Source organism: Capricornis sumatraensis, chromosome 8 (assembly GCF_032405125.1).
Source record: "Capricornis sumatraensis isolate serow.1 chromosome 8, serow.2, whole genome shotgun sequence".
In the NCBI taxonomy this organism is placed as follows: domain Eukaryota; kingdom Metazoa; phylum Chordata; class Mammalia; order Artiodactyla; family Bovidae; genus Capricornis; species Capricornis sumatraensis.
Window position 1 is genome coordinate 82,440,794 of NC_091076.1, and position 71,689 is coordinate 82,512,482.

A 71,689-nucleotide genomic window follows, 5' to 3' on the forward strand; every position below is an offset into this window, starting at 1 on the left:
GCTCTCCACCGCCCCCGAACCCTTTCCACACCCCCATGTTCCGGGAGCTGGTTGGCTGCCGAACCCTCAGCTAAGCGGCGGGATTTGCATGGCGCCCCGGGTTTCTGGTAGGTGGAGTGACCCATCACTCCCGGTGGCCGGGCCCGCCCACTCTGCCTCGGTCTCCGGCGGTCTTCCTGCGCAGTCCTCCTTCGCAGCCTCCACCGGTGAAGCGCCGGGGCTGCGCTCAGAGCTCGGTTCACGGGACCGCGAGGAGGCAGCCCCGGCGAGCGGCCGTGCGGCGCGCACAGTCCGGAGGGGTCGGAACGCCGGAGTGCAGAACTCTGCCGGCCCCGAGCGCGGCGTCGCAGCCCCAGGCCGGCAGTTGCCACCACCCGACCTTCGTTCCAGTTGTGGCTCCTCCCGGCAACATGTCAAAAGCCGCCGGCCGTGCAGCTGCCGCCGCCACCTGGGGCAGAGCAACAGCGGCGACCGCGGGCGCGCGGAGCCAATAAGCCGAACCTCCCGGCGTCCAGGGAACTCTCGCAGCGCTCCCTGCTCCGGCGGGCCCTGCGCCATGTGCTGAGCCATGCCCCTCGCCGCGCGCGCGGGCAGCGCATGGGGCAGCGCCTGAGCGGCGGCCGGTCCTGCCTCGATGTCCCCGGCCGGCTCCTGCCGCAGCCGCCGCCGCCCCCGCCGCCGGTGAGGAGGAGGCTCGCGCTGCTGTTCGCCATGCTCTGCGTCTGGCTCTACTTGCTCGTCTACTCGTGCGCCGGCTCCTGCGCCGCCGCGCCCGGGCTGCTGCTGCTGGGCTCCGGGTCCCGCGCCGCCCACGCCCCGCCGGCCCCGGGTCCGGACGGGCCGCCCCCGAGGCTGCCGTTCCCGGCGGCGCCAGCCACCCAGTCGGCTGCGGGCGGAGAGGTGGCCGAAGGCGCCACGAGCCAGGAGGAGCAGAGCCCCGAGACGCCGGACTCCCCCAGCCCCATCTCTAGCTTCTTCAGCGGGTCCGGGAGCAAGCAGCTGCCGCAGGCCATCATCATCGGCGTGAAGAAGGGCGGCACGCGGGCGCTGCTGGAGTTCCTGCGCGTGCACCCCGACGTGCGCGCCGTGGGCGCAGAGCCCCACTTCTTCGACCGCAGCTACGACAAGGGCCTTGCCTGGTACCGGTGAGTGTCCCGGGCAGGGCCAGGGGCTCCAGCCGCGATCCTGACGAGGAGAGGACGCGGGCGTGGCATGTACACCGGGGAGCTGGCAGGGGTACAACTTCGGACCACCGGGGCGGGAAGGGGAGCCGAGCGACGACCGCGCGGTGCTGGCCCGCAGCGCCGTAAGGGGTGCGCTGGGGCTCCGCTCTCGCCCCAGTCTGGAGACACTTCTCCAGAATATCTGGCGGCTCAGCGGCCCACGGTGCCTAGGGATTAATCCGGCGATCTTTCCTCAAGGAAGGAGGCCAGCAACTGGGAAGGTGCTCAGAAAAGCGCGCAACCCTCTAACTGCGGCTGCCTCCCAAACGAGTCTCGTGTTTTATTTTTCCTCTCGGGTCCGGGACGGTCTCCGCCCCAGACCAACTTCTAGAGCAGCTTCTGCTGTCCGGATGGGGATGGAGTGGGAGCGACGCCGTGCTGCGAAGGCCGCGGGGAGTCCCTTCACTTTCCGAAGGGGTCAGACCGCTCGCGGCCCGGCAGCCTGGGCTCCGGAGGGCGAGCGGGCAGGCGCGCGGCGCGTGGAGCGGTGCTGGTCCCTGTCGGGCAAAGGCGCGCACTGCAGCCGGCGGGAGGCGCGCAGCTTTGAAGGCTTCCAGGCACCCGGGGCACGGCCCACCGGTTTCCGCCTCCCCGGCCCGGACGCTGAGAGACTCGGGGCAGGGTCGCCTGTCTCCGCGGGCCCTTGACGCGCCGGGGTGCAAAGAATATTATGGGTGCATGAATTTGAGAAATGCGGGTTGCGTGGGCTTCCGTAAACTCGGTTCTCGGGTCGGGTTATGGGTGCGGTTCCAAAGGGACATTGCCCCTCCCCCCGGGGGGGGGGTCATAATCACGACCTCTTACCAAGGCCTCCCGCAGTCTTCGGGGGTGAGCGGTTGGGTTGGTTGAGCTTCTGGTGAGGCGCGGGTGAGCAAGGAATCCAGACTCCGGTGTCGGGAAGTCTCGTCGCCAACCAGGGGACCGGCCCTTCTCCCCGGTCACTGCCTCCGACCCCCACAAACATAACTCCCTCGACTCGCCGGCACTCCTCCAGGCCCAACCAGCCTGCAAGAGGCGGGGGATTTCGGAAAACAAAAGAAGAGAGTCGAACCAAACCCCATCCCTGCCCCCATCCCCTCTTTGGGGACCGGGAGAGCTCGAAAGATAAAAGGGAGCTGGGCGAGCGGATTAAAATCGCTCTCTCCCCAGCCTCGCCCTCCCCTCCCTTTTGTCCTAACGTTTTTATTATTGTCAGGAGTTGCCCAAGACTCGAGGTTTAGCCAGCCGTGACCATCACCCTTCCCACCGTCCCCAGGCCCTGGACACCGGTTGTTGCGAATGGTGGCTCTGGAGCCCGGCGCCTGGATGCACGTCCCGACCCTGGCAGCTAGCGGGGGTCCTCGGCGCCCTCACCTGCGCTCCGGGCGGCGCGCGGAGGAGCGAGTGCGCCGGCGCGTGCGGGTGTCTGGCTGGCAGATGGGGGCCGCGCTAATTGCCGGCTATTGTCACCGACTGTATTGTTGTCATTATTCTAGCCACCACCGCTCCTCCTCCTAGGGGGATAACGATTCCGGGGGCTGGGCAGGCAGGCTTGTTACTAGCGCCCTCCAGGTAGAACCCTTCGGAGGCCGGAGGCAGTCTGGCGTTTTCGGAGATCAGACGCGCCAGGGCGGGGCGAGGCGGGGCGGGGCGCGGGCTGGGAGGAACTGACAGGAAAAGAACTGAATCCTTAATGTCGGGCGGTTCCAGCAACACCTGGGCAGGCAGTGGAAATCCCCACAGGAAGACTCGCGCAGGCTCCTGGGCGGCCGCCCTCCACCTGCCACGTTCCTTTTGATTGACTCAAAATGCTTAATAAAGAACGAAGTCGCCCTGGAAAGGCTGGCCGCGCGCCTGCAGCCGCTCGAATCGTGGCCCCCGAGGTGGCTGGGCTTGGGGGACGCGGGGGCTTGGCCGGGCCTCGGGGCGGGAGGGGGTAGAGGGGGCGGGCGGAAAGTGCCTTTCCCCCGGTAGTCACCTGGCTACACTGATGGGCCAGACTGTCCGGCCCGGAGGCCCAGCGCCCGCGGCGATGACCCCGCGGAGCGCGGCGGGAGGAGAAAACTATAAACATCGCAGCTCACCCCCAAAGCTGGGTTCCGGGGCTGCCTCGATCCTTGCGGGGCGTGGCCGCAGGGTTAGTGGATTAAGGAATCTTTTCAAAGCCATCTGCTTACTTACAACTTTTAAATTAACTTGGAATATTCTGAATGTATGGGCAAATATGTGGACTTGATTATTTTGAAGGCGGCCGTTTTAACTTGAAAAGCAGACCACACCGGGAGAAGCAGCCTAACCCAGAAGGCTTCTCCTAAAATCCGGTGTCCAGGGAGCAAGCCCCCTTCTTCCCCCGCCCCGCGGAGTTCTGTCCGCGGGCCCCAGTCTCCTCGCTAGAGGAGCTCTGCTCAGCTCGGTCTGTGCCATCAGACACTGGATTGGAGAAGAGTATAAATAATAATTAGCCGGCGTTGCAGTTCAGAAGCAAGTAGTTAAATCCTCAGAGCTGGAAAATAGGAAACAGGGGAGACATTCCGAGGGCAAGGATGGATGTTTGAATCCAAGGGTCAGCATCGGTCATGGGTTGGAGAAGGAGATTCTGCCTGTGTCTGAGCGAGCAGTTAGTAAGTTTCAGGGACTGATACACAGCGCGGGTGCGGGCCTAACCGGTAACCCAAGGCCTGGGCAGATTTGCTTGAAGGCTCCCAAGTTGATTGTAGTTCCTTTGCCATGGCAAAGCGAGACACCGGGCGGGATCGTGGTGGGATGGAGCCCACAATGGTGGTGATGCGGAGCTGACCTGCCATCCACCAGAAGTCGGGAAGTTTGCCACGTCCTTCGTGGGTGCGTGCTCAGTCACCACTTTCTTCACTGCTGCCCTTCAACCTAAGAGTTTGTTTTAGGCTGGGATGCAAACTCTTCTGGGTTTACTTTTCCAGTTCATCACTCAGCTTACTCTTGAATCTGGCCTCCCAAATTTAGCAGGTACTTATGTGGATCCCACCGGAGGGGCTTATCAGGACTTCTGGTGAAACTGGCCCTTACCTTCTGTTGCAGGGGGTGATATTGTTTGAAAAACAGAGACAGGTGGTTCAAGAGAATCTCACACTTGCCAAGATGGAGAAACACCCACCGGGTACATTTAGGCTTTCAACATTGATTTAAACTGTGAACAGTCAGTCAGTACTGTCTGGCTCTTTGCAACCCCCATGGACTGTAACCCTTCAGGTTCCTCTGTCCATGGGTTTTCCCAGGCAAGAATACTGGAGTCGGTAGCCATTTCCTTCTCCAGGGATTCTTCCTCATCCAGAGATGGAACCCAGGTCTCCTGTATTGCAGGCAGATTCTTTATCATCTGAGCCACCAGAGAAGCTCAAAATTAAGTATATATTCTTTAATAAATTTCTCTTTTTGATTTGGTTTAGGTTTCGTAGATTGTCACAAATTTGAATGACCTCAGTTTGGGATTTAAGTTAGCCAAATATGGTGTAACTATTTTTTTTTTAAAATATATGGAAATATTCCTTAGACTTTCCACCTTGACTCTTCTTTCCATGTTTGGCTATAAAAACTAAACTGACATTTTAATGCTGTGGCCACATTAAAAAAAAAAAAGTGCAGTGTGTGTAGTTTAGTACGGTTGGCAGCTAACACTTACTGAATGTTTTCCCTATGTGCCAGGAACTGTTTCAGGTTTTACAGGATTAGCAAATTTAATCCTCATCATGATCCTGGGAAGCCTGTACTTTTGCAGATGAGAAAACAGGCACAGAGAGGTTAAGACACTGGCCTGAAGTCTCACAGCTAGAAAGTGGCAAAGCTTACACCAACCCAGGAGTCCTGCTGCAGAGGCCACTCTGTGCCATTCTCCCTTGCTTAAGCGACAAAACGTGATATTGGTCATATATGATGAATTCATAACTGAGTTGCTGAGTTTTTTTTTTTTTTTAAGGGGTTGAGTTTTCTGTTGTACCTCCAGTGACCTCAATGAGGGTTGCTCACTTTGTCATTCAGCATAAAAAGAAGACCAGCTCCAGAACAGGATAGTAATAGTAAGGACATCCAGAGTTGGTTTATAACCAAAGTAAGGGTAATTACATCACCCGCACAGTTTCCTTTCTCTGCCTGCACCAGACAGTGAGAATCAATGGAGTCACTAAAATGACAAAAATATCCCCAGGCATAAAGATGGAGAAAACATGGCAAGTGTCCCCACTGAAAGTAAATTTATTCTCCTCCATTTGTCCTCTTTTAAGGCTGGGAGATATGGGAGAACACAGGGTTAAAGGAGATGTTCCGGAAACTCCTGGAATGAATTTATTCATTTAAAAATGTACCGTGTTTCAAATTAAGACTTAAAACAAGGGCTTCTTAGCCAGAAGACCATTACAGAAGTTACATTTTGAGTAGAGTGCTTTAGTATTAGAATCTAAAACCCAGTAACTTCAGAAATCTCTGTCTGGAAAGCTTATACCTGAAAATAGCAACTTTCCCCATTTTAAATTTAACAAATGCTGAGAAAACTAATTTCTCCCCTCTTTATCTAGTCTGTTTTCAGAAATTTGGTGGCAAAGACTGTTTCTGTCTTCCCTAAGGGAACTTTAAGATAAGACCTGATTGGGGATAATCTTTTTTGAAGTAATTGCATTTTTTCATTCCAGGTTAAATCAAATATGCAGCTCACTTCAAGCTGCTGAGTGAAGATCAAAAATCTACATTTCTATGCAACAATTTGAAATACAAACCATCTTGTTACAAAGCTGTCAAGATTTATTAGCAAGACAGTGTAGCATGTGTTGGATTCTGTTTTCAATTAGGCACCTAAATTAGACCATAAAATGGTTGATTAATCTTTTACAAGTTGAGGGGAAAATATAACATAAATTAACCTAATCATAAGTGTTTTCCCAGATGCTCTGAGTTAATAAAATAGTCAATATTAAATAGCAACCTATTTGTTTTAGGTAAATAAAATGCTGAAGTTCATGAATTAAATTACACTTACTATTTTCCAAATGATATGCTATTATCGAACTCATCTCTAAAAATCAGGTTGCAACTCACGTTATTAAAAATATGTATCAAAATAGAATACTACAATTTGACTAAGCTACTAAACTAGATTTTGCTTTTTTAATGGAGCCGGATTATTGAAATTTTCAACTTAATGTAGACTAATATTTTCTTTCCCAGCTAAAGTTGTATTTATTGCTAGATAGTTTTTAAAATAACCCATCACAAGCTTCTGTTTTTTTTTTCCTGCTTTGCTGTTATTATTTTTTTGTCTGAAGAAAAACTTTTGATAGTTTGAAAAATCAATATGTCACAAAAACTCACTCCAGATATATATGCCGATATACTGTTTTGTTGAAAATGTTGTAAGACAGAAGGTTTTCTGGTTATATGAGATGACTCTTTGAATCACCAAAATTATTTAGAATTAAAAGAATTAATTAAAAGAAATTAATCACCAGGAATTAAAAAAAAGAAAAAAGCATTTATTTAAAGCTTCAGGACTGAAATACATGACCAGGGCTGCCTGCCCATGGCTTTCTATGTCAGTAGTTTTTGAATACTTTATGCTCTTAATTCTATGAACATGGAAATTAAGTTGATTGACAGAAACACAGAATGTCCAGTCTCAAGGCGCAGCATAATGAGCACTTCTTTTGCTGTGAATAGACTTAGTTCCCAAATAGAGTGCTATTCCTCTCTTTTAACAGTCAGTGATTCCAGAGAGTAAGGGAAATTTCAGTGCTAAGCTGTTGGGATAGTCAGGCATCTCAGCAAAATGAATTCCCCAAGTATGTGGCATATTTTCAAGGGTAATGAATACAATATGCTGCCTACCTCAAATGAAAACATTTACCATGACCAAAAAGAAATAAGATACTGATATCTTTGAAAACTCTTTGGGAATAGAATGTAAAACTTTAAAATATATAGATATATATATATTTAAAAGATGACATTGTTAGAACTCTCATTCTCCTCAAACTATACCAAAATAAAACTAACATCAAATAAAACTGATATTAGCGTATGTTGCTTTTTCTTTTGGATTTAGATTTGGGGAAAAGTTTAGGATGTTAGGAGCAATTACCAGCTTACTGATAGGTTAATGAATAATTTTCATTCCAGCCAAAAGACTGTGAAAATACATCTAATGCTAATAAAATCCCCCATTAATTTTCTCAGTATGGAGATAAGAGTGACATTGGTTTCCTTTGTATTATATCTGAAATTCTTCCCTAAATACCCATTTTGTGACTTGAAAAATATTAAAAGTAGCCTAAGTTTACTGGGGCATTAAAAAATTGTGCTTCACTGTGTCAAGTATGAAGCATTTTTAAATTGCAAAGCTTAAGTGCAGTTTGTTGCCTCCCAAAGAGAGCTGTTTTAAAAATTATGAGTCCAGGTCTGGAGAGAGAGAGCTGGCATAAAGAGTACTACCAGCAAGGCATTTATATTTTCTGTTGCATTTTAAAAGTGTGTGTGTGTGTGTGTGTGTGTGTGTGTGTAGACAAGAATTTGCTGTGACTTTAAGTTGATACATTTGTTACAGAACAGATAAACTCTTGGCACAAAATACTTTTGTCCTAACTATCTCAGATGTGTTAAGGCTCTAATTTTTGTACACTGCATTTCAGCCCAAGCTTGACGACTGCCAAGGGGTCACGTCTTTTAAACTACCCTTTGAGTAGATGTGAATGATGCCATATGCGCTCATCACGCAACTTGGGAGCGCATGATCCAGAATTCCTGTTTTTTCCCCCAGATCTTTGCCACACAATACTTAACAGGATTATACTTGCTTAGAAACTCACAAAATTTGGAAAGATAGTTCTGGGAAACATGAAGCTTGGGGCAACAAACGGAGAGTGGAAGGAAAAAAGGTACATATACATTGGGAAGGTAAGGTTTTTCACGCACACTCGACTTAATGAACGGGGGCGGGAGGGAGGGTCTGGTGACAGAAGTGGCCAACAAGTCCCAGCAGGCCCGACAGGCCACGTGTCTGCTCTCTGGCAGCCATAGCGGTGTTTGCGAGGAGCCCCCGGATCTAGAGGGGGTGGGAGATCCGCAGTCAAGGGCGCGAGACGCGGCTCCTTGGCCGGCTGGCCTCGGGGACTAGAGCGCACGGCCCCTGGGTCGCGTGGGACCCCCGCATCTGGTCGGAGGAAGCAGATGGCGGCGCCGCCTCGTGTCGGGGGCGGGGCCCGCGGCCCGGCTGCCCCTCGGCCCAGCGGGTCGCCGGCCGCGGCCACGTGACCAGCCGAGACGCCGCGCTCGGGCTTCACCTGTTGGGCGCAGCTGGGTGAAGCATCCCGCGCTCGCAGCGGGTGGTGCCGGCGGGCCTGGACCCACGCTGATTGGCCCGAGCAGGAGCCGGGAGGCCAATGGTAGCCCGTCTTAGGGGTGGCCCCGCCCAGAGTGGGGCGGGCCCGTCTGCGGCAGGGCCGGGCTTCCTAGCTGCTGCGCATCTTTCCCGCGATCTTCGCAGATGCTGTGAGCCGCTTTACAAACGGGGCTTTACTGCTGATCTGTGTCTCTTAGAACATTTGCCTCTGTTGGGTGGAGCAGTGAGGACGCCGGAGTCTGAGTCTGCCTTTCCATTGTCCTCGGTGTCGGACGTGTGTCTGAATGAATGAATTCTGTACATCTGGGTGTGGAAGCTTTGTCTTTTTAGGGCCTTATTGTGGGTGAGGAAGAGAGTGGGACCTTTTTCAACCTGCATGGTTCTTTGCTTGCTTCTCCTCACCACCACTCCTCACCTTTCTCTTTTGGGGATGGGATGGGGTGGGCTGGGGAAGAAATACGTAATTCTCAGTTCATTGACTTCTAGAAGGGATATTTAAAATGCAATTCAGCAAGTAGAAAACCAAAAATAGGTTCATTCCTATAATGTGACCCTTTAAGTGACAGGATGAAGAGATGGAGAAGACTCCAAAGGACAGAGAGGAGGGCAAGGAAAAGCCAGTAATTCTCAGCCCCTTTACGAATCCTGGGTCTCTGCTGGACTGAAGTCAGGGCCGGTCCTCCCCAGCCCATCCCCACGGCACCCTTGCGGTCCTCGGGGACACGCTGTCCCAGGCACTCTCGGTCTCTCTGCCCCTTGCCCGCAGCCTGCAGCTGCCTCTGCCTCTAAGGGGAAGGAATGTCTTCACCGGCAGCCTGGAAGCCGCCTTTCTGCTCCTCCAGCCACGCCGGCGGGCATCTGGGGAGCGGGGTGAGGGGGGCCCTCACTAATAAGCTGACCTTGTTCAGGCAAAATCTGAGCTCCCCTCCAGATGAACTTTACACGGTGGCCCTGAGAATTCTGCTATGGGTTTGGATGAGGGAAGTCATGGCTTTCTCAGGTGGTGCGCAATTGGTAAAGAATCCGCCTGCCAATGCAGGAGAGGTAAGAGATACGGGTCAGGAAGGTCCTTTGGAAAAGGAAATGGCAACCTACTCCAGTGTTCTTGCCTGGAAGGTTTCATGGACAGAGGAGCTAGTGGGCTACACCCCATGAGGTAGGAAAGAGACACAGACACTGAGCACACACAGCTTTGTCCTGAAAGATTTTTTGGAGGTGCAGGAGATGACCTGTCCTAAAAGTGCAGGAACTCGTTTAGGACATTGCTTACTGCCACAGGAGATGCTGAAGGAACACAGGACTTGGCCCACATGTCCATTAAAGTAATCTCCCTGAGGGAGACCACACACCCAGCCGACAGAGAAAGGTAACCTCCAGGCCACTCCTGGTGCCTTTCCCTCATCCCCAGCTAAAAGGTCTCTCCCTACTAGTCCTCCTCCTTCTGGCTGGAAACCCTCCCCTTTCTCCCCGTTTCTCGCTGGAAACGCACCCTGGTTCAGCATGCCCAGCCATTCCAGTTGAATGCTGGTCCTTGCCCTGACTGTTTCGTTCTCCAGGCACTTAGCGTGTGCTGGTGCTGCAGTTAACACAGATGGACAAAGAAATAAACATCCTGTCCCAGCAAAGAGTGTTTATCGGTGCCCAAGTATGTGTGTGTGATCTGGGGCAGGCGAGCAAGGTAACGAGCTCTCCTCACATTGGCATGGACCTGAAATGCTTATTGGAAGAAGGGAAAGGTGACCATTTTAAGTCTTGTTCTATCGTCAATGAGGGCTTCCCAGGTGGCACTTGTGGTAAAGAATCTACCTGCCAATGCAGGAGACACAAGAAATGCAGGTTCAATCCCTGGGTTGGGAAGATCCCCTGGAAAAGGAAATGGCAATCCACTCCAGTATTCTTGCCTGGAAAATTACATGGGCAGAGAAGCCAGGAGTCCACAGGGTCAAAAAGAGTCGGACATGAATGAGCATACACTACACTACTACTTAGTCAATGAATAACACGTTCTTATAAATCATGTGTACCTGAAAACCTTACCCAGCAAACACTGACTTCATTGTTGTTGTTTAGCTGCTAAGCTGTGTCTGACTCTTTGGACCCCATGGACTGTAGCCAACTAGGCTCCTCTGCCCAAGGCATTTCTTAGGCAGGAATCCTGGAGTGGGTGCTATGTCCTATTCCAGATGATATTCCAGATCGAACCTGTGGCTCCAGCCCCATTTCCTACATTGGCAGACGGATTGTGTACCACTGAGCCACTGTGCTTACTTTATATGTAGAGGGAGAGAGCTCGCATTTATTTATTTGTTTATTTGCCACACTGTATGGCCTGTGAGATCTTAGTTCCCTGACTAGGGATTGAACCCTTGCCCTCTGCTATGCAAGTGTGGACTTGACTGCTGGACCACCAGGGAAGTCCTGGTTGAGTATTTCCTTTTAAAAATATATCCATAGTCTTTATTTTTTAGAGCAGTTTTAGATTCATAGCGAAATTGAGTGAAAACACTGTATACACCCTGCCTCTCACAAGTACCACACGCTCCACCCACCATCAACCTGCAGCCCCAGAGCTGCACTTTTGTTCCCACTGATGAACCACCATCGTCCAAAATCCTTAGTTTGCATCAGGATTCACGTCTGATGTTACACATTTTCTGGTTTTTGACAAGTATATAATGACACATATCCATCTTTAGTGTGTCATACACAATAGCATCAATGGACATGAGTTTGAGCAAACTCTGGGAGATAGTGAAGGGCAGGGAAGCCTGGCGTGGTGCAATCCATGGGGTCACAAAGACAGGACTTAGTGACTGAACGACAGCAGAACCGTATCAGTGCCCTTAAAATGCCCTGTTTGAGCATTTCCTTTTATCAAGGGCTCTCCCAGGCAGCACTTGAGGTCCCAGGGAAGATCAAGAGACATGAGCTTGTCCTTGAGGGGCCTGTGTTCGTCGGTGAACTAAAATCTACAGGTTCAAAGAGGTGTCAGAGCAAGTTCAGGACAAAAACCATTAGTCCTGTTGAACCACTAATACATCTAAAAATCATTGGAAGGAGACAAAGGAGTGTGTAATAAAGTAGTGAAAATTAAGAAATGTGATTTTGTATTTCACTTTTCTGGGGATGTTCCAGAGAAAGCTGAGAAGAAGGAAGGAGAGGGGATGCCGGTCACTAGGTGATGCAGTAGGGAGAGAAAACAGATCCTCCTTAGTGAGCCAGGCATGCTGTGTGCCAGCCAGCGGCTGGAGCCTGTTTCGTCTTAGCAGCCTGTTTCTTGTGTGACTTCCCCTCGTCTGCAGAGGAGGAAAGGGGCACTCACAGAGATGACCACTGTCATCCACCTGTGTCTGTAGGTGGCTCAGCCCCTTGAACTCAAGGCCTTCCCTTGAGGGCCCTTCAAACTCTACAACTAGGAGCTTCTCTCCCAGGCTGAAATGCAACAGGACATTCCTTCTGGAGCAGATTAAGCCCTGTCCTTTGTTGTTTCTTTCTACCCACCCCACCCCAAACACAGGCTTTTCTATATAAAAGGGTCCCCAAGATTATATTTTTTCCCCTTTTTCTGTCCCAATTTATGCTCAGCCTGAGCCTTGTCTCTGTTCCAAAGACATTTGCATGGGTGCTGGTGGTTTTCATGCATGTCACCCCTGCACTGACCCCAGCCTCTGGCGTCATCCCCATGCCCTTCCGAGATAAGATCTTTATCTCTGATGCTCCTTTTCTGACCTCAGTCCCTCTCCATATCCCCATTCGCCAGCCCATGTCTTTCTTTCGCCTGTTCTGGAAGGTGCCCACCACGAGCAGAACACTCAGGTTCTTAGTTCTCAAGATGACCCTGAAACCCTCTGCGATCTTCTGCTACATCATCATCTGACACCTAACCGCCCTTGCCCGCGCTCTGTACGCTCCCTGTTGTGTAGCATCCCCAGTAGCTGGCAGGAGAAGGTCTTCCCCCAGAGCAGCCCTGGCCCATGGAGTTCCTACCCTCCACCAAGAACTAGGACCTTACTCTTCAGGTCATTAGCCCTGCTGTCACCACCCCTGACCCATGCCAGAACCACCACATGCATTGATCCTTCTGAATGACATCCTCTGCCTGCAAGCACCTGTCAACACATCTCACCCCAGCCCCAACACTGGGAGAAACTATAGAAATTGAAGCACCTGAAGGAATTCTGCTGTTTTAGCCACCTCTCTGCATGGCCTTGATTCCTGTATACTTTATCCAAAACATCCCTCCATTGTTTCCAGGAAGTGTACTCTCTTTTCCATATTATTTGAAGAAAATAATATGTAAAGAAAATAAATTTTATCTGTATATCTGATCTATATACGTGTGTATATTTACATATATATACTTAGGCTTGCCAGGTGGCTCTAGTAGTAAAGAACCCACCTGCCAATGCAGGAGGCACAGAGATGTGGATTCGATCCCTGGGTCGAGAAGATCTCTTGGAGGAGGGCATGGCAACCCCCTCAAGTATTCTGGTTTGGAGAATCCCCATGGACAGAGGAGGCTGGGGGGCTATAGTCTCTGTGGTCTCAAAGAGTCAGACATGACTGAAGCAACTTAGCACACGCATATATACATCTATATGTATTTCTTTGGTAACTTTTATTCATATGCATGTGAAAAAGTGTACCGATCGTTAAGTGTGCACTCTGATGAATTTTCACAGGCCACATCCCTGTGTAATGGTGGTGCCGGAGTCCCCAGGGCCACACCCATACTCCCTTCTGGACACTGTTCCTGTACCAGGGATGACCACTGTCCCACCTCTTACCACTACTGATTGGTTCACCTGTTGATGGACTTAATGAAATCTTTGAATGAATATTTATCAGTTCAGTTCAGTCACTCAGTGTCCAGCTCTTTGCGACCCCATGGACTGCAGTACGCCAGTCTTCCCTGTCCATCACAAACTCCTGGAACTTACTCAAACTCATGCCTGTTGAGTCAGTGATGCTATCCAACCATCTCATCCTCTGTCGTCCCCTTCTCCTCTTGTCTTCAATCTTTCACAGCATCAGGTCTTTTCCAATGAATCAGTTCTTCACATCAGGTGGCCCAAGTATTGGAGTTTCAGCTTCAGCATCAGTCCTTCCAATGAATATTCGGGACTGATTTCCTTTAGGATTGACTGGTTTGATCTTCTTGCTGTCCAAGGGACTCTCAAGAGTCTTCTCTAACACCCCAGTTCAAAAGCATCAATTCTTCAGCACTCAGCCTTTATAGTCCAACTCTCACATCCATACATGACTACCAGAAAAAGCATAACTTTGACTATACAGACCTTTGTCGGCAATATTTATAGTGTTTTAAAAACATGCAAATTTATGGCCGATGTTGACAGATTTGGAGATTGCACATACGAATGCAGATCTTCTGTTCTTTTAACTTTTACTTTATATTGGAGCATAGTTGATTAACAATGCTGTGTTAGTTTCAGGTATACACAGTGATTCAGTTATACATGTATCTATTCTTTTTCAAATTCTTTTGCCATTTAGGTTATTACACAGTATTGAACAGAGTTCCCTGCGATATACACTAGGTCTTTTTGGTTATCTATTTTAAATATAGCAATGTGGGACTTCCCTGGTGGTCCAGTGGTTAAGAATCCGCCTGCTAATGCAGGGAACATGGGTTCAATCCCTGGTCCAGGAAGATCCCACATGCCGCAGGGTGGTTAAGCCCACGTGCTTAGAACTGATGCTAAGCAAGAGAAGGCTCTGCGTTGAGAAGCCCACGCACCCCAAGTAGAGAGTAACCCACGCTCGCCACGACTGGAGAAAGCCCAGGCGCAGCAGTGAAGATCCGGCACAGCCAAAACGACGCCCCCGCCAAAACCCCTTCCCTTTAGGAAAATCGATACAGCAGTGTGTGCATATCAATTCCAAACTCCCAGTCTAGCCTCCCACCCCCAGTTTTCTGTTTTTGAAGAGGGATCTGACAGTTCTGGCTTGCCTTCCTCACAGCAGCAGCTGGCTGGAGCTGGAGAACAGCTGGGTCTGTGAACTGGGGTGGGGCACGCATCTGTCTCTCCCTTGAACGCAGTCCACACTGTTCCTTATTGTCTCACAGTCGGATCTGGCTGCTAGCTTCTTTCGCCAGCTTCCATTGCTGTGCTCTCGGCAGGCTAATTGCCGGTTCAGCTTTCCAAGGAGCTTATGATGTCTATTTTCAAAGGTAAGGGCTCGTCTCTGTGCTATTTATACAGAGCAGGATGTCTGATGATGCTGGGCAAAGGGGCGAGGCTGTTTTGCACCCTGCCTGGTCCAGGGTCACCCCCCTGGTCTCCATCTGTGTTATCATCACCCCAGGCTGACTGCTCTCCCCACACAGAAGCCTGAGAAGTAACTGCAGGGCCACGTGGAAACACTGGCAGCCTTGAGCCGCAAACAAAGCCGATAGCCTTTTTTTCTTAACGTGCATTTCCCCCTCTTTGTGTCAGGGCCAAGGAGGGGACACTTAGAAGTCTTCTTTGGTGTCCCAGAGCTGGAAACGAAGGAAACTTTCAGATTGGGTGTCACTGGCAAGGGAGATGAGTGAGACCTTTTACAGAGTGAGATGGGGATTAGGTTCCCTGTTGGTACAAACCTTGAGTTACAGGAGGGTGGATCTGCATTTCCCTCCATGCGCTCTGCTTGCTCCAACGACCTTGTTATCTCCTGATGCACTTAGCAAGGACCCCTCCTCGTCTTGGGTGAAATCCGAGTGCCTGTGTGCATGGCCCCTTCACCCCGCCTGGAGGTGGGAGAGGAGTCTGGCTAGGGCATTTCCCATGGTCTGGAGGTGAACAGTTTCACACCATAGTGGGGTCCTCAATGGTGTATTCTTGACTAGCTTTTCACTCTTATCACACTTCCTTTCCTATAAAGTTACGTATCTTTTACCGGGACACTTAATACCCACCTTCTCTTTCTATGGGGCTGTGAGCATCAGGCAGTAATGACACAGCCTTCCTGCCAAGTCATGACCAGAGCGTCTGGGTGGCCATCCTAATGGGACTTCCCTCGTGATTTGATTGCATCCACCAGACGGTTTGGAACAACTGGGATGGGCCAAGTGGTGTGAAAGTACTTGGAAAAATTAGGTGTTAAACTGTTGTTAGTCACTTCAGGGAGCTCATGGTCTTATGCAGTGGGCCGTAGTGATAGATAATATAGAACAAAATGAGAAATGCCAGAGGAACAGAGAGAAAAGGGCCCAAAGGAGAGGTCACCGTTGAGCTGGGCTTTGATGTATGCATAGGAGTTTGTTGGCTGATTATCCCAAAAAGCATTCAGGGTACAGCTGCTCTGTAGAAAAGGCCCAGAGGCCCAGAGCAAGGCCTGGTTGAGGGCTATGGGCACATTGGGGATGGGGAGAGGGTGCAGGAAGCTGGCTCAGAGGCAGAATGTTATCTTGAAGCTGGGCCTTCAACTCACTGGGAGATTTTGGAGTGAGCAGAGCCTCCCATATTGAAGAAATTCAGACTTCATACAAATTATGCATGAATCATATGAATGTATTTTTAAGGAAAATGAAATGATTTGGTCTTTCCAAAGCAGAGAAAGCAAGAAATGTATATGGATGCTTTTCTGGGGTGGACAACACGCAACCCCACTGGATGGTTTGTGCGAGGCTCTTGGAATTCCAGGATGAGTCTGTGTCTCCGTGGTGCTCAGGAGGAGGACCAGAAGCCAGCATTCGTCTCTGGGGACTTGGATGACTGTCCCAAAGGGCTTTGGGGGAAAGACAGCCCTTCTTCCCAAGTCCCAACTGGATTGCAGATGTGGGGAAGGAACAGATGGCTGCAGCCTACAGGCAGGACCGCCCACCCCCTCCTCTGGTTCCTGGTTCTGCAGCGTGGTCAGCCCTGTCATCCCTCTGGAGTGAGGTTCTGAGCAAGCAGAGAAAGCCAGGGGAAGATGCCATGTGGCCCCTGCTCCCTGGCCCTACTGGGTAGGGCTAACCCTGGCCATTGTCTCAGAACCTGGGTGGATCTGAGAGAAGCATTTTAGGCTCCTGGTTTCCAGCGTCTCCAAAGTGATATAGTCCTATTCCCACCACTTACCGTGAAGGAACTCAGTTAAGCTTGGGAGTGGCCCGTGTTGCTTATAAAAGTGATGGGAGTTATTGATCAAGCCTGGCTTAGAATTGCATTTCCCTGATCCAGAGGCTATTTCAGTTTAGAAGAACCAGAGCCAGAGGTCAAGGGGTGGATCCAGGAGAGTCTGGCCAGGGGCTCTGGGTAAGGGGGCTGCCAACGTGACCAGTGTCGGACCCTGTGCACCGGCCCCGTCTGTCTCCATCCGTCCCCTCCGGGGGGATGTTCTGTCACTCATGGCTATTTTCAGGGTTGTTTTCTTACAGTCCCAGCTGGAAACAGAAGTAGGGAACAGGCCCGCGGCTTTTTTTGTGTGTGTTCTGTTAAAGGAGCATTTGTGCGGGAGAGAGAATGAGTGCCAGTTTCCTCAAGACTCAAGCTTGCATGTGTTTTGAGGACCTACCCCAGATGGTATCTTCGGGGGACTCTTCATTAGCGGATGGGAAGTGCCGGGGCTTGGCACCTAGGGGCGTGTATCCTCCATGGTTGCTCACCCCCTAGCTGTGGCAGATGGGATGCAGGTCCCAAATGCTGGAGCTGTGGACCCGGCACTAGTGGGCAGCTGTGGTCTGGGCAGCAGGTAAAGATACTCTTGGGTGACAGCACCATTCAGGTTCAGCCTCACTCGTTTATAGCACGTGACCTCCCTGAAGAATTTGCTGGCTGCTGGTTACATTCTAATTGAGATTTGGGGCTGTTCTGTCTCGACTCTAAAATCCTTTGGCTTCTCTCTCCTCAGTGAAATCTCTCGAGAGGACCACCTGGGGGTGGCAGGCATTATGGGGTATCCCCACAAACCTGATGCTGAAGCTGAAGCTCCAATACTTTGGCCCCCTGATGCGAAGAACTGACTCACTGGAAAAGACCCTGATGCTGGGGAAGATTGAGGACAGGAAGAGAAGGGGGCAACAGAGGATGAGATGGTGGGATGGCATCGCTGACTTGATGGACAAGAGTTTGAGCAAGCTTCGGGAGATAGTGAAGGACAGGGGAGCCAGGAGTGCTGCATTCGATGTGGTTGCAGAGAGTCGGATATGACTCGGCAACTGAAGAATAACCACAGCACAAACCCTGTGGATTGTGTCGTTTGGAAACCAGCTATGGGGACAGAGAATTCTGGACAAATCCAGTTGGTTTCACTTAGCTTGTGGTGTCCCTGGGTTAGAATGGCCACAGATGTCAGCTTTTTTCCTTATAGTTGCATATTGATTTTATTAATTTACTGAGCAGCTATTCTGTGGCAGACTCTGTGGATGCAGCCACTCATTGATCTCACAAATATTATTGACTGCCTATTTTGTCAGCTCTGATCCTGCCCTCCTGTCACTTACAGTCTACTAGGGAGATGGGTGAGAGACTGATATGCAAGCAAACTACCAGCAATAGAAGATCCCCTGCGGTGATAGGAGCCATGAAGAGACATAAAACAGAGAGAGGGGATGGAGAGTTGTGGGGGAGAGGATGATGGGAGGAAAGGCTATTTTAGGCCTTTTTAAAGGAGCGATGTTGGGCAGAGACCTGAAGGAAGAAAAAGGATATCTGAGGTCCCTGGCGACAAGAGCAGGCCCCTGTGAGCAGCCACTGTGGTCGGAGATCAAAGAAAGAGGGCAGGTTAGGGGCAGAGAGGAGGCTCTCTGTGTTCTTAGCCTTGTTCTTAGTGTGAAGTGGTGCCTGTTGGGGTCTCTGTAAATGAGGGAGGGGACAGAGATTAGCCTATGATGTGGATATTGGGTATAGAATGTGCGAGCAAAGGCAGGGGGTGAGGTGGCTAAATACAGTCATGTGTAATGCAGGTAAAAAGAGAAGGGTGCTCAAGGCAAAGAAATATTGCAGAAGGAGTGATTAAATCTAAGTGGGAAGGAGCTTCCCTGGAAAGGCTTCAGAGAGGAGGGTTTTGATTGGGGGGGGGGTTGACGGATGAATAGGAGTTCGTGTGCAGACCAAGTAAGGAAGGAGGTCTTCTTGGCAGAAGGAACACACATGAAAAGGCAATGAGGTTTGTGTGAAAAAGTGTCGTGGATGAGGGAAGGATCAGAGGAGGAGAAAGGAAGGTAAGGAGAACAGCATCAAGGGGACTGAGGTCTTTGGTGAGCAAGCCTTTAACAATCAGGGGGCAACTAGTACAGTTTATTGTGCATCTTTCTTTTCCTCTCTGTCAAGTATTTCAGCTTGGAAGAGGTATTTACAAGGTGCTGCTGAATAGTATGAAACAGGAATTGTTTTGCTGGTGATCAGAGAAGATGCCATCCAGAAAAAAAAAAAAAAAAAGGCAAGCATTAGGAGCCTCTCAGGATGAGCTCAAAGGCCTGTATCCTCTTAGCTGCGTGCTTTTTGCCTGCCTGGATGGAGCCTGTCATTAGGGTAAAGCCCAAAGCCGTGTAATTAGAAATTCTACTTCTCGGCTCACGGACCTGTGGCAGGAACAGCCCTGCAAAGGCTGGTTCCTGAAATCTTAGGATCTGCGTGGTCCCGGCTGCCAGAGCCAAAATGCCAAACCTGGTAATTATGAGGTGGCTTTGCAAGCACACACCTGTTGTGAAGGTGCAGGCAGGACCTGCTGCCCCCTCACTGGGCAGACGACTGTGCATGGAGCATCCCCAGGGATGCTAGTTGTGTGTGTGTTTATCCTCTCCCTCCTCACCCTCCCCTCTTTCTAATCTTTCTTTCTTTCTAATCATCTGAACACTTGTTACTCTGTCTCTTTCTGAATGCCACATTCCTGACCATTTCGTCTCATGAAGCCACCTCTTTGGTTATTTCACTAGGAGCGGCCCTGGTGAACTGTGCTTTTCTCTGAAAACCAGAACCAAGAAAGTAGTCTTGCCCCTTTGGCTGTGTTGTTTTCCTCATCGTTCAGAAGAGACGCTGCACCAAGGGGCCCAGCTTGGAGGGTGGGAGTAAGCTGCTTGGGGGTGGTGTTGGGTGGTGGAGTTTTTTTCCCCAGGATGGTTCATCAGATACTTTCCACTCGACATTCCTGGTTTATAGCCAGGCTAATTTAATTTCCAGCCGAGAGGCGACTCCCCACATGATGGTAATCTCAAATAGTTAATGAGCTAGAAGAGGAGGCAGCCTATTGAGTTGATTCTTGGGGGCTCTGCTCTGTGGCTTCGCAGAACTAATTTATCAGACTGTTTTTCTTGGTTGAAGAGACTTGTTCAGCCTGGCACAGCTCTGTGTATCTCCCCGCTTCTAAAGATGGATTGAGCCATGACTGCTGGCCTCTGGACATTTAGAACCAGCTTGCTTTGCCTTCTGCACCTGGTTTGTTTAAAGAGAAGAAGGAGAGCAGAGTGGGTGCAGCCTCTGTCTGTGGCACCTGAAAACACCTTGTGCGCAATCCTGGTTCTTTCTTTGTCCCCAGCAGAGTGGGGAGCAGAGCATTCTGGGCGAGCTGTATAGAACCATTTTGGTCTTTGAGGTTGGTCTTAGGATTTGGGGCAGGTGTTTTTTTCTCCTGCAGAATGCTGGAATTTGGAGAGATTTTTTTTCTTTCTTGGCCTCACTGTGCGGCATGTGAGATCTTAGAGATTCCAGAGAACACAGCCCTTTCCCCAAATTCTCTGCAACCCCTAAAAGTGGGAGCACTCTGCTCTGAGGGCACGACTCTGAGATTTGCATGCCTGTTTTGCAGGCAGCAAGGGTAACGTTCTGTAATGAAAATTAATAAGCCCCATTTCTGACCTGAGTGAGAGGAGAACCCTCTCTCTTCAGAGGAGGAGGGGCCCCAGGAAAAGGGGTCCTTTCCTGGATAGACACTGTATTTGTCTCATAAAGAAATCGCTCAGAATTACACATTCATGGAAACAGCTTAAGGAGATGTGGTATATACATATACAATAGAATATTACTCAGCTGTAAAGAAGAATGAAATTCTGCCATTTGCAACAACTTGGATGACCCTAGAGGGTATTATGCTGAGTGAAATCAGTCAATCAGAGAAAGACAAATACTGTATGATATCACTTTTATGTGGAATCTAAAAAATAAATAAACAAATGAAATTAATAAAACCAAAACAGACTCACAGAGAACAAACCAGTGGTTACCATTGGGGAGAGGGTGGGGGGAGGGGCAAGATAGGAGGAGGGGATTAAAAAGTACAAACTACTATGCACAGGAAATCTGGCCAATAGTTTATTATTACTTTAAATGGAATATATGTATGAAAATACAGAATCACTATATTGTTTAACTATAACTTACATGATATGTATCAACTATGCATGCTAACGGAGAAGGCGATGGCACCCCACTCCAGTACTCTTGCCTGGAAACTCCCATGGACGGAGGAGCCTGGTGGGCTGCAGTCCATGCGGTCGCTAAGAGTAGGACACGACTGAGCGACTTCACTTTCACTTTTCACTTTCCTGCGTTGGAGAAGGAAATGGCAACCCACTCCATTGTTCTTGCCTGGGGAATCCCAGGGACAGGGGGGCCTGGTGGGCTGCCGTCTATGGGGTCACACGGAGTTGGACACGACTGAATTGACTTAGCAGCAGCAGCAGCAGCATGCATGCTAAGTCACGTCAGTCATGTCCGATTCTTTGCGACCCCATGGACTGTAGGCCACCAGGCTCCTCTGTCCAAGCAATTCTCCAGGTAAGAATACTGGAGTGGGTTGCCATGACCTTCTCCAGGGGATCTTCCAACCCAGGGATCAAATCCCCATTTCTGTGTCTCCTGCATTGGCAGGCAAGTTCTTTACCACTAGCACCATCAAGGAGGCCCAATACTTCAGTTTAAAAAAAAAAAGGGAAGAGAAAAAAGATGGTCAGGACTCCAGTTCTTGGCCTCCTTACACAGTCAGTTGATTCCATGCCTCATTTTGGTACCTGGCAGTCCTGCCTGCCTCCATGTGACAAGTTAATTGATGTGCATTCAGCCAACCCAGGGAAACGGTGTGCTTAGGGGGAGTAGCGGGGGGAAGGGAGGTATATTAACTTCCCAAATGTGCTAATGGGGCAGCAGAGAGGGCTCTCTTGTTCTGCTCTTTAGGAGTGTTTGCTCACGGGCTTAGTGCTGTGTATTCCCAGCCCTAGACTTGGAAGTGGATTCATTTGGGAAAGTAGCATCTTAAAGGTCTTTATTTGGTTTTGTCAGTGAATGGAGGGCAGTGCTGAGCGTTGCAGGGAGAGGCAGTCGTTGTTCACGACCCCGGCCTCCAGGCTGGCCTGCCAGGGAGCCTCGCACACCACCTGGGCTAATCTGTCTGGACCCAAAGCTAGCTTAGAATCTGGGGTCATGTTCACCTTATCTCCATTTCTGCTTTTTACATAGACACTGAATCCTAAACCCTCTTGTGTTTATTTCATTTCTGGGCTGATCACCTTCATTGTGTCCTGACTTCCATCCTGAAAAATGGATTGGAAGCCATAGTTTCTGTGGGTGAACTCAGAACCCATAAGCGTCCCGCCCTCGATCCATCTTGCTTAAAAAACTGAAGGTCTTTCCTCATCTCTAACCTGCTTTCCTTTTTTTTCCTTCCTTCAATGTGTTTTTCAATCAGCTGTCCCGTTGTTTTTGCCCCCACACCCCCTTCCCATTCAGATCTACAGAATTGCATTTATTCTGTGTCCGCCTTCTTGAACACGTACTTCAGGTGGTTTTTGAAGGATACTTAAAGGGCCACAAACACGTAAAATATGAGAGTAAGAAAGGAGAATCCATAGTGGGGGCCACAAAGTGGACGTGACCTTCAGCTTCATGGCAGCCTTCACAGACAGACAGGCCTCAGTCACACAAGTCATTCAAACAAGCTGTTTGCTCAACAGAAAGCGTGACTGTTCTTGGTGCTAAGATGGAAAGGTGGTTGGTATCAAGAGGATGCTGTGGGGTAAAAACCACTGGTGTGGATAGCACCCTTTTTTATATTTATTTTATTGAAGTATAGTTGATTTACAATGCTGTGTTACTTTCTGCTGTACAGAAAAGTATATGTATACTTTTTTGTTTTCCTTTCCATTGTGGCTTATCACAGGATATTGAATATAGTTCCCTATGCTATATAGTCAGAACTTGTTTATCCATACTATATGTAATAGTTTGCATCTGCTAACCCCAGCCTCCCACTCCATCCCCTCCCCTCCTCCCTAGCAACCACAGGTTTGTTCTCTATGTCTGTGAGTCTATTTCCATTTCATAGATAAGGTCATTTCTGTCATATTTCAGATTCCACATATAATTGATATCATATGGCATTTGGCTTTCTCTGAATTACTTCACTTAGTATGATCATCTCTGGGTCCATCCATGTTGCTGCAAATGGCATTATTTCATTCTTTTTTATGGCTGAGTAGTATTCCGTTGTGTGGATGTATGTATGTACATGTATGAAACTGAAAGTGTTATTCACTCACTCATGTCTGACTCTCTATAACCCCGTAGACTGTAGCCTTCCAGGCTCCACTGTGCGTGGAATTCTCCAGGCAAGAATACTGGAGTGGGTAGCCATTCCCTTCTCCAGGAGATCTTTCTGACGCAAGGATTGAACTCTGGTCTCCAGCGTTGCGGGCAGATTCTGTACCATCTGAGCCACCAGGGAAATCCATGTGTGTATACACACATGCACACATGCATACCACGTCTTCGTTTGGATAGCATTCTTACGAAAAGCACATGGCTAATCCAGGCTTTTGGTAAAGGATAATTTTCTAACGGCAAAAGGTAAAATCATGATTCATCCACTTACAATGTTAAGGATTATATTTCCTTAATGACCATGTTAAGGATTTTATTTTACTTACTATTAATGAGAGAACTTGGCAGCTGTTACCGTTGGTCCAAAGAAGTCAAAAGAACCTAAGTTTCCTTGGAATAAAGGAACGTTGAGATGACTTTACAAGCGGGCAAAATTGACTTTTCCCATGTAGTGGGTAGTGGAGAGGGAAACCCACAGAAGTTCTACCAGAAAGCACTTATTTGCATGCCTGTGGTCAAGAATCATATTGCCTTGCCATGTTGTTACCTATAATTTACAGAGTTGCGGAATATCTCAAAAGCAATAAGAAAGCTATCTCCAGATAATGTGTTGTTCAGTTTTCCATTGGAGACACCCAGTAATCTTTTCTGCTTATTCCAATGTTCTTTACACCTTCTTGTATCAAGCTTCAGTAGCCTCACGGAGTTTATCATCAGCTAACAGCCCGGATCTGTCCCCTCCACTCCTGATATACCTTCAAGTTGCTCACTCCCATGTTTGATATGGCTTCTCATTGTCTGCGATCAAATCCAAGTTCTTTCTAGCAACTCTTTGTTCATTTGTGCACCCTTCATTCATCTAAGAGCCATTGAAACTGGCCACAGTGCACATAAGGCAGAGTCCACGCTTCAACCCCCTGGAAGTGGATAATAGCCGATAGAGAAAGGGTATGCTAATGTGTGTGTGAGTGTGCACGCACGTGTGTATATTTGCAGGGAGGCTGTTGGCAGGGTAAGATCATAAGAAGGGAGCAAGAATTGCTAACCCAGCCTAGGGTGGCAATGAGTGCTGTAGGAACGTATGAGAAGGAGGGGGACTCTGCCTGCCCGTGGCTGGGGTGAAGGGTAAGAATGGAGGAATGGGACAAGCATGTCCTTTTGGAAAGATAGGGAGATTCCCGGCCAGGAAACTTGAACATCTTGTTCAACATCATGAGAAGCTGTGAAGTTTTCTAGGTTTGGCTTCTGGAAAAGATGCTGGGGAAGCAGTAGGGGGAGGGCTGGGCAGAGTGGAAAGGGGGCCACTCCAGCCACTTCCCAATCATTGTAGTCTTATTTCTCACCATTCCTCAAACAAACAAACTTCAGTCCAAGCCCAGTGTCTCAACCACTGCCTTATGTTCCTACGCTTGGGAATCTTTTCTTCTTGACAGCTTTGTTCCCCTTGGCCTTGGCACCAGCTCAAGGAAGCTGCAGACGTCCCGAAGGACATGACTTTTTTATGCTTGTTTTACACGTTTCAATGCAGTATCTATTGGGGAACTTCCTGGATGTGGAATTTTTCTCCAAATACACAGTGAGCCCCCGGAGGGCAAGAAACGTCTCCGTGAATGATACCTTCACGCCGTGTCACTGATTCCTTAACTGTCCACGAGCCATCCCACCCACGTTCCTAGTCCTTCCCTGATTCTTTAACCATCCATGAGAGATCCTGCCCACATTCCTAGTCTTTCCTCTTGCGACCAGAGGAGAGACATCTGGGGTCTCTCACTCCACCATCTCTTAGAGAATGCAAATGAATTTTAATAATTAAAGCAAAATGATAAGTAAAATGACAATGAATAGAAATCAGCTCATTAGAGTCATTTTCCTCCCCGTTAACCTCTGCAACCACTTATTCTTTGAATAGAGAAGGCTTTTTATTATTGCTGTTGTTCAGCCGCTAAGTCGTGTACGATTCTTTGCGACCCCATGGCCTGCAGCACGCCACACTCCCCCGTCCTTCACCATCTCCCAGAGTTTGCTCAGATTCATATCCATTGGTGGTTTATTACCAGCCTCCTCCAAAACTCTGCGACATCCAAAGTTCAAAAGTGAGAAGAGCTCAAGGCTGGCATCTGTCCCTCAGGTGAAATAAGGGACTTGTTCTTTGTTATAGCTTCGCATGCAAGGTCAAGACCTTCTTTATGTGGATGGCCTCCTGATGGAATAGTGTCACTTAATGTAATGGGTGTGATGGTACATAAATGTTGCTCTAGGATTAATTACTTTGGGCATTCAGATCCTGATATGGTCACCATTTTCAAACCTTCCCCAAATGATAATTTATCATCCCAGGTTGCCCCCAATTCTCTTTACATATTTGCCCTGTGACCCCCAGTCATTAGCTTTAAGCACTGCAAGTTAATTTCCTTTCATTCATTCCTGTGTTCATTCAGCAGATTATTTTCCAGGGCTTCCTATCCCAGGTTTTTTGCCATTTTTCTTGTATTTCTTTTGAAGATGTACCGTCTTACGAGGTACCATCCAAAGAAATACAAAACAAAACATGGCAGGCCATAAGATTGAACCAAACATCATGTTCTTAGAAATCATCATTAGGCTTAAAAGTAGTTACAGGGTTAGTTTTTCACTGGGGCTAATGCAGGGTAAAAGGCTAATCTCACTTGTAATTCTTAGCAGCCCTCTCACTAACCATTTGGTTATTTGATCCCCCTGGTGCTTGCAGTTTTGTTCCCTTGCGGGAGTTGTGGGGGAGGGGGAGGGAATGCTTTGTGTCAAGAACAGAAGCAAGGCTGGAAGTTTTAAGACTCACCATCTACCAAAAGGTTCTCACAGAATATGAACCGTCATGAGGGAATGTGCTCAAATAATCCAGAACACTTAAGCAAAACTTTAAGCCTCCAAGACTTTCCATTTCTCCTATCCTTGGACAAAATATACAGGCAAGTTGGACTCTGCTTAGCAATCTGTTACAGGTGTATTGAGGTTTTATTAAAAATGGTGACTGTGACAATAAGTGGATGAGACTCTGAGGAGGTTGCACTTACCTTTCTCCTCCTGAAAATCGGCTCTTAGAAGCCTCCATCCTTTCCAAACTGAGAGTCTCCATAAGCGTAGGAGAGGGTGGACTTTGATGGGTGTCTTCAGAGTTTCCGTCAGCCTTGCGTGTCACTTCCTGTCTCAAGACACCTTCCGATCAGCTTCAAGCACTAGGTCAGACCCACTGGGAAGAAACAAGTGCTGCTGCTGATAGGTGTGTGAGATAAGAAACTGCGGGTCTTCTTTGTCTGCGAGTCTGTCTCCAGCTTAATACACTCCCAGGGATGTTCTCTATGGGCAGAAAGCACCTCTTTTCTTCTCTAAAATGTTCTTAGCTATTTAGAGCCTGTGATAAGGGGAGTTCATTTGTTCTCATTTCCCATCCGTTGAGCTTTACTGAAACTTATGTCTGGAGTTTTTATTGACCTAATTTACTTTATACTGTTTTCAGCTGATAACCATAAAATGGGGTTCTGTTTGTCAAGTGGAAGGGGAGCGGGGAGCAGGATGGAGCCGTCGTCTTGGACTTAAGAGTTGACTGGGGTTTCTCTCATCCCCAACTCCCGCTGGCCCCGCAGTCAGGGGGCAGGAAGGTCACGGATTATGTCAAGTCTTCACTCTGTGGATCTGGTTTCAGCAGTTGGGTTGTTTCTTTTCATCAGCCTCAGATGGCTCCTGCCCCTAAACGGACTGTTTTACTTCCTGTAAACCTCATTCTCTGCCATGGAAAGAAAGAAGGAGAAAGAGAGAGGTGAGGAAGGAGAGCAAGAAAGGAAGAAAGGAAAAGAGGGAGGGGAAGAAGGAGAAAAGAGAGAGAAAGAAGGAATGAGAGAGAGAGAAGGAGGGAGAGAGAAGGGAGGGAGGGAGGAAAGAGAGAAAGAAGGAAGGAAGGAAAGAAAGAAAGAACTTTCCAAGGCTGGAAGTGTTCATATGAAAGGCTGCCTCATTTGCTGCTCCTTTTTGGCTTGGATCATCACGTCCATTCAGTAATGTCAGTGCAAGAGGGGAGCTTGGTTTTTCTTGGTTGCCGAGGTTCTACCAGGGGACTAAGAAACAAGGTCCACACACGGGATCCTTCCTGGCACAAGTGAGAATTTCAGGAAATGGAGACTCTTTCAAATACTTGTTTTACAAGAGACTTTGAATGTGAGAACCGCTGTGGAATTTCTTTTTCCTTAGCGGTATTTCCCTAGAAATCTCCCTAGTACCTAGAGCCATAAGTCAAAGGAGATAAAGTGGGGACATGTGTGGGGGTCATCCCACGTTACCCTTAGGTAGGGTTTCGCTGTGTTAGGAGCTTGTTCACGTATGAACTACGACTGAGTCTCATTCTTGGTTTTTTTTTTTTTAAGTATCTCCATTTTACAAATGAGGAGAGACAGCTCAGAGATGTTAGACAAGTTGCCTGAGGACCCACAGCCTGACCTTGAGTTCTACTTTCCTTTCTGTTTTCTCAGGCACCAGGTTGCCTAGTTTGGGGGAGCCCTTGGCAGTAACCTCCATCTGAATTACATTCTTGGGGTTGACCTGTATCCTCAAGGTGCCTAAAGTACCCTTTGTACCTATTCAGTCATTAAATATTTGTATAGATTCTCCTGTACCGACTTGTGCCAACCTACAACTGGCTGGGGAAGGAGGTGGCATGAGGGTGTGGTGGGAGAGATGGAGATTGTAAGGGTCCCCTTACAGAATTGTAGAGCCAACAACCCTTTTAAACCAGTCCATTCACTTTTTAAAAGATTTTTAGATGTAGACCATTTTAAGTCTTGACTTTTTTTTTTTTTTTTACAGCAGTGCTTCTGTTTTATGTTTGAGGTTTTTGGCCACAATGCATGTGGGATCTTGGCTCCTTGACCAGGGATCAAACCTACGCTCCCTGCACTGGAAGATGGACTCCTAATCACTGGACCGCCAGGAAAATTCCCATTAACTTTTTTTATTAGTGTCAAAATCAACATTTTTTAATGGCTAAACTTTTTATTTTGTATTGGAATATAGCCAGTCAATAATGTTGAGGTAGTTTCAGACAGCAGAGACTCAGCCATACATATACATGTACCCATTCTCCCCCAGACTCCCCTCCCATCCAGGCTTCCAGGTAACACTGAGCAGAGTTCCCTGTGCTACACAGTAGGTCGTTGCTGATTATCCATTTTAAATGTAGCAGCATGTACATGTCCATCCCAAACTCCCCAACTACCGGTTCTCCCTGTCTTTCCTCCTGGCCACTATAAGTTTGTTCTCTAAGTCTGTGAGTCTGTTTCTGTTTTGGAAATAAGTTCGTTTGTATCACGTCTTTTTACGATGCAATACCACGCAGCTGTCAGAAAGAATGAAATCATGCCATTTGCAGCATCATGGATGGACCTAGAGGTTGTCTTTCTGAGTTAAGTAAGTCACCCATTAGTTTTTCTACACTGAGCCCGAAGCTTTGAGTGTCAGGTCTTGTCAGCTGCTGCGCAGGAACCAGAGCCGGGGCTTCAGGCGTCCAGCACCCTGTAGACTTCACTATGTTGGGAAGCCCCCTCCCCTTATCCAGGGTGCGGGCGGTCGGGGGGGCAGGGGGGTGGCGCTTCCCTGGGTGGGGAAGTGATTTCCATGCACTCTGTGTTGACTGGCGGTGCTAAGTGGTTCAGTCTTGAGTGAGGGTCTGTTTACTAACATTTGTACCTGGTTGCCAAGAGCACAGGGGTGGGGTGGGATGGGGGGAGCCTTTCTTGGGGTGAAGCCTGAGCTGGGAGAGGATTTCAGGAGCCTCTGAAACATACCAGCCACCTGAGGGCTGGCCCTTTGTTTCTGGGGAGTCACCCAGGCAGAGCTGGGCTCCCAGCACCCTGGGGAGAAGAAGCGGATTCCAGAGGGGAAGCCCACACGGATCAGAGGTGAGGGCGGGTCGGGTCTACACAGAGAAGAATCTGTCCAGGGAGGGACAGCCTTCCCACAGCTGGCTGTGCTGCCGAGGTCTCTTCTCCCTCTGGGTCCTGAGCTCTGCCCCCACCCCCCTGCCCACGGACAGGCTGATTTTACTTTCTAAAGACTGTGCTTCCCAGAAAACTTTTTTTTCCTCTCTTTCTATTGATCAAAAACAATTTTTTTTTTTCCAGGAAACGGGGGGCACAGATTACTCTGATTTCACATGGTTTGTGCCCGCACACAGTGAGGCCTAATAAACACGAGCAGTGCCCCAGAGCGCCCAGACACAAAAGGCTATTAGCTTTTAATTGAAACCCTCCCTCTGTCCCCCAACTCCCTCCGTCCCTTCCAGGAACAGGAACTCAGGCCTTTGTGAAGCAGGGTCTATAGTGGAGGATTCTGCCAAAATGAAAGGAATCTTGGGTTGACCCAGAGCTGCGAGATGCTCTTTTGAGCACCACCCCCTTATGGCACTCAAAGGCTTTTCATTTTCTGAGCAGTATTGAAATTCTCATACAATGGAGGCCAAATCCTTGCGGTGGGGGTTGAGGGGTGGGAGGGGCGAAAGGGGCGAGGGCTGGCAGAGGAGGGGGTCTGGGGGAGTCCATCCTTTGTTATGTCTCTTCTTTCCTACCCATTACCTTTTTTAAAAAAAAGTAAGTAAAAAGACCCAGTAAACTTTATAATAAATAACGACATCACTTCCGGGAGCCCAACTGCTCCAGGGACCAGAGAAACTAGGAAAACAACAGACTGTTTATAATTTCATTTTAAATTATTTTAAACACTCCCAAAGGAGTTCTTTGATATGCAAACATCTCGCCCAAACGGAGATAATTATTTATGGAGATGTGTGGCCCTTTGAAAGGGAGCTCTCGAATCCTTGGGCTCAGAGACTTCCTACAAAGGAAGAGGGTTCCAGATAAGAAGGGGCTGAGCTGATCCCCACCTTCCTCCCAGCCCTCCTGCCTCCTTCCTCCTCCCCAGGGAAGAAAACTGCTTTAAAGATGAAACTTCCCAGGGTTACCACTTACAGCTCGAGTTACAAGTCTCAGGAGCAACCATGTCTCCTCGTCCACAGTCGAGGTTGCAGGCAGAGTTCCCTTCTCATTTCTGCAGCTCTCATCTTCTGGAAGCGAACAGAAGCCACAAGCCTAGACTTTTGTCTTTGTCCCCCGTCCACCTGAAGTCCACTGTAACTTACAAACACACAAGGGAGAAGGATGCTGCCCTGGGGACAGTTTGGGGTACTCACCCGGGATGGAGGTTCAGGGCTGGTAGACAGGCCTTCGGGAAAGAGGACCCCAGTTGCCCACACTTGTCACAGCAGTAACCGCTCTGATTAGGATGGCAATGACCCTGGAGACTGCTCTTCTTCTTCCCCCTGGTTTTTCATTTTTGAAAATCTTTATTTTTTTGCTTACCTTTGGTTCTGCTGGGTCTTTGTTGCTGCGTGGACTTTCTCTAGGTGTGGCGAGCAGGGGCTGCGCTCTAGTTGCGGTGCGGGGGCTTCTCACTGCGGTGGCTTCTCTTGTGGAGCACGGGCTCTGCAGGGCACATGGGCTTCAGTAGTTGTGGCTCACAGGCTCAGCTGCTCCGTTGCACAGGGGGTCCTAGTTTCCAGACCAGGGATTGAACCCACGTCCCCTACACTGGCAGATGGATTCCTAATCACTGGACAAACAAGGAAGCCCCTCTCCCCGGTTTTTCTTTTGAAAATGATTTAACTCCAGAGCACCCAGTGCCCGCTGAAGCCTGGGGACACGTCCCCCTGCCTCCCCCCACCCCACAACCTGTCAGCATCTGTCACCTCCTGGATTGTCAGCAGCTTTGCACTTTTCCTCCAGGCAGCATCCCTTCCCCCCCACACCCCCAGCAGCCCTTTCTGCCCTTTTCAAGTTGGCCACTTGAGTGCTTCCCTGGCCTCAGTGATGGGAAGTTGAGGCACTCAGCTAACCTCAGCCTAACTCCCTTCTGCAGAACAGGCAGAGCAGTGGGCCTCTGAGCCCAGGAGGAAAGGCAAAGGGAGGGGCCTGGGCAGCCGAGCAGTCAGATCCCAAGAACCCAAGGGCATCCTTTCATAAATGAAGGCTTGTTATTTTTTGTTTGTTTTCTGAGTTTATCTTTTGTCATATATTTGCAAGGCAGGAAGTTGGAGATTTAGTCCCTTATGCTGCTTACAGGTTAAGATGTTCTACCTGTGTTCACAGGTCAAGATGTCAGGGACAGACCCCAGGAGGAAAGGGTTTTCGTCCTTCCTGAGTGGCTGGGGAGGAAGGAGGCAGCATAGAGAATGCAAAGGTGCCGTGACCCCAGCATCCCAGGAGGAGCCCTCGGCCCGGAGTCGCAGGGGAAGGCGAGGGTACGGAAAAGACTCGCGTGAGCATGGCGCACCAGCGCTGGTGGCCCAGGCTGAGGACACGAGGGTGCGTGACCCCGTCCTTCCCAAGGAGGAAGCCACTGCCACAGACAGGAGGAGGACAGACAGGATCTCAACCTTCTTCTTCTTTTTCTTCTTTTTTTAAGCAGTTTTAGGTACATTGCAAAATCAAGCAGAAAGGGCAGAGTTCTGGAAACCAAGCATGGGCATTCAAACTGGGGTTCCCATGTGCTTCCTGCTCCCCCTCAAGCACAGCCTCCCCTACCATCGACACCCCCCGTCAGAGCAGTCCGCTGGTCACGACGAGCTCATACTGACACATCAGGCGTCATCACACCAAGTCCACAGTTCACGGCAGGCTCCACCCTTAGTGAGCTGTGTTCTGTGGACTTGACTGTGTGACATGTTGCCATGTGTCCATCACGATGGTATCGTTCAGGGTGTTTTCACCCCTCTGTGCTCTGTTCAGCGTCCTACTCTCTGCATCCCTGGGATCCCAGGGCTTTTGAGTTTTGCAGCTGATACTTGCAACTTAACAGCTATGTTTTTAAAATGGCACTTCATTTGTTTAACCCTTCTAAGGCGGGGATATCCCTACTTCCCACATCGATTTGGGACTGTGAGAGGAGGTTTGACTATTTACTATCTGTTTGCAGGGAGGAGAGATGTAACCTTCCTAGAGATGCTGATTATTCTGTTTGTAAAGGTTTCTCCTGGCTGCACTGTGGGCTTTTGAGCTCTCAGAGGCTGGATGTGGGCTTTGAAAGTGAAAGTGTTAGTCACTCAGTCATTTCTGACTCTTCAGTGACCCTATGGACTGTAGCTTGCCAGGTTCCTCTGTCCATGAATTCTCGAGGCAAGAATACTGGAGTGGGTAGCCATTTCCTTCTCCCAGGGATCTTCCGAATTCAGGGATCGAACCCACGTCCCCCACAATGCAGGCGGATTCTTTGCCATTTGAGCCACCAGGATGTGGGCTTTGGGAACAGCTAAAGATGATGTGGCATCATTGCTTCCTGGCCTGTCCTCACCACCCTGAGTTTGACCTCAGGGCAGTTTATCAGAATTTGACCTCCTCCGTGGTACTGATTTACAGACCAGGAAGCCAAGGACGCAGGGATGTGGGGGTGGGGTGGGGGATGGGGACAAGCTAGTTAGGAGCCAGAACTGGAAGACAGACAGCGACCTGGAAACAACTTGTAGCTTCTTCTTCTCTTAGAGCAACAGTAAATAGATTTGTGATGTCAAAATGTCTAAGTCTATTGACCATTTTCTCTTCTCAATCAATATTTCCGTCCCGGTGGTATCAACACAAGGATTTGGGCAGCCTAGGGCCATTTGTAAAGGGATTTGCCTTGTGCACAGAGTTCGATTTTCGATTTTGATGGAAAGGAGCAGTGCAAGAGAAAGAGTGAGGTGTGATGGAACTGAGCTGGATCGTGACTGTGGTGCTGGCTGTTAGACAATTCTGTGCATTTGTCCAAAGGCATAGAACTGGACAGAATGATGATTTGTGTCTGTAGGTTAAAAAGTAGGTTCTAAAAAGGAAGAAAAAAGATCTTTATTGGAGGTCAGGAAACATGAGACTATTTCTTTTATTTATTAATTTTAATTGGAGTATAGCTGATTTACAACTAATTTATGTTTCAGGTGTGCAGCAAAGGAATTTAGTTATACATATACCTGTCTCTATCTATTTAACTGTATCTTTCTTCAGATTCTTTTCTCATATAGATCATTGTAGAATATTGAGTAGCATTCTCTGTGCTATCCAGCAGGTACTTGTTTATCTATTTTATCTACACTAGTGTGTGTGTGTGTATATATATATATATATATATGGTGTTTCTGGAACCAAACAAAGAGATCATCCTCCCCTCTTTCTAGTTTTCGTCAGTCCCAGAGGGAGCTGGGCCCACCCCACCCCATTGTGGCTTGCAGCTTTGTCTGCTCTCTGAAGTTCAAGTTCATTCACTTCCATCATCTGTTTTGTGTCAGTGTCTCAGCATCTGTTTGGCTGTAGTGCGGTGGGTTACACCCATCTCAATAATCTTCCTCTTTTTTCTTGCGTAACTTGCCAGTTCCAACAATAAGTTCACTTGCTGGACTCTGGGAGCCGACATGCCATCCAAAGAAAGAAAAGAAGCAGAAAAAGAAAATTAGGGCAACATTGGCTGCTGAAGAACGTCAGAATTACAAGGCTTTTAGAACTTGTCTGGTTCATTCAAATTTCCTCCGCCTGTTGGCTTGAAGGTTTGTTTTTAAGAGTCTGCTTTCCGAGGTAACGCATAAGAGCCCCGTCAAGATGTGGGCTGTTCATTGTAAACACTGGGCTTCTCCAAAGCCCGTGACTGCCATGCCCCTCAGGAGGCTGAGTCCACAGGTCGGCTCTCAGCTACTCCTGAGTCTGGCGAAGGCACAGGTGCAGGTAAGCGCCCAGACCTGGGGCTGAGATTCTACATCCTCAAACCTGACTCTAGACATCCTCCTGGTTCACCTGCCACAAGCCTGTGAAAGAGGAAATGGCCCAGTGGTCGTTTTGACCTCAATTCATCTTAGTTTCATGAGCTTTTCAAAAATGAAGAGACCTTAGTTTCATTTTAAGCCATGAATTTGGCAAAAGCATAAATCGGATGATTCGAGGCTTGTACTATTCTTCACCTGTTTGTTTTTTCCTTTCCTCTGTTTATGTTGATATTATCTAACTTCAGATGATGGAAGAGTTAGATGCGCCTTAGTCTCTCATCACTCGGGTTTCTTCTAGTTCTTTCAGTGTGCCTCATTTTGTTTCAGTGAGAGCCTGATTTGTGTTTGATGATTAGCTCGGTGTAGTGTGTGTGTGTGTGGGGGGGGGGGGCATCTCTATGCATCTGCACACATGCATGTCTTTGTTGTGGTTTAGTTGCTCAGTCGTGTCTGACTCTTTGTGACCCCCATGGACTGTATCCTGCCAGCCTCCTTTGTCCAGGGGATCTTCCTGACCTTGGGATTGAACCTGTGTCTCACGCATGGGCAGGTGGGGCAGCACCTTCCCTTTGGGGCCTGGTCTGCTTTGGCGGGGAGGATATGACCCCGAGTTCTCTAGACTTCACTCCAGGAATTTGGTTCAAATCCTGCCTTGGATTAGCTGAACAGCTTTTGTTCTGTTAAAAATATTGTTTTCTTGATTTTTTTCCACCATGGGAGGCCTCCATCACCACCCAGCACCATGCCCCCCCCACATAGGTGCACAGGGGCAGAATAAGGGGCTGAAGTCCAGGGCAGCTGCCAGGCTCATGGATGCCCCAGGGTGACAACTTCCAGCCTGGCTGCAGGTTGGCATCATCAGAGAGATTCCCCTGTCAGGGCCCCACCCACAGAGGCCTGATTCTATGGGTCTAGGGTGGGGCCCAGGCATCCAGCACCCTCGGCATCAAGGCTGAATCCCGCCACCGCAGAGGGGCCCATTGCTTTCTTTTGAGTTTCCTGAAACATGTTGAAAGCCTGAAATACCTGCTGCAAATCCTCCAGTTTCCCAGGTTCCTGCTCCGTGGTCCAGGTCTTTGAGGGCCCTGATGCTCCCAGACTGGTCATCCCCAGGCCTGAATGTCGTGGGTATCACCTGAAACCTCTGCTTAGCATCTCTTCTTCTTGTCCTGAGGATGGGTGGGTAGGAGCATGCATCTTCCTGAGACTTGCCCCAGAGAGACCTCCAGGTCCACTGGCTTCATAAGCAGCCTAGGGAATGTGTGCCAGGTGTGGAAGAGTGTCCCTTCCTGCCCACGAGGTGGAGAGGGGAGGATGGGGCGGGGGGCGGGGGCGCGGCCTCTGGCAGGAGGAACTACTGTTCCATCCTGTCCTGAACCCCCAGCCTCATCCTATCCAGTTAATAGCAAGCGTGTGTGAGCCTAAGACATCTTTTGTTTCGAAATCTGACTCATCTTTGAACAATTATGATCGTAGTCATGTGATTCTAGCCCTGGAATACCTATTATTAAGATGCTAATCTCCAAATGAGAAGAAGAAATACAGATATCTCTTTAAAGAAAGGACAGGTGTGTAGCTCTTTGTACATTTCATCATAGTAGGAAAAACTCAGACGGCTGGGTGGAAGAGGTGTGGTGATGGGGGTATCAGAGGGCCCGACTCTCTGCCTACTGGCAGCGGGTGACCCTCCCTGTCAGCCCCAGCTCCCTCCTCAGTAGGTTGGGGCTGGCAGTGCCCCCTCGAAGGCTTGTGCGCGAGGGATTAGGTGAGGCGCAGTATGTGAAAGTTTCTCTGAGAGCCCCAAAGCGCCGCCTAGATTATTAGCTGTGGCTATCTGAGAAACTGGCTTTCCTAATGAGCTGCTCAATTTAACTGCAATCCACCTGCTGGCTTGCGAGGCCCGCCTGTGGCTGGAGCCACCACTGGCGGGGTCACTGGGGTGAGCTGCAGGGCCCACGTAAGGGGGGTCACCCTTGGCCATATCTCCATCTTTTCTTCTCGGAGCCACTGCTGTGCCCAGAGAGGTTCTGAGTGTCCGGACAGAAGAGCCTGGCCAGTGAAGGATGGGAGTGGTAGGAAGCTGGGCCCAGGAAGTGAATGGAAAAGGGCTTCACTCCAGGACCAGGGGTCCTGGGAGGCAGAGGGGGTGGAGGGTGACAGAAGAGCTGACAGAGGCAAAAACAGGGTCTTGCCTCTAACTGCCCAGAAGGGTCAACAGCACACTTCTTGGGCCATGTTGGGGAGGTGCCCCACTCTGTCTGAGCCCAGGCCTTGGGACCAGGGGAGAGGAGGAAAAATAATTTTCCCTCCTCCCTTCCAGGTTCTTAGCTGAGACACCCCCACCCCAACCCAGTTCCCTGTAATAAAAGATAGTCAACAGAAGAAAAACAAACAAGTTTAATAACATGTGTCCCTCCTGTGTACAAGGGAGATGCCCAGGAAACCTGAGCAAGTCTTGGAAACAGCCCAAGCCTCCATCGTAAATGCCATCTCCAGCTGGAGACAAAAGGTTTTTAGAAGGGGGAGGCCAGTTCTGGGAGGTGGCGGGGAAAAGTCCAGTAGATAAGGGCACAGCTGTTGGGCAGACTTAACTCCATGGATACGAGATTCTAGAGATATAGCCAGTCTTCTCCTCCTGGTACAGACAGGAAAACACTCTTGTTATTCAGTTGCTCAGTCGTGTCTGACTCTGTGACCCCGTGGACTGCAGCACGCCAGGCTTCCCTGTCCTTCACTGTCTCTCGGAATTTGCTCAGACTCATGTCCACTGAGTCTATGATGCCATGCAACCATCTTATCCTCTGTTACCCTCTTCTCCTCCTGCTTTCAATCTTTCCCAGCATTTCCCTTATAAATATAAATGTCTCTTACTAAAAGTTAGCATTCACTGGTTTTCAGAGCTTTTCAATGTCCATTGTTTCTTAAAAATAATCAGCCTAAAATAATCCTTAACCCAAAGAGACATATTTCTTGTGGCTTATTCTACTCCCCTCCCCCTGCCACAGAAATGCACCTGGAAACCCATGGAGAGGACTCAGGGAACACCTGCTGAAATGATGGAGAATCCAGTAGCATATTCACCCATTAGCTGCTCTGTGTCCACACCACGCATGCCCAGGGGAAGGTGGCTGTGGAGCCTGCAGTGAACAGGGACTGAGACTTGGTGTCAGCAGTTCCCCAGCTGTTATTGATAAACAGAGAAAGTCTTAAGACCCTGAGTGCTTGTTGACATCTGTGTGCAACCTCTGGACTGCCCCAGGGAGACGGGGTCCTTGGAGCCTATACTGCAGCGTGGCAGGGGGTCACCCAAGAATCTGACCCCGATCCAGGGATGCATTATGGCTGAGTAGGCTGTGCCTTTGGACTGTAAGATGGTGAGCATTTCCTGTTCCTTTTCTGTTCATCCTGGTATGGGCGCTCTCACTTGGCCATTTTGCTCTGTGATCACCAGGCCCTTGTTTAGGGATGTCGAGGGGATGCGTGCAGGAAAGGCTCAGAGGTGGTTCTGGAGCCCAGGTGGGCAGAGAGCCACGTCCACTCTTCCTGAAGCTTTGCTTGTCCCAGGGGCATCCCCATGGCTCCTCTGCAGGTGAACCAAGGGAGTGACCAGTCCCTGCGTGCAAGCCTTGCCTCCTTGCACCCTTTCCCTGACGCTGTCAACAGCAGGGAACTGACAACCTTTCTTTGGCACCGATTAGCTCCCAGGCTCAGTCCCAAGGAGAAACCCTGGGTGGTGGACATCATCCTTTATCTCACGGACCAGTTGAGAAAATGGAGACATGGACAGGTGAGGGGCATACACCTCAGTTCACGGGGTGCTGAGAGTCAGACCAGGGGCTGGACTTCAGTGCCTGTGCTTGGTCACTCAGACCCTCTGCAGACAGACCCCAAACCTGCCCCATGTGCATGGCCCTGGAGAACGTGGCGGGTGGGGTTTTCTTCAGTCATAGGGATAGCACTTGGATTTTGACTATTGAACCCTTTCTTGTAGACTCGGTTTAGATATAGGTGGCTGAACACAGGGAAAAAATTCGGACTTAATCAGACTCGACCTGCTTTTGAGGGAAATGCAGAATAAGTTGAGAGCCGGGCCCTCTTTAATCCTCCATCGAATTAGCCTGATGACAGGGCTGCCTTCATCTAAGTGGTAAATGGGCAAAGTGGGTTAATCCAGCTTTAGCTTAAGCTGGGGCTGGTTGCAGGGTTGTGTGGCCACCCCCCATCAGGGAGAGGCCTGCTTCTTCTAATTTGCTGTGAAGGAGGAGTCTGTTGCCCTTTCTTGCTCGTGTGATAGAGTTTATATCATCATTTCTATAAACATCTCTGTAAAGCAGTTTTGGTCTCAGTAGTTTAGGGACGGCTTGAAGCTGGGCGTTTAGAATATCCGGAGTGTTAGTTGCTCAGTCACGTCTGACCCTTTGTGACCCCATAGACTGCAGCCTGCCAGACTTTCCTGTCCTCCACTATCTCTTGAAGTTTGCTCAAGTTCTGCCTGTGTGGTTACATTTAAATCATGTGGCAATAAATAAATATCATACAAGTCTCTCTCTCCCTTAAAAAATATTTATTTATTAACTTATTTATTTTGGCTGTACCGGGTCTTAGTTGTGGCATGTGGACCCTTCATTTCCTGACCAGGGATCAAGCCCAGGACCCCTGCATTGGCAGCGAGGAGTGAGTCTTAGCCACTGGACCACTAGGGAAGTCCCTGTCTCTTTTTAAATTATTTATTTTTATTTGGAGGATAATTGCTTTACAATATTGTGTTGGTTTCTGCCATGTATCAACATGAATCAGCTATAGGCATTCACACGGCCCTTCCCTCTTGAACCTCCCTCCCACCTCCCACCCCATCCCACCCCTCTAGGTTGTCACAGAGCACTGAGTTTGAGCTCCCTGCATCATACACCAGGGATCTATAAAAAACAGATTTCCACCAGCTAGCTATAAAATGGAATCTGAAGTAGTTTTGGAGGCATCTAGAGTTGTGTCTCAGCAAATTCTCTCTTCGCATCAGTTTATACTTCAACTGACTCCTCCCAATTTTTTGGCAGCTATGTGCCTCGAGGCCTTCAGGGATGTCTTTCACAGTGAAGGCGTTTGGTCAGTGGTCACTGTGGCGATGCTAGTACACCCTGACTGGCTCAGGGGACATTTTCCTTCTTGTGTCTACCGGGCTTTTGTCCCAGCGTGATAAGCAGAGCAAGGCAGGAAAGTGAGGACGCGTGGACACCAAAATCTCTGGGGGCTCCAGGTGATATTATTTTGAAAGGCACGTATCCAGAGGCCAGAGGTCTCTTGTGTTCTGAAGTCAGATATTCTGGGCCATCTAAAAGCTGGATACCCCCCAAAATAAGGGAGAGGTGACACTGGGGAGATCTCAGAGAAGGTCGAATCTTACTCCTACCCTAAATTAAAGTGCCTTCCCATCTTAGGTGGAGAGCAGCTGGCCTCCAACCTTCAGATGGGACGTACCTATATCTCTTAGCTCTGAAACTCAACTTGCATTTTTTTTTAATGTTTCTACAAACTGAAATTAGATGGAGCCGGGATTAAAAGTGCTGACATTGCCACTCGGTGCTCTGTAATGACCTAGAGGGGTGGGATGGTGGGAAGAGTGGGAAGGAGTCTCAGAGGGAGGGAATATATGGATACATATGGCTGATTCACGGGTGTTGTACAGCAGAAATTAACGTATTGTAAAGCAGTTAACCTCCAATTAAAAGAAAAAAGGCAAGAATAGAGAAAAAAAAAATATTGCTATTGAGACGTGTGGCCAAAGAGCTGTGACCTCTGACCCGCCCTGGTCTGTTTGCTCCGCGCAGGGACCTGATGCCGAGGACCCTGGAGGGCCAGATCACTATGGAGAAGACCCCCAGCTACTTCGTGACGCGCGAGGCGCCCGCGCGCATCTCGGCCATGTCCAAGGACACCAAGCTCCTGGTGGTGGTCCGGGACCCGGTGACGCGGGCCGTGTCGGACTACACGCAGACGCTCTCCAAGCGGCCCGACATCCCCAGCTTCGAGAGCCTGGCCTTCCGGAACCGCTCGGCGGGCCTGGTGGACCGTTCGTGGAGCGCCATCCAGATCGGCCTGTACGCCGAGCACCTGGAGCGCTGGCTGCGCCACTTCCCCGCCCGCCAGATGCTCTTCGTGAGCGGCGAGCGCCTGGTGCGCGACCCGGCCGGCGAGCTGGGCCGCGTGCAGGACTTCCTGGGCCTCAAGCGCATCATCTCGGACAAGCACTTCTACTTCAACCAGACCAAGGGCTTCCCCTGTCTCAAGAAGGCGGAGGGCAGCGGCCGCCCCCACTGCCTGGGCAAGACCAAGGGCAGACCCCACCCCGAGATCGACGCGCAGGTGCTGCGGCAGCTGCGGGATTTCTACCGGCCCTTCAACCGCAAGTTCTACCAGATGACGGGCCACGACTTCGGCTGGGACTGATGGCACCCTCTTGGGCGTAGGAAATATTGAGAGAGATTATATGTATGTAAAATGTACAGAAATCTATTTTATAATAATTTATTTTTAATTCATAAGCAATTAATTCACTAAGCTGCCTAGCCACACTCTTTTAGAGAGTCACGTAATCTGTTAACATTCCAAAGTGTTTTCTAATATTTTCTTGTCCTCGAAATGGATGGTGCTTCCATTTTTTTCCCCTCCTTTGAGTTTCCTTTCTACCCATTGTATTTAAAGAAAAGCACAACTTGAGATTTTTGTTGTTACGGGTATGCAGCCTTCGATCGCTGTCTGGGTGCGTTTGTCATCTTGTTCTGAAACTCCGGTTTCCCTGGCTGCCTGGCCACCTCTGGGAGCTCTCAGGAGACAGACTGCCACGTGGCAGCTTCCGTGGCCACTTTCTGACACGTCCAAGGACGCAGACTCCAGACCACAGTGCTAGGTCTGGCCGCCCCCCCCCCCGGGCCCCCCACCACACACACATCCCCTCAAGTCCACTCAGCACCGGGGAGAATCGCTACTTTGGCAGGGACATCCATGTCCTCTTAGAGCCTGCTGGTGAGGGGTCAAGTTCATGGACTTTAGCTTTTGATTTTGAAGGCTGCCCCCTTGCCTCCTCTTCTGCCCCATCCCCAGTTCATCAACCAACTTGAAGTGTATGCAAATGTCAGCCCCCTCACCTTTCCAAGGTCCTGTGCTTGGCTGCTGCTTTAGAAATAAAGATGTTTCCTTCTAATTTGCATGCGAGTGCATCATGCTCCGTTCTCAGGCAGACAGTTTCTGCCTTGACACACCAAAGAACCCCGCCCCCACCCCTCCCCACCCCACCCCCACTCCTCCCCCCCCCCCCCCCCCCCCCCCCCGCCCCACGGCTAGCAGAACAACCAGCACGAACCAGGGGTGCTGGGTGTTGAGACCTGAAGGGGTCAGGTGCCTCCCCTCCTGACTGCACCAAGATGCCAGGACCAGCCTGCGTTTGGGGTCTGGAATTCCTCTCCTTGGATTTTCTAGCTCATCTCAGACAACACGGTCTGTAGCCAACAGCCAGACAGAACCAGGAGTGGCTCTTATAAAAAGAGACTAGGAACGCTGGGCCTGTGTTGCCTGTGACACTTGAGCCTGGGCTGTCTCTTCTAGCCAGGCCCTGGCAGGAGAGGTACCAGCCTTGTAGCTGCTGATGTGGAATGCTCTCCTCTACTTCTCTCTGGAGGGAGCAGTGGGGTGGGAAGGCTGGGGGAGTCATTTGATGCTGATCAGCTCTTGGGTAACCGTAGAGCAATATGACATAATAATAGTGTCTTCACTTGATCCTCAGTTTTCTAACCCAGAATGGGAATTGTCATTTGCATTATACTTTCATCAAGGAATATATGGGAAGATGTTGTCAACCTGGTTGGGTTACAGTCGTTACAAAGGACACTTTTGTCTGTTCTATGCGATAACTCGCTCGCTAGAGAAACAAAATACTGGTCTTTAAGGGATGTCTTGTGGATAAGCTGGTTTGTCTTTGCCCACATAGCTAGTTTGTGCTTAGCAGCAAAACTGTCATCCTGTAAGGTTGGGTGTAGGAGGATGGACATGGGGTGGGGGCAGGGAGCTATGCATTCCTGAGATGCTGTAATCATTCCCTAGCTTTGTTACTGCCTCTACCAAGCCAAGGTGAACCTGCACTTAGGGGAACACCCATAATTACGGGGTGGTTCTCCCTTCTTGCTGCTTGGGTGTCAGAGACATCCTCATAAGGGTGCTGACTGATCATACATTTCTCCAGTCAGAAAGCTAATTAGAAATAAACCGGAACACCGCCTCTTTTCCATTACAGTGGAACATGGCTTCAAGTCCGAGTCAGTCTACAACCACCACCTGCTCCTGCCCCATCTGCTTTCTGGCCGCTCTGGTGCCCTGCGTGGCACGTGATGTCCAGTTGCAGAGAAGTTCAGAGAAGGGCTTGCCACAAAGCCGTGGGGGAAATGCACACAAGCTTCCCCTTCCCCTCCGGGTCCCTGCTTGTCTTTTCAAGCTGGACCATTTTTGATTAAGTTGTTTATTCTCTGCCTTAAAACTGAAACAGGAAATCCTCAGCTTGAAGGAGGGTCATTTAGTCATGAACACTGAAGTGAGTCAAGGTTCCATTCTAGGTCAAATCCTTGAATCCAAACAGATGTTGATAATTAGCACTGAAGGACTAGAGTGAGTTTTTCCGTGGAAGACAAATAAATCAGATTTCTTGTGCATCTCTTCCGAGGGGTCTGAGGGCTTGCGGTTTCTGACTGCTCCTGACGGCTCCCAAGATTACACCCCATCGCGTGATACGTATTACAGGGCCCACATGTCTTCCCCTGGAGGAGTCAGGCAACACATAAAATCAGGCCTTAACTTTCTTCCTGTCCCAGCCATCTGCAAGACCACCAACTTAACTTTTTCGCTGCTAGAAGGCAAACACCATATCACCTCTTGGCAAATTTTGTCCTAACGCACGTTTTGGGTTTCTTCCAGGTTACAGGAAAAGCTCTGATATTCATGAGGTACTCTTCACTGCACTCAGTGTGTTTAAAAACAAACAAAACTGCTGAGAAAAAAGTTGGAGGTTTCTGTTGTTCCTATCTAGCCCACGCTGTCTTTGAGGTGTTAGTCCAGGAGTCTGTGAACTTGGTACGTGGGACCTGGAAGGTGTTTAGGTACACGGACTGCACCATAAGTATCTAGTTGGAAGATGAAGGAGGAGAAATTGTCTCCTTCCTCCTAGAAAGTCACTCTGAGTGACAGGTACATTATAGACATTGGAGAAACAGAGTTCCAGATCCTACCAGGATATTTTCATAAGAAAGGAAAAATGGAAGAGTCCATTCAGCTAGAAACACTCAGTGTCAAAAAGGACGAGGTGGAAGTCGATGTCTTTTTCTTTTCAGTTGATCAAGAAAGATGTTCAGTAAAACTTCAAGGTGTGGTTAGATTTTTTTTTTCACTTTTGTAACATTAATTTATGACTGAGTTTCATTCAACCCAGTAATCTGAAATACTGTGCAAATTCTAGCTGTTTCCGCTATAACTTGGATGTTAGAATAGCCAATATGTACAAAAAGGAAAAAAAAATTAAATCAAGTATTTTGTCCTATGTATAACACAAATTAATTTTACACAGAGAAAGATGTTTCTAGGAAAATGAAATTCTGCTAATTCATACTATTTCTTTGTATGAACAAATAAAATATATTTTACCAACTCGTGGGTATTTCTGTGTTTTATTGTGTGTTGTGGGTGGACAGGGAGGTGGCGGTTGTTGTTCAGTCACTAAGTCATGCCCAAATCTTTGCAACCCCCTAGACTGCAGCATGCCAGGCTCCCCTCTCCTCCACTTTCTCCTGGAGTTTGCTCAGATTCACACCCATTGAGTCCGTGATGCTATCTAAGCATCGTGCCCTCTGGCACCTTCTTCCTTTTTCCTTCAGTCTTTCCCAGCATCAGGGTCCATATATTTAGCAAACAATCTGTTTTCTATTAACAAAGCCACCATCTCCATGGTTATATGGATTGTTATTTACTACTTTAAACATTCAGTTCATTCTTCTACTTGATATTTTTAAATTTTCAATTGAGATTTACTTTCTGGTTGCATTTTACCTTATTGTTATTTTCTAAAAATATTTATTTCTTTGCCTGTGGTCTTATGTGGTCTTAGTTGCAGCATGTGGGATCTGGTTTCCCGACCAGGGATCAAAGCTGGCCCCCTACATTGGGAGACAGAGTCTTAGCCACTGAACCACCAGGGAAGTCCCTCTGGTTGCATTTTAAAGTAGCCGACACTAAGTTAATAAATTAAGGCTCAAGAATCCTGACCTCTTTTTTTTGTTGTTGTTTTATAAGGCAGTTTATTGAGGCGAGATTGGTATACAAAAAGTGTACATGTCTAACGTATACCACTGGATGAGTTTAGTGTACGTACACACCCGTGAAACCAATGCTGTAAGCATAGCCATCACTTCCAAAAGTTCCCCCCGCCACCATTTTTATTTATATTTTTGTGGTAAGAACATTTTACACAAGAACCACCCTCTTAGCAAACTCTTAAGAATTCAGTATAGTATTGTTAACTGTAGACACTATTGTGTATCTTAGGTGTCTTGGATTTAATTCATTTTGTGGAACTGAAATTTTATTCAATTTAAAAAGGAAACATCTTAACAGTTTCAGGTGAATAGCCATTCTCTCATGCCATAAAGAAGCGATCTTAATTAAAAGCATAAATATTAATAGAACAAAAACTAATTGATGCTAATAATTTCTAGTTATGTATAACTCAAACCATGTTTGCCATAAGCTAACCTCTGCTCCTGGCAAAGGTCACTCTTGTTAAAGGCTCGCACTTAACCTGAGATGTGCGTCTTGCCATGAAGGAGGGAAGATAAGTGAAGAAGGAACGATTTGCTTTTGGGGGTTGAGTCCAGCTTACCATTTTGGAAAGGCAGGGAGAAGAGCACCCCTGCAAATGGGGGGGGATGTCTGCTGCTCAGCTAAGAAACAGGTCTCCGGTTAACACTTGGTGTTGAAAAGCCTGCGTTTTATAGAGCTCGCTCCTTCAAACCCAGGAGTATGCCACTGGTTGATGTATTCGTGGGTCTTGAGTGCTGACCTGACCTCAAACCCCAGCCCATCAATTTCTTGCTTTTTCTACAGAAAGGTAATAAAAGGGACCTAAAATCTACTCATTAACCTGATGGCACAGTTTAGAGCAGTATTTCTCAAGCTTGGGCAAATACTCGGATGACCTAGAGAGGTCTTAAAAATTACTGATGCTCTAACACACCTCGGAACAATTACATTAGAAACTCTAGGGGACAAGGCCCTGACATTGGTACATTTAAAAAGCTCCCCGAGCTTGGACCTGGAGGGTATTGTGCTTAGTGAAATAAGTCAGACAGAGAAAGACAAATACTGTGTCATCTCACTTATGTATGGAATCTAAAAACGGCAAACTTGGAGAAACAGAGCAGAATGGTGGTTACCAGGGGCTGGGAGTGGAGGAAATGGGGAGATATTAGTCAAAGGGTACAACGTTCCAGTTATAAAAGCTTGAGTATTTAACATATAGTATGGGGATTATAGCTTATAATACTGTATTCTGTACCCAAAAGTTGCTAAGAAAGCAGATCTTAAAGGTTCTTTCCACAAAACAAAAAAGAAATGGCAGTTATGGGACAGGATAGAGGAGGTCGTAGACTGTAGCCAGTCAGGCTCCTCAGTCCATGGGGTTTTCCAGGCAAAAATACTGGAGTGGGTTGCCATTTCCTCCTCCAAGGGATCTTCCCCACCCAGGGATCTAACCCAGGTCTCCTGCATGGCAGGTGGATTCTTTACCTTCTGAGCCAGTAAGGAAGCCCAGCTGGTACAATGGTGGTCATCAAATTGCAATGTAATTAATTAATTAATTAATTAATTTGGCCATGCTGCATAACCTGGCAGGTGGGATCTTAGTTCCCTGACCAGGGATCAAACCCCATGCCCCTGCAGTGAAAGCACAGAGTCCTAATCACTGAACCATCAGGGAATTCCTTAGGTTGCAATTTATAAACATATTCAATCAAGACATACACCTTCAACTTACACAATGTTATGTGTCAGTTATATCTCAGTAAAGCTGAAAAAGTTTTTATAATATGAACATCTCCCCAACTGACTCTGATATGGAGCCGAGGCTGAGAGCCTTGGTTTTCCACATCAGCATTCCCTGGGAACTTGATAGACACACAAATCCTCGGGCCAGTATCAGATCTACTCAGTCAGAAGCTCTGGGTTTCACAAACTTTTCAGATGATTCTGATTCCTGCTAACGTCTGAAAACCAGCCTGTGAGAGCCTAGACTTCACTTCAGTTTAACACTGGAGAGCTTGCATTCCTCTTCAGGTACCTTGTCCTCTGCCCCGTGTTCTTTACCGAGAACAGCACTAAGCAATCACCCCTTGGAACTCCGGGTCTTCTCTAAGGGAAAGTCCATTTCAAACAATGGGCATGCCCGCCTGGCGTCCCTCACTCCACTGGGTCCTCTTTGATGGGGCCGCCCTCAAGCTATCATCGCTAACCTGTTCCTGCTGCTGCTGACAAGTGCTCAGTTGTGTCCGACTCTTTGTGACCCCATGGACTGTAGCCCTCCAGGCTCCTCTGTCCATGGGATTCTTCAGGTAAGAATACTGGTGTGGTTGCTGTGCCCTCCTCTGGGGATCTTCCTGACCCAGGGATGGAACCCTGGTCTCTTAGGTCTCCTGCATTGGCAGGTGGATTCTTTATTACTACTGCCATCTGGAAAGCCTGACCTGTCCCTGAAACTGCCCCAAAGTGGGATGACAGATTTATCATCAGGGATTTTTAAAAAAAGAGAGCTCAAACCCTTGAAATCCCTAATGTCACCTTCCAGTCTCAATTCAGTTTTCACCAATATATTTCTGGCACTTTGTATGGGATCTATTGTTATTTCTCCTTATCCTTCACAACTGAATACACAGTTGACTTCCTCAGGAGCCATTCAAAGTGGAAGATTCCCCCAGGGTCACCTTCTCAATTACAAGAAGCTCATCTGAACAGACAATGTCCTTCACTAACATCTAGATTTATTTTTTCATTCCCACTCATGTTTATTATTACTGGGGGTTAAAGTTGATCAAGTGCTCACGATACTGCCCAAGACTTGCTGTAGTCATACGTCTGTGGGCTCAAGCCTGTGTTCTCCAGTTGAGAGCCTGGGATCGTCTATCTTATGGGAACTAAAAGGAGCTTAAGGACCCCAGGGCACAGAGTCCTGAGAAAGGTGAGTAGAACACACTGATGCTCGTCCCTCCTGCCTGCATATCTGTGCAGGTGTCAGAGGCTCTTTTTCATCTTTATAAAGATGAAGCTGTGACCATTCTCCACAGATCCTGACCTCAAAACGTCTCAATCTTGTGAGTTTTCTCTTTCGATATTTTTAGCAGAAAAAAGAGCACCGGAGGCCACCATGTCTCCATCGGAAACATCAACAACAGAAGGCTCCGGAAGTCCTCAGGAAGGGGAGTCATCTGATGGGAGAGAAGTTCAGAGATGCCTGTTTGGGGTGCGCTGTTCTCTATGACTTGGAGCAGGAAGAGGCTGGGGCAGAGATGAGTTCATTCATTCAGTAAATATTTACTGAGTGCTTATGGCTGCTCTGGACACAACCTAAACAAGACACATTTCCTGCCTCGAGGAATTCCTGGGGGAGGCAAAGATGCAACACAGTGTGATAAGGGGCCGTGAGGAGGTACTGTGGGAAGCCAGGACAGCGGGGCTCCAGCCAGATGTGGGGTGGGGGAAGGGAAGAGCCAAACCCCCCCCACCGGTGGGATGCTGCCAGGTGATTGGCTGGACGGTGGTCAGGAGGCAGAGGGAGAGAATCAGTCCTTGCAGGGGTGTAGACGTGCAGGAGTCCAGCCACCTGGGAACTGTAGGCAGAGCTTGGAGTGTACGGGGGAGGGGCAAGAGGGCTCTAGAGGGGCCAACAGAAGATGCTATTCCAGGCAAGTTCAAGCAAGCAAGTTCACTGCAGTCGAGCTACTTCTGAGCTGCAAACTCCTCCAGCCAGTTGCGCCCCTCCACACACACCTATTTGGACGTGTCCCTGAGCATCTCTAATAAATGCATGCCCCCAGTTGAAATCCATTCAGTAGGTTCTCCTTCCTAAATCTTCTCCCTTTGTCTCGCCTGCTTGCAGCGCTCAAACTGGAAAACTTGGAGGCTTTCTTGGCATCTCTTCCCTGCACATTCCTCGCGTCCAATCCATCATGAGTCCTGTCAAGACGACTTCCAGAAGTCTCCCATATCCATCCACTCCTTCCTCTCCCCTCTGACACCTGGTACAAGCTGCCAGGAGTGCATCCGTGCACCCCTGCAGTTGCCCTGCACCTGGCCGCCCACGCGTTTCCTGCTGCTCCCTGCAAGCTCTTCTGCTCACAGAAGTTGGCAGCATCTTTTAACACAACTCAGATTGGACAGTGCACTCCTCTGGCTAAATGCACTTAAACAGCCTCCCGTTACATTTCAGGTAAACCCGGACTCCCTCATTTGTCTTGGACACCCCTCCTGGTTCCCTCCTTGGTCCCTGGGCTCCAGCTGCGGTAGTTTTCTTTCTCTCTGTGGATGCTGTTCTCCTAACTCCTTGCCCTGCTAACCAGACACTCACCTTTCAGATCTCACCCCACCCCCATCTGCCTGAATTCCTCAGGGAGGCTCTCTTCTAACTGCCTGTGGTGGATGGTGACCCCTGTGAGCCACACCTCCTGGCATTCACATACTTGGGTATCAGGCTGACTTGCTGATGTGACTACTTTAACCAATAGAACGAAACCCGGGTGGAGATGGGAAGTGAAGAAGGCTTCGCCTGGGGAGCATCAGAATGAGGGCCTGGTTGGGGTGGTGGCTGGGGCAGGTCCTGGCTTGCTGACTAACCCCTGCCTTTCCAGTTGACCTGCTTCCCCAGATGTTACACTATGGGCACCACCAGTTCGAATGAGCTCTTTAAGTATCTGGGAGCCTGGAAGGGCAGGTTGAACTGTTGGAAGTCAGAGAAGATCTTAGCCAGACTGGGGACTCTGGGGGAAAATGGTATTATCCCACTGAGTTTTTAAATAGTAATTGTTTCTTTTTTAAAGAGTTTTGTTCTGATACTATTGATATGTCAACTGAACTCTTTTTCCTCAATGATGCATGAATGGGACCAAGTGTCCAATAATAACTTGGTCAATAGCTGTGGAACATTCTCACCTTGAATGTCTGTTCTTCAAGGCTTCTTGGCCTCTTAGGGATCCAGGCATCTGCATAGCATCAAACAATCTACTGGAGCTTTCCAAGTGGTGCTAGTGGAAAAGAATCTGCCTGCTAATGCAGGAGGTGCAAGAGATGCAGATTTGATCCCTGGGTTGGGAAGATCCTCTGGAGTAGGAAATGGCAACCCACTCCAGTCTTGTTGCCTGGGAAATTCCATAGACAAGAGGAGCCTGGTGGGTTACAGTCCGTGGAGTTGCAAAGAGTTGGCCACGACTCAGCACATGCATACACATACATAAACAATCTACTGCATGAGACATCAAGTGTTTAAAATTGCTGACTGATGACTTGGTTTAATGCAATATATCATTAAAGATTTTTGTTTATTTGCTAAGTCATGTCCGACTCTTTCAAGACCCCATGGACTGTAGCCTACCAGGGTCCTCTCTCTGTGGGATTTCCCAGGCAAGAATACTGAAGTGGGTTGCCATTCTGAACTTCCCATTCAGGGGGTGCAGGTTGGATCCCTGGTCGGGGAACTAAGATTCCACGTGTCTCTCTCTCAGCCAAAAAATACAATTAAAAAATTAATGAAAATAAAAATCAGTAGCTAAAATTGCAGAAGTTGGAGATTTTTTTTTCCCACTTTTGGAAGAATCCTTATCGCCATATGTATACTTAGTCACTCAATCCTGTCTGACTCTTTGTGACCCATGGACTGTAGCCTGACAGGCTCCTCCTACCAGAGAATTCTTCAGGCAAGAATACTGGAGTGGGTTGCCATGCCTTTCTCCAGGGGATCTTCCCAACCCAGGGATCAAATCTAGGTCTCCTGCACTGCAGGCAGATTCTTTACTGTCTGAGCCACCGGGGAAGCTCCCTTATTGCCATACCAGGGATAAACTCAAGTCTATCAAGAGAGGTGAAGCAAGTGTCTAAATAGTTACTCACCTTTCAGGTGGTCTATCCAGGACTTACCCTCCTGTCTGACCCTGAGTCTGTATCTTTTCCAGTAGAATAATCAGCCTCAACTTTTAAAGCGAATGTGGACAGAAACAGTGCCTCCCTGGGGCCGAGAGCTGCTCCCTTTTTTGCGGCCAGCTCACCAGGCCCTGTTCAGGGGTCCACTCTCGCCCATGGCCTTGTGGGTTGGCCTGCTTGGAAACTTTACTACTGATAAGAAAACCCATTTAAGCTCTTCATGGAACATTAGCATCTTTCTCTTTGGCAGGCTGTTCTGTGCACTGACTGCCCTGTTTCAGAGGCAAGAAACATAAATATGTCCCTGAAAAAATAAATTTTGACTTGAAGAGTTGGTAAAATTCAATCCTCTATCGTCTTGATCATCTTCAGTCCCTAAGATGGTGAAATAACATTTCAAAAGTGTCATAAAGAAAAAAAAATGTGGTCTGGAAATGCCGTGATTGATCTGGAGGGTCTGACAGCTCTAGTACTTAGCTTGGGATTTATGAAGCAAAAGCTTTAAAACTGAAGCCAAGAAAGTTTTTTTAAGTACTACTATTTCCACCTAATTAAGGACTGTCATACAAGTATGATTTATCTACAGTTATCACTCATGTACAGTGTAGAATTATCCAAGTCTTTTTTTTTTTATTTCTAATGACTTTTCTGCATTAACTCAATCAAGAAACTTTCTTAAAATATTATCTTTCCCCTTCTGGATAAGGAAATTAGTGCCTACTTATTATGCAAAATTTAGAAACTATAGAAAAATATAATGGGAACATAAAAATCACTTGATTCCTACCACCTGGAATTAATCATGCTGAACACCCATAGGTCAAATATTCAGTTTTATCTGCTCATAGTTGTATATAAATTTATTCATGTATATTATATAGACTAGATAAAAATATATAATTTTGTATCCTGCTTTATTTATTTAATGAAACATGTTTACACATTAAACATGCTTTTGACAATACACATTATTAGAAAACATCATTTCTAATGACTGCAAGGTAGTCCATCTTACACATTTATCATAATTTCTTTAGCCTTTTTCCTGTTACTGGAAAATCTGCCTGTTTCCAATTTTTTTACTATTACAAATAACGCTTCAGTGAAAATTCTAGACATAAATACTTATCCATTTTGGATTATTTTCTCAGTCTAGATATAAGCAGAATTAGTAGACAAACACAGAATCAAAGGCTATGACCTTTATAAAGACATCATGGAAATGTTTCCCTCTTTAAAAATTTTTTTTAATTTAATTTTTCTAAAATATTTGTTTATTAGCCTTAATTGTGGCTCTAGGATCTTTTTTTCTATTGTTGAGGCAGGAGGGCTTAGTTGCCCCATGCCATGTGACATCTTAGTTCCCTGACCAGGAATTGAACCTGTGTCTTCTGCATTGCTAGGCACATTCTTTAACCACTGCACCACCAGGGAAGTCCCACTTTCCCTCTTTTTTAGCCATAGTTATCTGGGGAAAAAATGAATTTTCTGTCGTATCAGATGAAAAAGAGTAGGATATGAAATTGTATCTTCCTTGTTATTGCAATGACTTAAAACACATTAAAATATGTGTTATACAAGAATATTGTAGTGATTGCCTCTGAGGAGTGAATTCTTTTACGCACTTCTTTAGACTTTTAAAGTTTCTGGTGGACAGTCTTTCTGCCCTGCCCCTCATGACACATGTTTATGGGCCACCATAGTAAGCTGTGTTCACCTCTAATCATGCTCTGCTTTTGTTTGCCTTAAATTCTCCATTCACTTTTTCTTTTCTTTTTTCAAGATGTTTGATTTTATAAATGAAAGTTATGCATGCCAGTGAATTCTTCAAGGCTTCCAACCTAAATGACATCTCCCTGAGTCACTGCCTCTTTCCACGCCTCAGAAGGCACTCAGGTTCAACTCGTTTTGGGAATTTTTTTACATTGTGTCTCCTTCAAAGCCTTCTGATGCCAGATTACTCCAAAATCACATTTTATTAGTAGACACACACTTAATGCTGAAGCCTTAAAGTTTTCTTCCCATAATTCATGTCAAAATAAAGTTTCAAGATAAATTAAAATGAGCTTTTCTCAAGCTTGGTGCGTGGCCAGGATTAGATCCATCCATGATTCAGAACCATTTAATTTTAAAGAGAAAAGTATTAAGTTATAAGTACAATTACAATTACTTAAGTTGCATGTAATTACTAAAGAGTTTTAAAGCATACTGCTTTTTAAAAGGTCTTAGTTATTACAATACACTTATTCAGAATATATTTAATGATGACCTATGATATTCTGACAGTGGGTGTGATCCTTGACCTCATGCAGGTAAGACTCTGTTGAGAGGTAAAATAATTCTAGTACTGAATGGGTGTTCAAGCACCACCAAGGAGATGGCATCAGATCCACTGGTGAGTTCTCAGTCTGATCAGATTGTCCTGCCTCCCACTCCAGATGGTAATCACAAGTCCAGGTTGTCACCCAGCCTCCTGACTACCTGGCTATAGGTGGGAGGATCTTACAAATCCCCTTCATGGGTTCAATTAATTTGCTGGAGTGGCTCACACAATGCAGAGAATTTTACTTACTAAATTTCCTGTTTGGGCTTCCCTGATAGCTCAGTTGGTAAAGAATCTGTCTTCAAAGCGGGGAGACCCTAGGTCAGAAGATCCCCTGCAGAAGGGATAAACTACCCACTCCAGTACTCTTGGGCTTCCCTTGTGGCTCAGCTAGTAAAGAATCTGCCCACAATTCAGAAGACCTGGGTTCGATTCCTGGGTTGGGAAGATCCCCTGGAGAAGGGAAAGGCCACAACAACCTGTGGAAAATTCCTAAAGAGATGGGAAAACCAGACCACCTGACCTGCCTCCTGAGAAATCTGTGTGCAGGTCAGGAAGCAAAGTTAGAACTGGACATTGGACAACAGACTGGTTCCAAACAGGGAAAGGAGTACATCAAGGCTGTATATTGTCACCGTGCTTATTTAATTTATATGTAGAGTACTTCATGTGAAATGCTGGACTGGATTAAGCACAAGCTGGAATCAAGATTGCTGGGAGAAGTATCAATAACCTCAGATATGTAGATGACACCACCCTTATGGCAGAAAGTGAAGAGGAACTAAAAAACCTCTTGATAAAAGTGAAAGAGGAGAGTGAAAAAGTTGGCTTAAAACTCAAAATTCAGAAAACTAATATCATGGCATCCTGTCCCATCATTTCATGGCAAATAGATGGGAAAACAATGGAAACAGGGAGAGACTTTATTTTATTGGGCTCCAAAATCACTGCAAATGGTAATTGCAGCCATGAAGTCCAAGCTTGCTCCTTGGAAGAAAAGCTATGACCAACCTAGACAGCATATTCAAAAGCAGAGACCTTACTTTGCCAACAAAAGTCTGTCTAGTCAAAGCTATGGTTTTTCCAGTAGTCATGTATGGATGTGAGAGTTGGACTATGAAGAAAGCTGAGCGCCAAAGAATTGATGCTTTTGAACTGTGGTGTTGGAGAAGACTCTTGAGAGTCCTTTGGACTGCAAGGAGATCCAACCAGTCAATCCTAAAGGAAATCAGTCCTGAATATTCATTGGAAGGACTGATGCTGAAACTGAAATTCCAATATTTTGGCCACTTGATTCAAAGAACTGACTCATTGGAAAAGACCCTGATTCTGGGAATGATTGAAGGTGGGAGGAGAAGGGGACAACAGAGGATGAAATGGTTGGATGGCATCACTAACTTGATGGTCATGAGTTTGAGCAAGCTCCAGAAGTTGGTGAGGGACAGGAAAGCCTAGCGTGCAGCAGTCCATGGGGGTCACAAAGAGCCAGATACGACTGAGCAACTGAACTGAACTGAACTGACTGAAACTGCCTCTTCAGTAGGTCCCCTACATATGAACCTTCAAGTTGCGAACTTTCAAATGTGCGAACGTGTGTTCCATCCATGTCAGGCACGAGTGACACTGGAGCTTGTCCTCCAAGTCTCCTATTGTGGACAATCCTTCAGCTCTACCATCTCCCGCCTCCTCTCCTACCTCCAGTCAGTTACTCTTCCTGCCTGTTCATGGATGCCAACCCCTGTTTGCCAGCTGTTGTACTTGACTACTGTACTTTTCAAAGTACCATACTGTAAGATTAAAAATATCTTAAAAAAATGTATTATATGTGTAGAAAGTTTTATAAACCTATTACAGTCCAGTGGGGCTTCCTAGGTGGCTCCAGTGGTAAAGAACCCACCTGTGATTTCCCTGGTAGCTCAGTTGGTAAAGAATCCACCTGAAAACAAAAACAAAACGAACAATGAGGGAGACCCCTGTTCATTTCCTGGGTCTGGAAGTTCCCCCTGGAGAAGGGATAGACTACCCACTCCAGTATTCATGGGCTTTCCTGGTGGCTCAGATGGTAAAGCATCTGCCCGCAATGTGGGAGACCTGGGCTCCATCCCTGGGTTGGGAAGATCCCCTGGAGGAGGTCATGGCAACCCACTCCAGTATTCTTGCCAGGAGAATCCCCATGGACAGAGGAGCCTGGCAGGCTACAGTACTTGGGGTGGCAGAGTCAGACCCAAATAAGTGACTAAGCACAGCACAGCCAATGCAGGAGTGGCGAAAGATGGAGTTTCGATCCCTGGGTGGGGAAGATCCCCTGGAGTAAGGAAAACCCACTCCAGTATTCTTGCCTGAAGAATCCCATGGATAGAGGAGCCTGGTGGGCCACAGTCCATAGGATCACACAGAGTCAGACACGACTGAAGCAACTTCGCATGCATTATGGTACAGAACTCTATAGCCTGTTGTGCTGATTTGGTAGCTAGGCTAATTTTGTTGGACTTATGCACACATTGGACTTACAGATGTGCTTTCAAACTGGAACCCATTCATATCTAGAGGAGTTGCTGCGTTGTAAAAGATATCACTCCCCAAAGGAACTACCAGATGGAAGAGAGGCACAAAGCAAAAAGTAGGAAAAGGATGCATGGATGAGGTTAGTGTCATTTAAAGGAGACTGCACAGAGCTCCTCGGTCCTTCCCCCAGCTAAGGACACGGCAAGAAGTCCATGACTTGGAAGAGGACCCTCTCCAGACCAGGCTAGCTCCCTGATTTCAAAATTCCAGCCTCCAGAACTGTGAGAAATAAATGTCTGTTGTTCTGAAGCTGCCCAGAGAAGGCTGAATGCCAGAGAATTGGTGCTTTCAAATTGTGGTGCTGGAGAAGACTCTTGAGAGTACCTTGGACTGAAAGGAGATCAAACCAATCAATACTAAAAGTCAACTCTGAATATTTATTGGAAAGACTGATGCTGAAGTTGAAGATCCAGTATTTTGGCCGTCTGATTCGATGAGCCAACTCGCTGGAAAAGACCCTGATGCTGGGAAAGATTGAAGGCAAAGGGAGAAGGGAACAACAGAGGATGAGATGGTTAGATATCATCACTGACTCAGTGGACATGAATTTGAGCAAACTCCAGGATAGAGTGAAGGTTAGGGAGGCCTGGCATTCTGCAGTCCATGGGGTCACAAAGAGACAGACAGGACTTAATGACTGAACAACAACTGTGATATTTTGTTATAGCTGCCTGAATGGACAAAGACCACGTAACAGTTTCATTGTTTGAGCTACTTGCCTGATCCCTGGAGGCACTGAAAGATGTAGAGGTGTGTGCTTAATTTTTAAAAAGTTGTTATAAACTTTACCACGTTAATCATTTTAAAGTATATGTTCAGGGGTATTAAATTCATTCATTTTGTTGTACAACCTTCACCGCTGTCCATTTCCGGAACTTTTTTCATCTTCCTAAACTGAAACTATGTCCCTCTTATACACGAATCACCTGTTCCCCTCCCCCAGCCCTTAGCAAACTCCATTCTACCTTTAGTCTCTATGGATTTGACCCCTCTACGAATCTTATAAAGTAGAGTCATACAGTATGTGTGACTGGCTTACTTCTCTTAGCATATATCCTCCAAGTTTATCCATGCTGAAGGAAGTGAAAACTCTCTTCTCTTATTGGTAGAATATTATTTAGTTGTGTGTATGGACCACAGTTTTTGATGCATTCATCTGTTGCTAGAACCCAGGGTAGCTTCTACTTTTTGGTTGCTATGAGTTAAATATCTGAGTCCCTGCTCTCAATTCTTTCCAGGTATTTACCTTTAAATATTCTCTTGTGTCTAGAGAAGGGCCTGGCAACCCACTCTAGTATTCTTGCCTGGAGAATCCCATAGACAGAGGAGCCTAGCAGGCTTTGTTGGACTTATGCACAAATTGGACTTACAGATGTGCTTTCAAACTGGAACCCATTCATATCTAGAGGAGTTGCTGTGTTGCATGAGGTTGCAAAGACTAAAGGGACTTAGCACACACACCACAGCCCCTTCTCTGGTGTAGGTTCACATAAGGAGGTGTTCCCCTCCCCGGGGGTATGCATGGGTGTTTGACTCCCAGCTTGTGGGTCCAGGCAGCCAAAGGGTCTTGTTCCCTAACGAATCTCAAGGGTGCACCATGTAACAACCTACAGGGCAGTAATGGGAACAGGATTTCATGGCTGACCTCCACCGCCTCCCCACTAAATGGTTGTAAGAATTCAGGAGTGTGTGGGTGAGCGATTACTGTTACCTTAATTATTTTTGAGTCTTGAGAAATTAATCAGTGTCCCAATGATTGTTTATATTCGGCCATATAAGAACCAATCCCAGCTCCGTGGGCTTGTCCAGCTGTTCACAGATGTTGAAAGCAGCCACCAAGAAAATTAGGAGACTCGTGAATGGGGGAGCTGAAATATCTTCCTAATGATGTGTAACTAGTCAAAAGTGACCTATGTGATTTCTACCCCATGACCTTTATTAGCTCGGAAAGGAGGGAGATCAAAAATACACTGTGACCACGGTGGTCCTTTGAAAATGGTGGCTCTCTTCCTGGTTGGAATGATTGCTTCCCTTACCTGGAAAAATATGGCTACAATACTGTGTCCTGGGTTTTGGGAAAACATGCTTTATTTATTAACACAAGTAATTTATATGTGTTCTCAGTTACTCAGTCATGTTTGATTCTTTGCAACCCCATGGACTGTAGCCCGCCAGGCTCTTCGGTCCATGGGTTGTACAAATAACTTCTATAGCACGAAATTGTTCTATGAAAAGAAGTAGATGCAGGTTTATCCTGAAATTTCTTTGTGTTGATTCTTTTTACCACAGGCTGGTTTATGGTAATGATTTCTCACCCTTTCTGAGAAAAGGATTTGCCAGGCACTGTTAAGCCCAAAGCAGGCACAGTGAGAATTTATTCACTCGTCTATCCAATCCAGAAACATTTACTGAAAACCCACTGTGAGCCAAGTGTCCCTATTGGGCTCACTTGAAAGCAGAGCCTGAGGCAAAGACGTGGGTGCAGGTGTTTCCCATTCTAGGTCACCCCAGGAAGTGGGAGAAGAGGAGGGGTACATGAGGCCGGGAAGGAGAGAGATGATGGAGGGCTATGCCAGTGAAGGGGACTCAGTCATACTGTGGGCCCTGCGGAAAGAATTGTCCATGTCCAGGATAAGAGGACGTGAAAGTCCCTTAGATGTGTCTGACTCTGCGATCCCATGGACTGTAGCCCACCAGACTCCTCTGTCCATGGAATTCTCCAGGCAAGAATACTGGAGTGGGTAGCCCTTCCCTTCTCCAGGAGATCTTCCTGACCCATGGATCAAAACTCGGTCTCCTGCATTGCAGGCAGATTCTTTACCCTCTGAACCTATGGACTGCAGGACGCCAGCCTTCCTTGTCCATCACCAACTCCCAGAGCTTGCTCAAACTCAAGTCCATCAAGTTGGTGATGCCATCCAACTATTTCATCCTCTGTCGTCCCCTGCTCCTCCTGCCTTCAATCTTTCACAGCATCAGTCTTTTTCAGTAAGTTAGTTCTTCCCATCACATGGCCAAAATATTGAAGCTTCAGCTTCAGCATCAGTCCTTTAGGATTGACTCCTTGCAGTCCAAGGGACCCTCAAGAGTCTTATCCAACAACACACTTCAAAAGCATTAATTCCTCTGCTAGTAGTGATTATATATTTATATATATATATATATATATATATATATATATAATGTACATAATATCACTCCCAAGAAAAATGTGTTGTTTAAGGGTAATTTCCCTCCACTCCTTTTTTTTTTCCCCTCAGGTCCTTTTCATTCATATATATTTGCTAAGTCATTGAGTCATCGATTGAATATTTGGTTTCCCCTATCCTTGGATACTCCTGAAAATTCATTGAATGTTGTGAGTTTTAAAACCACAGAAGTGTGTAACAGAATCATGTACTGAGTGAATGAGTCTCACCAACCAACCCATGGGTAAGGCTCATTTTGTTAGAAAAGTTCTGTTCTCTGTAAAGTTGGGGAAACACAAAATTTCCAGGCTTCTGTCCCTGTGAACATCATCAGTGTGTCAGCCGTGAATGACAACATCACATGTGTGTATGTATATTGCTCATAAGTTAGTTGAAATTATACCAACTATGCAGTTTTACGTCCTATTTTATTTAACATTACTTTTGAGCATGATTACAGTTTTTTCACTGTGATAATTTTGATGATATTTTATAGCATAAATATATTATAATTTGCTCTTATGTCTAATTCTAATGTTGGAATGTAAGTTGCTTCCAGGTTTGTGTTATTATAGTCAACACTGCAACACTACCCCCTGAGGTGGAAGCTGCTGCTGCTGCTAAGTTGCTTCAGTTGTGTCCGACTCTGTGCGACCCCAGAGACGGCAGCCCACCAGGCTCCCCTGTCCCTGGGATTCTCCAGACAACAGTGGAGTGGGTTGCCATTTCCTTCTCCAATGCATGAAAGTGAAAAGTGAAAGGGAAGACGCTCAGTCGTGTCCGACTCCTAGCGACCCCATGGACTGCAGCCTACCAGGGTCCTCCGTCCATAGAATTTGCCAGGCAAGAGTACTGGAGTGCGTTGCCGAGGTGGAAGCAGGAAATCCTAACCACTGGACCACCAGAGAATTCCCCAGAATAAGTATTTTTAAAGTCAAATTACTTTCCAGAAAAATTGAAACATGGATATAAATTTTTTCAATTACTCACATCTTCAATTATATTGATGAATCTGTTTTGTCAAAATAATCAATTTGCTTATGTATTCAGAGCTTTTAGATGCTTTTAGTTTCATTGTAAATTGGATGTTATTGTTGGTTTTAGACACTAAGTCGTATCCAACTCATTTTCGACCCCATGAATGGTAGCCCACCAGGCTCCTCTGTCCATGGAATTTCCCAGGAAAGTATACTGAAGTAAGTAGGTTGCAGTTTATGCATTTATTTAATGATGCTGGGAAATGAAAGAATGAGAAACACTGCCTTAGCTGTACCCCAACAGATAAAACACCAAGGTGTGTGTTTTTCTTAATGTATTAAATATATTTTAAAGTATTTCTATTTTTCTTTTTGGGGAAATAAGTCCCAGTTTTTTTAGGTGACTGATGCATGAGCCTTATTTGGGAGTCTATGGAAAGTCCATACCTATGTGCATGTATGGGTGTGGCTGATGGAAGTCTGGACTTTCCCCTCACTTTGTGCCCTCCACTGTTATGTTTTTCTTTGAAGATTTTTTTAAAACCAAGACTTTCCAGGTGGTTTCAGGATGACCTATTTATCTGCTCAGTGAGATCATTTTAAGACCTAACATACCACCCAAAGCATGGATGCCTTTGGGAGAAATTTGCTTTTATTTTTCTAGCAGAGATTTACAGAATGTTTTTGAAACCCCAGAGAAGAGGAAGCTGTGTTTCTTCAAACACGACTGTTTCATGGAATAGAGAAGGTCTATTGACAGCACGAGCTTGGAATCTCCTCTTCTTTGGTAGCAATTTTTCTCACTCTCAGATCAGAAGGAGGGAAGGATGGGAGGCCTTGAACTCTTTGCTTTTTTCCCATTTGTTTACCCAATTCTATCGGGTTGACTGTCAGAACCGATGAGTCGATTAGGTCAAATGGTTGACCAATGCAAGTTAAACAAGTTACTTGCTTTTTAAAAAAGAAGTAAAAGCAACCTCTTTTCTTCTTAACCACTCAATTGACCATATGAAATGCCCCCTCCTTCTGTGTTTGTGTGGTGATGACGGCCGGTTCAGGCGGTCAGGACAGAGCGGAGATGAGGACAAAAGAGCTTGATAACACTTGAAGTTTGGGCCGACAGAGGGGTCAGGGGCCAGAAAAGCAAACTGAGATCAAGGATACACAGTGGGTTGGGAGGGGAGGCTCATGGAAACCCGGGGTCACTGCAGACAGGCAGGGCTGCAGAGCCTGGCGGGCAGGCACACAGTCACCCCAGGGGGGAGGCTCCTGGCAGAGGCCATGCGGGCGGGCCCAGCTGTGCTTCGTCCCGCTCCACCCTGGTGAGAACCCATTCTCCCCCATTTGTGCCTGGGGACCCTGTAGGTGCAGACAACTGAAAGCAGCTGGCAGGGAGGAGTGTGCAGCAGAGCAGGGTGCTGGGGTGGGTCGGGGAAGGGATGAGCTTTGTTCTTTTTGTCCACTGTGGTTCTCCCTGGGAGATGATGTGGGATGCCTGGAGCTGGGGTCTCAGTGTGGGAGAGATGCTCAGCTATGTTCCACCAGTTCTAAGGGGAACCAGGGAGAGAAAAAAAATCACTTAAGACTCTACTTTTGACATGCGCTTCTTTTTAAAATGTGTTTGTCTTATTGAAGTATGGTTGATTTACAGGCTTCCCAGGTGGCGCGCTGGTAAAGAACTCAGCTGCAACGCAGGAGAGGATGCAGGATCGATCCCTGGGTCGGGAAGACCCCCTGGAGGAGGGCATGGCAACCCACTCCAGGATTCCTGCCTGGAGAATCCCATGGGCAGAGGAGCATGGCTGACTATAGTCCATGGGGTCACAAAAGAGTCAGACACAACCTAGCAGCTGAACAACAACAACTTAGTTGATTTACAGTGTTGTGTCAATTTCTGCTGTACAGCAAAGTGACTCAGTTAAACATATGTATATACATTCTTTTCCATATTCTTTTCCATGATGGTTTATCACAGGATGCTGAATATAGTTCCCTGTGCAATACGGTAGGCCCTTATTGTTTATCCGCTCTATTTTTAATAGTTTGCATCTGCTAATCCCAAACTTCCGACACAACCCCTCTCCCCTTGGCAACCACAAGTTTGTTCTCTATGACATGTGCTTCTTTAAATCGAGTCCTAGTTTGGGTTTCCCAGAAGCTGTCCTCAGGTGAAGATTTTGTGTAAGTAGTTTATTTGGGAGGTGATCCTAGGAAACATCAGCTGGGAGGAGGGTGACAGAGACGTGGAAGGAAACCAGTGCTCAAATGGCTTGTGGACACAGCCGGGGAAGGAGAGGGTGGGGAGAGTTGAGAGAGTAGCATTGGCATATATCCCCTGCCATGTGTAAAACAGATAGCTAGTGGGAACCTGCTGTCTCGCACAGTGAGCTCAGCTCGGCGCTTTGTGATGACCTAGAGGGGTGGGATGGGGATTCGGGGGGAAGCTCAGGAGGGAGGGGATGTATAGATAGATAAATAGACAATATGACTGATTCACGTTGATGCACAGCAGACACTACCACTACATTGTAAAGCAATTATCCTCCAGTTAAAAATAAAATTTTTTAATGCATTCATTATTGAGCAGTTCTCACAGGGAGTACCTGAGCTCAGTGCCTCTGGGGATCCCCAGGAGACACTACAGAGCAAACTCCAGAGTTGCCCCACCCAAGAGGAAGGAGAACAGAGCTATTTACCCTTAAGTCTTCCCAGCCAGGGGTTGAGGGGTTCCTTCACTCTGGCTGAGGGGGCTCCCAGGGGCCAGGCAGAGGCCGATGGCAGGGGCTAGTCAGGGTGAGGGCGATGGGAGTTGCTCCAGGCAGTGTTCATGGCCATGGTGGATGCTGCAGGACATGGAGGAGCTCCCAGGGTGACTGCTACAAAATCCAAGTGCATGTGCTTAGCCATTGAGAAAACTCAGCGTCCCACTCACAGAGGCAGACGAGAACCACCCAGGAAAATCCTCATCTCTTACTCCCCTAATCATCATTCCATCAATTTCATTGATCCAAAGAGGCAAGAAGGCCTTCCAGGGGCAGCCCCGACTCCAGCCCATCTATCTGGATAGTTTTTCTTGTAAACCTCAGAAATGTGTCTCAAGTAATGAGGGTATTATTTTAGTATTAATGACTCTTTTGTACAAATCCAGGATTATATGGCAGTGTAATAAGCGTTACGGCAACTAAGGCAGCAAAAATCTGGATAAAGCAATCAGAGAAGGACTCAGTGTACAGCCATGGAATCACACGTATCTGCTTGGCGAGTCTGTTCATCTGTGGGCTAGCAGCCTTCTGACAGTGTTGGTTTGTGTTTTACAGAATCATCTGTTACCTTAGCATGTAAGGTTTCCATTAAACGCACCCCAGGGCACATTCTTTTCGGAAGCTCAATTAACGTGCAGTTAGTTGTTTGATGACACTTTTGGCAAATGGTTGTTATGAGTGAAGGAACTGTGTGTTTGACGGGCAGTAGGACAGGCTTCTGACTGGTGCCTGGGGAGGGGACCAGGCTGCCAGAACCACCCTGCAGGTGTCCCACCAGATGTACTGTGCTCATCAGCGTGGAGACCTAGGAGTCCTGGCTGTTTACTCGGTTCTCAACAAGGAGTGGAGAGGCGAGGGTCACCAACAAGTATTTGTTGAGCTTGGGGTTCAAAAGCACTCTTGAAAATTAGAGGTCAATCCAGTCAAAGGATAGACTTCCCTGGTGGCTCTGTTGGTAAAGAATCTGCCTGCAATGAGGGAGACCTGGGTTCAATCCCTGGGTTGGGAAGATCTCCTGGAGAAGGAAACGGCTACCCACTCCAGTATTCTGCCCTGGAGAATTCCATGGACTATATCATCCATGGGGTCGCAAAGACTCAGACACAACTGAGCGACTTTCACTTTCACTTTTTCCTTTCCTAAAGGAAATCAACCCTAAATATTAATTGGAAGGACTGCTGCTGAAGCTGAAGCCCCGATGCTTTGGCCACCTAATGCAAAGAGCTGACTCATTGGAAAAGACCCTGATGCTGAGAAAAATTGAGGGTAGGAGGAGAAGTAGGTGGCAGAAGATGAGATAGAGAGCATCACTGACTCAATGGACATGAGTTTGAGTAAATTCTGGGAAATAGTAGAGGACAGAGGAGCCTGGCATGCTGTAGTCCATGGGGTTGCAAAGAATCACACACGACTTAGTGACTGAACAACAAACCGTTCTTGTGCCTGAAGTGTTGGATATATACTTATGTTTTCTTCCTGACTATAAATTCTTCTAAGTGGAGCTGGTAGATATGAGATCTTCAAGTTTTAAAAATAAAAATGCATTTTGTCTAGTTGTCCTCCAAAAAGCTTTCTCTACTGTAGGAAAAATCTCTGTTGCCCAACGCTGTTCTATGACCTCTGACCTGCAGTGTAGTCTCCTTGGCCCTGTGTTTATCTCTGCTCTGCTCAGTTGTGTAAACTCACCCAGTCCCTTCACACACCCACTCACACACACAGGCCACAGTCCTGTGCCTCCACTCACTGTGATACCTGGGGTCTGGTTGAGGAGCAAGTTTCTGGATCAGAGGAACTGAGTTCAGCCACATGGAAGAAAATTAAGCCCAAACCACCTTCCTCTATATTTTCAGGCTTGAATATTGGATTGCATTCAGCGTTTGCAGAGATAGAATGGAATTCATTGTGCTGTTGTTGTTCAGCTCCTCAGTCATGTCCAACTGTTTGCGAGTTCATTGTGGTTCACTGTTTTTTTTTAAGTTCCTTGTTGTTCCATTGCTGTTGTGTCCAGCTCTTTGCAACCCCATGGACTATAGCATGCCAGGCTCCTCTGTCCTTCAATATCTCCCAGAGTTTGCTGAAATTCATGTCTATTGAAATCAGTGATGCTATCCAACCATCTCATCCTCTGCTGCCCCCTTTTCCTCTTGCCCTCAATCTTTCCCAGCATCAGGGTCTTTTCCAATGAGTCAGCTCTTTGCATCAGGTGGCCAAAGCATTGGAGCTTCAGCTTCAGCATGAATCCTTCCAATGAATATTTAGGGTTAATTTCCTTTAGGATTGACTGGTTTGATCTCCTTGCAGTCCAAGGGACTCTCAAGAGTCTTTGCACCACAATTCGAGTTTTTGTGGTAAAATATATATATATATATATTGGAAAGGCACTGGCACCCCACTCCAGTATTTTTGGCTGGAAAATCCCATGGATGGAGGAGCCTGGTGGGCTGTAGTCCACAGAGTCTCAAAGAGTTGGACATAGAATGAACCATTTTAACCATTTTAAAGTATATAATTCAGTGATATTAAAGGCAGCTACACTGTTGTACAACCTTCACCATCCATCTCCAGAACTTTCCATCTTCTTCAACTGAATCTCTACCATTAACTAATAATTCCTCACTCCCTTCTGCCAGCCCCTAGCCCTCACCATTCTACCTTCTGTGTCTGTGAATCTGACTCCTCCAGGTCCCTTACACAAATGGAATCATCAGTATTTGTCTTTTTGGCCCCGGGCTTCTTTCACTCACCTTAATTGACCCCCTGACTTTGATAAACTCTTTTTATGAGCCTCTGTCTGATAGCATCAGGATGGTTGGATTTGAGAGTGTTTGCATGTGGATAGCATCAGGATTTCCATGTTCCTGAGTAAATTTGCTCAGGAGAGAGGAAGTATAAACAGAGTTCTTGCTCTTGAGAAGAATCATTTCTCTAAATGCACTTTTAGAAGAAATGGCCCAGCATTGCTGTTGATGAGGCTTCCTTGAATGTCTATTGATTTATTTTGAAATTCACTTGTTCATGTATTTATTTTTGGCTGTGCTGGGTCTTCACTGCTGCACATGGCTTTTTTCTAGTTGCAGCGAGCAGGGGCTGCTCTCTAGTTGTGCTGCACACGCTTCTCATTGTGGTGGCTCCTCTTGTGGAGAGAACAGCCATAGGGCACATGAGCTTCAGTAACTGTGGCTCCCGGACTCTGGGGTACAGGCTCAGTCAGTGTGGGCTTAATAGTTGTGACTTAGTTGCTCCACGGAATGTGGGACCCTCTCAGATCAGGAATCGAACCTGCATCTCCCACACTGGCAGGCAGATTCTTTACCACTGAGCCACCAGGGAAGCCCCAAAAGTCTATTGATTCAAGCAACAAAACTAGCTTTTCAGGCACATATTCTCTTGGCATTTCTGAAACAAGGAAGATTTCACATCCATCCTGGACCGGGAAGATTTCAGAATCACTGGGAACTAGTTGTCTTTATTCCTCCTCTAAACCAGAAGGATGGCTCATTCTGAAGACTAGTCTGGACCTACTGTTCTTTTTCTGAGGCAGCATACAGTGGAATGTTGCAGAGTTGGGCTTATCTTCATGGAAGTTCAGGTGTAGTACGAGGATTCTCACACCAAAGCCCTGTGTCAGTGGCGTTCACTTCGTCATTCAAGGCAATTCAAGCTATCAGCACAGTCTACAGCAGCAGACACGGACCTAGAGACTGTCATACTGAAGAGAGTCAGCCAGACATATACGGACAGATATTGCATGATAGCGCATATGTGGAACCTAAACAAATGGTGGTGGTTGATTTTTAGTCTCTAAGTCGTGTCCAGCACTTCGTGACCCTGTGGACTGCAGCACACCAGGCTCCTCCATCCTCCACTATCTCTTAGGAGTTTGTTCAAATCCATGTCCATTGAGTCAGTGATGCCATCTAACCATCTCATCCTCTGCTGCCCCCTTTTCCTCTTGCCCTCAATCTTTCCCAGCATCAGGGTCTTTTCCAATGAGTCAGCTCTTTGCATCAGGTGGCCAAAGCATTGGAGCTTCAGCTTCAGCATGAGTCCTTCCAATGAATATTCACGGTTGATATCCTTTAGGATTGACTGGTTTGATCTTCTTACAGTTCAAGATCCTTAGACTGCCGAGTATTTATTAGATTGACCTATTGAAGAAAAAACTTTTTGAGTGACATAACCATATTATTTACAAATGTTCATAAATTATGAAGAGCTGGAAGTGATATTTTTGTGATTATGTAAATGTACAAGAAAAGGTTTTTTAATAAATGCTTTTTTCAAAATATTTTGGATGGGGCCCTGCCAGCAAAAGCATTTGAAAACTGTTTTGCTTATAAATGATTTTGGAAAAGGATGATAAAAATAATCTAATTTGATTAGGAATGAGAAAAGATAAACTGTTTAAATCTAATAGATGAAAAACAAGACTATGAATATAATTTTAATTATCTGGGGGTACACTAACACAATATTAGTCAAAGGCAAAATAAGGGACCGTTTTCAGTATAGTACACAAAAATGACTCAGATTATGAAAAATAGAATCCGTTCTGAGAACAATGTTATTAAACAAAGTAAGTGTATAAGAGAGGCGAAAAGTGACCACAAACCCAGCGAGCAGAAGTAAAAATTTTAATGGCCTTTCTTCCTTGTTAATAATGCTATATGAAGCTATGCACTACTTTTTCAACCAAACAATCAAACCCAGCAGGAGAAGCCTATGCTTTTCAACCAGGATTCTGACAGCAGATTAGGCAAGACCCATAAGGAGGGGGCAGCTGGTCATATGACTCCCAAACACCTACTGAAAATTTGAAGGCATTTTCTGCTTTCAGATCTCTATCACAACCCCTCCTTCACTGAAAGAAGTAGATGATTACTGTCCACCAAGAGCTAGTCAGAGGGACTTCCGGGCAAAGAGGTTATTTGATTTGATTACAAGAATATTTGATGGCTATCCCCAGGGAGCTCAGAGCAGTGTGGCTGAGGACAGTTTCGGGCTACAGAAAAGATGGAAAAGATGATGGCTGAGTTGTTAAGGAGTGTACGGTCTTTTTAGGGAAAAGAAAAAAAAAGCCATCAAGTAAAGAGAGAGCAGGGAGGGAGGAAAATGGAAAGTGAGGGTTGTAGTCAGCAAGAGCCTGGAAGAGAGAGAGAAAGAGAAAAAGAGAGAGAGGGAGAGAGAGAGAAGGGGCTGTGTTTGGAGGCGTGAAACCCAAGGTGTGCAGCCATGGCGTCTGACCTCAGGATAATGTGAGTCTCCAAGGAAACAAGCAATGTGATTTGCTCAGAACTAGGAACTATAAAGTAAGAGAACATTCCTGAAATACGACAAGATTAGAAATTACACATTGAAATTCACCGTGTCTTTGAGAGTATCAACCCGGAGTGACCAACACAGACACATATTCGAGCAAAGGCTTTGGATTAAAAAAATAAAGCTTTTGGATGAGAGGTAAAAGTAGCCAGGCACTCAGGAAAAGAATTCAGTTATTATCAGCTTTTGACCATGAGGTTTTATGCTGGAGGGAAAGGCAGAGCATCTTTAACACAATCCCTTACTGAGGAATGTTCTAGAAGATGAGCCCTGAGAACTGAAACAGTCAGAAGCAGTGGCATCCGGGCTAGTGCAGAGCTTTCAACATCAAATCACTGTGGAACTAAGATTATAGGGGAGTTAAAAAGCGCACAGGACGGCGCTTTCCATGGCTATATGATCTGACAGTGTGTACAGACTGACCCTAAAAACAAGGAAAGAGGGAAAGTGTGTGCAGAAAAAAAAATTTTGGGTGGGGGTGGGTAGCACCTTGAAACATGTGGGATCTAGTCCCCTGACCAGGGATCAAACCTGTGCCCTCTTTCATTGAAAGCATGGAATCTCACTCACTGGAATGTCAGGAAAGTCCCTCACTTTGACTTTTGAAAAATTCATGTTGTATCTGGGAGACAGTTCCATATCTATGCATAAAAAGTTTCCATGTTTGCTACTGACTGAATATTGTACACATTTACAATAACATATTTTACTAGACATTTAGGTAATTTCCAGTCTTCTGCTGTTTGAACAAAGCTACAGTGACTAGGTGATGTCATAAATTGGAGAGTGTGTGTATCTGTAGGACAGATTCTGAGAAGTGAACTTTGTGAACAAAGCATGTATGTGTTTGCGATTCTGAAAGATTTTGCTCTACTGCCCACTGTAGAAGTTGTATCAGTTTACATACTCTAGCCGTTTATGACAGCTCTATAATCCCCTTTAATGGGCATTTGGGACCTTATATGTGCTCAGGAGGGGACAATTAAAGCACCAAAGACTTGGATGTTGTCTGTACCTAGGTGACCACAGTTTGGGAATAAAAAATTAGGACTTGGGCAAATATGTTTATGGGAAAAACAGGCTGGCATATTTCTAGTTGAGAGCGCTGTGAATTTTCTAGAAGGTATGGTCACATTGCCAAACTCAGATATGCATGTAAGTGCTTGTAGGAGCTATAATTCACAGAGTAGGTAGGTGTCTACCCTCTAAAATATATCTTGGCAGAACTTGTACAAAGACATTTCAGAACCTGGGAGGCTCAAGCCAAGAGCTCTTTGACCGCTGGACCAATAGATACTGAGCTGATGTTATTTCGTTTGAAAGAAGGTGGCTGGGAGGGGCCACGTATCAGGAAGTGATTGTTGTGTAGTCGATGAACTCAGCAGTGGCACAGGTCCAGTTCCATCATTAAGGCCATGTGTACATGCCGTGAAAACAACCTGTGAATTCCCTGTGTTCAGATATTGGGTCTGTTCCATGGGGAAGGGACAGGGGAGGTGGGGAGATCAGTTAAACTGATGTTAGATTTAATTGACTATTTGGATGGATGAGACAATTCCATTAAAATGGTCGATCCAATTAGTCACATGAGATGATTGAAATACTGGATCAATTGCTCCATTCAAGGGAGGCTTCTTGGCAGTAGAAACCACAGCCCCGTGTACATGCAGTGTTGGAGGGGCCTCGGTTTAGCACCTAGGTGGCCAAAGGCATGACTTGGGCTTCCGAAGTGTGCCATTTAATCCCAAGAATGCCCAGGCAATGCAAACAATCTGCCTCAATAATAATAGCAGTAAGTGCAGTTTATTATTATTTTCTATTGTATTTTGAATCACAAAGAGATGGGGGGAGCAAATCTTTCAAAGAGTCTAAGCTCTCTAGAGGTCTTCAGTCAGCCCTGTAAAAACAGTGATGTATGTGTGTGTTTGTATTTTATGGGTGTATGCTCCTAAGCTCATTGCCCAAGAAACTCTTGGTTCATTTCCTTAAAATGTAGGCACAAGCTATTACCAGGAGTAACACAAAACCATGCCACTTGTCAGGGGTTAGGGGTAGTAGTGTGTGCGTGCTCAGTGGCTGACTCTTTGCAACCCCATGGAATGTAGCCCACCAGGTTCCTTCTGTTCCTTCTGTCCTACTGGAATTTTCCAGGCAAGAATACTGGAGTGCCATTTCCTACTCCAGGGGATCATCCCAATCCAGAGATCAAAACTGCATCTCCTGTGTCTCCCACACTGGCAGGTGGATTCTTTGCCACCGAGCCACCTGGGAAGGTTGTGTTGTGCTGTGCTTAGTTGCTCAGTCATGTCTGACTCTTTGCAACCCCATGGACTGTAGCCAGCCAGGCTCCTCCAGCCATGGGGTTTCTCCAGGCAGGAATACTGGAGTGAGTTGCCATGCCCTTCTTCAGGGGGTCTTTCCAGCCCAGGGATCAAACCCAGGTCTTCTGCACTGCAGGCGGATTCTTTACCACTGAGCCCCCTGCAGAGGTTAGATGTCAATAATAAGCATCTCAGGATGATCTTACAAACAGTCCAGAGTTGACTCTTTCATTGTGTGGGACCCTACAATTGGAAGTAGAGCCTTTTATTAAAAACAACTCATTTTGGCAACATTCAATAACATGTTATACATCATAGGAAAGCTTTTTGATTGTGGAAGAAAATAGCCACACCAAATTAGGAAAAGAAAGAAAGAAAAGCCCTCTCGATTCTATCTGTCCAGCCAAATTATGAATTTTAGGGGGTAGGAGGAAGAGGTGGGTAAAAATAACTCTTATCAAATCTGTATTTTAGGATTATTTCTCCTTGTAAGAAAATTGAGGGTTAACTATCAATAAAGCATGTAGGTGGGTCTTCCCTGGTGGTTCAGTGGTTAAGATTTCACCTTCAAATGCAGGGGTGCAGGTTCAGTCCCTGGTCAGGAAGTTATGATCCTACAGGACTCGCAGCCAAAAAACCAAAACATGAAACAGAAGCAATATTGTAACAAACTCAATAAAGGCTTCAAAAGTGGCTCACATAAAAAAAAAAATCTAACAATAAGAGACAATCTAGGTACAAATTGGTGCCTTTCTAATCCCGACTGAATGCACATATTTTATTATAAAGTTGAACCTAGGGAAAGGCTTTTTCACCACTCTCAATCTGCTAATCAAAATATTTCGTATCTGGGATTTCACTCTCTCAGGTGTAAGAGTTTATTTAATATTCCTTTTTACAAAAGCAAGGAAAAAACCCTCGCTTTTGTTGCTAGCATTTATGTTAACTCCTCAAGCTTAAGAGCCGCTGAAACTTTTTTCTCTGTGACAGGTGTGTGTACAAGGCAGGTGGGACCCCATTTCAGTCTCGGGATCCCTGTGGTAAAAACTGTCAATCAGACAACTGGTGTGCCTCTGGAATTGGGGATGATATGAGTTGCTTTTCTCTTGGCTTTCTGCTGCTGTCTCTTATGAGTTGAATTCTAAATAAAATCATCCTCTTAATAGGCTATTTTAAAAGCCTGCTCCCAACACTGACTGTGCTGTGAGCATATCTCAATGTAGGACAAGAACAGGTTCTGAAAGAACCAGACTCTCTAACAGTAAAAGTAATTTTAAATGCTTTTATTTGAATGGAAAAATAAAATCAACAAGATAGAGAAACTGTAGCAAACTTGTGGCACCCTAGTCTCACTTATACACAGAGTCGTGGATGGGAGGGAAGGCCATTTAATTGAACATCTGCTATAAGCAGGCACTTCCTCTCCCATTCCCATGTTTAAGGATGACATGGGAAGGTGAGCGTTTGGAGAGGAGAAGAGAAACAGGGTGGTTTAGGAAGGAGGGAGGAAAAAGCAGAAGAAAGATTCCTGAAGTGCATTTTCCCTTACTTTAGGGGGTATTTTTATTGTCATAAAATACATAATACATAACATAAAATTGACCATTTTAACCATTTTTAGGAATCTAGTTCAGTGGTATTAATTTTATTCACGTCATGCAACTATCATCATATCACCAAAAAATGTTTTCACTCCTCCAACACAAACTGACCATTAAGGGCTAACTCTTCATTTTGTCTCCATCCCAGGCCCTGGTAACCTCTATTTTGCTCATTGTCTGATGAACCTGACCATTCTGGGGACCTCATGTGAGTGGACTCATGTGTTGTCTGTCCCTGTGTGTCTGGTTTATTTCACATGGTATAATGTTCTCAAGGTACGTCCATCTTGGAGCAGGTGTCAGAGCTTCATCCATTTTTACAGCGGAGTAATATTCCACAGCATGAAAACACCCCATTTTGTTGACCCATTCATCCCTTGATGGATACTTGAGGTGCTTCTATCTTTATTCTGTTGTAAATACTGATATGAACACTGGCATACAAGCTTAATCTGTTCCAGTCCCTGTTTTTTGATTCCTTGGATGTGTATGTGCACCTCAGAGCAGCATTTGCCTTTCAAACCCTACCTTCCTGGGCTCTCTCT

The 71,689-nt window shown here is 47.0% G+C and overlaps 1 protein-coding gene across 1 annotated transcript; it reads left to right on the forward strand.

Moving 5' to 3' along the window:
• Positions 1-597: 597 nt before the first annotated feature.
• LOC138084007 (heparan sulfate glucosamine 3-O-sulfotransferase 3B1) lies at positions 598-40,320 on the forward strand. Its single transcript, XM_068978069.1, has 2 exons — positions 598-1,145; positions 39,702-40,320. Exons 1-2 carry the CDS (start codon positions 598-600, stop codon positions 40,318-40,320), a joined length of 1,167 nt encoding a protein of 388 aa, XP_068834170.1.
• The last annotated feature ends 31,369 nt before the right edge of the window (positions 40,321-71,689 follow it).

Bases quoted from the DNA above. Each gene is read 5' to 3' on its own strand.
- LOC138084007 (XM_068978069.1), top strand. From the start codon at position 598: ATGGGGCAGCGCCTGAGCGGCGGCCGGTCCTGCCTCGATGTCCCCGGC. The intron at 1,146-39,701 runs GTGAGTGTCCCG...TGCTCCGCGCAG, and splicing joins AAGGGCCTTGCCTGGTACCG to GGACCTGATGCCGAGGACCC.